This window comes from Sylvia atricapilla, chromosome 3 (assembly GCF_009819655.1).
Source record: "Sylvia atricapilla isolate bSylAtr1 chromosome 3, bSylAtr1.pri, whole genome shotgun sequence".
Taxonomy (NCBI): Eukaryota; Metazoa; Chordata; class Aves; order Passeriformes; family Sylviidae; genus Sylvia; species Sylvia atricapilla.
In genome coordinates, this window is record NC_089142.1 from 98,032,770 (window position 1) to 98,104,036 (window position 71,267).

The 71,267-nt window shown below is 48.0% G+C and overlaps 2 protein-coding genes across 6 annotated transcripts in view; both read right to left on the bottom strand.

Annotated features, from left to right (window-relative positions):
* Nucleotides 1-19,883: 19,883 nt before the first annotated feature.
* Nucleotides 19,884-31,902, bottom strand: LBH (LBH regulator of WNT signaling pathway). The gene is made up of 3 exons (XM_066316317.1): nucleotides 31,655-31,902; nucleotides 30,784-30,886; nucleotides 19,884-22,340 (listed from the first exon to the last, which is right to left on the bottom strand). The coding sequence occupies exons 1-3, from the start codon at nucleotides 31,885-31,887 to the stop codon at nucleotides 22,140-22,142; spliced, it is 537 nt and encodes a 178-aa protein (XP_066172414.1). The 5' UTR covers nucleotides 31,888-31,902; the 3' UTR covers nucleotides 19,884-22,139.
* A 37,378-nt stretch (nucleotides 31,903-69,280) lies between these two features.
* Nucleotides 69,281-71,267, bottom strand: part of YPEL5 (yippee like 5) — a 12,308-nt gene continuing 10,321 nt past the window's right edge. For all 5 annotated transcript variants that reach the window (XM_066316322.1, XM_066316320.1, XM_066316319.1 and 2 more), the window contains one exon: nucleotides 69,281-71,267. This exon is cut by the window's right edge and continues 150 nt beyond it. In XM_066316322.1, the coding sequence (XP_066172419.1) occupies nucleotides 71,193-71,267 (75 nt within the window). In that variant the 3' untranslated portion in view covers nucleotides 69,281-71,192.

A 71,267-nucleotide genomic window follows, 5' to 3' on the forward strand; every position in this document is an offset into this window, starting at 1 on the left:
CACACATGTTCTCACCTGGCACCAAGCAGATGAGAAAATCTGTGTGCCCAACACACAAGTGCACCCCTATATCAGCTGGTCTAATTGCAGCCCGGTGATTTCCAAAAGGGCAACAAGAGTCTTGCCAAAACCAGCTCCTGGTTCCCTAAGCACTTGCTGCAGCAGGAACAGGGCTTCTCAGAGAGGAATCAAGTCCTTTTAATTTGACAGAAACCACTGAACAGCTCTGCCAGAACAACAATATTCCCCCACTGCTGGCCTGGATGAACACTGTGAACCCAGAGGTGAAGGACTTTCATAGCCCATTACCCAGCCTCCTGAGCCATGCAGTTCCCAGCTGCCACACAGAAGCTCAGTCCCTGCTCTTTTTCTCCTTCATTCTCAGCTTGCAAACAGAGTGTGAAAACATTTCCTCATCTTCAAATGTTTGGGTTTTTTTTTTTTTTTCTTTATTTTCTTCTCAGTATATTAGTCCCTAGCTTATCACCTTGAGGTGCAGGGAAGAAGACACTCAGCATTTCAGGAGATGTCATGTTTAACCTCGTGCATGATAGAAGCTGGAAACATGAATTATCAGTAGCACTGGGGCATGAAGCTGAGAATAAGGAGTGTTGTAACTTGGAAACTTCAGACACAGCCAGAGGAAGATACAGCGATGCGTTCTTTTATCTCAGCCTAACCCCCACAGGGTCACAATCATACAAACTGCTTTCTAAAACCCAGATACACAAGTTGCAAGTTCAACCCCTGCTCCCCCAGTTAAAATAACAATGGTTATAACAATCAGAGATGGTTAATGGAAATGCCAGAAAATCTTGTTCCTATCTTGAAACTTTGCCAGCTTGGTGACCTTCCTGACTACCTACACAGGCAAGGGAAGCCTGGCATGAGTGCCAAGGCAGAAAAGGTCCTGAGTGCCAAGGCAGAAAACCATAAAATTATTTATGTTAGAAAAGACCTTTAAAATGATCCAGCCCAAGCATTAATCCAGCTCTGCCAAGTCCACCTCTAAGCCGTGTCCCTGAATGCCACATCTACGTATCTTATAAGTGTCTCCAGGAATGGTGACTGACCACTTTCCTGACAAGCCTGTACAGGGCTTGACAACCCTTTTGGTGAAGACATTTTCCCTAGCATCCATTCTAAACCTTCTCTGATGCAACCTGAGGTCATTTCCTCCTGTCCCATTTCTTGTTACCTGGACACACTCCAGCACCTCAATGTCTTGGGGTGAGGGGTCCAAAAACTGAACAGAGGATTTGAGAGTGGCCTAACATCCTTTCCCTACCAGCAGCACAGCAGCATTTTTGGGTGTTTCCACCAATAGATAGCAGCAGGATTTGCAGATGAAAGCAACACATTATCATCATTAGTGCACTTTTTGGAGAGTAGCAAGGCTGAGGTTAAAGAATAGTGATGGAAATGAGACAGAAGCACAGAAGAGGGTCAGGGAAGTAAAGCCAAGTTTTGTCTGCTGCAACCAACTCAGGTCAGGATGTTCCCACTGTCAGTGAAAGCCCCAAGAAAGGGCTCTTCTAAGGGCTGCCTAAAAGCCTTCAAGATGCCAGGCTTGAGCTTACCAAAGCTAGTTTCTTCCTCCATGTGAAATTTCTCATTTTTTTTTTTAAATCTAGCTGCTCAGGACAAACTCCAGGAAATATCAGCTAAAAATGTGCTCAACCATGTCAATAGCACAAAAGGCGGAAAAGCTTTGCCTGTCCCCAGCTCTCCAAACTTGTCTCCCCACCTGGCAAAACCTAATTCAGACACTGACGGACAGACTCTATTTGGATGGAGGCATGATGTGCCATGTAGTCATGTAAAGACATGACTATAGCCCCAGAGTCCATTCACACACCCAGAGCCTGGATGTGCATCAGTCTTCAGGAAAACTTTGAGGTTTAATGGGTCCCTGAGTTAGGAAGTCAACCTATATCCTCCAGGTAGTCATCATTGCATCCTTCTTCACCCAGGGGGAAACTCACCCACGCACACCAGAACACCTCTCTTACAAGTGTCTTTCTACTGAAACCTTTCCCAGCCCAAACACTTTCTAATAAAGTCAACACCAAGGACTTAGCTCTGGCCACAACATGGGTCCTGCCTTTATACCAGAGGCCAGTGTTGTGGGTACTTCACTTCCAGCATAAAGGTATTTATCACACACAGGCTGGGGGATGGCACTTGTTGCAAAGAGCTCAGTCCTCTGAGACTTAGGTACAGGTACAGCTCCACGATCCTCATTTGTACAGGAAGCCAGTCACAGCCTGGGGGACAGCAGGATTTTCCTGGAAGGCTATGGCTGTCCTCAACACCATGTGACACCCTGCTGCACCACCACACTTCCATGTCTGCTCAGCACCACTGACCCACACAGCGTTGTCTCTGCACCATGGAGCAGCACATGCCCAGCGCAAATCAACCTCCTGACATCCAAAATCCAGTACTGTCACATGACTCCTGGACTGGAGGAGAGGGAGCAGCAGGTCTCAGTGACTGGAGCCTCATTGAAATGCTGCATGCCCACTCTCAGGAGCTGAAAACACACCAAGTATGAAGGACGAGCAGAGGTAGCAAGGGGATTACTCGGGATGCTCAGGCAGTTTAAAGCAAGCAGGCATCAAAGTTTTGTTTTAGTAGAGGTCCTGCAGTCTGGCTGACGCATCCAAACTCTCCACCTGGTGTGCAACCACTTTTGGATCAACACCTTTACAGGGCACTTCCTAATGGTCTATTGATTTCAACAGATGTCCCAGTAAATGTGTTAGAGAGGGAACAACACCCCGGTAGCACCTACAAGTTCATGTGCTAAAGCCCCACTGGTTGTTGCGAAAGGGAGAATTAGTTCAGAGAGGGTAAGTTAGCAAGTCAAGGCGATATTCGCAATTCTGGCAGGGGTAACAAGAGAAGGCCCAGCGTAGCCTCCCCTCTGATCTGACCTCAAAACCAGGGTCACCTCCTTCTCCACCTTCCCGAGGCTCCTGCCACCCTCCCAGGAAGCATCACTTGCCAGGGCAAGGCACGTCCCAAAATCCACCTGCCTGCCAGCTCCTGGTGACCATGGTCTAGTCAAAGCCCCGGCCTGGGGAACCTCGTGTGGGGCACAGCAGCTTGGCCACACGAGGAGCATGGCAGGCAGCGTTCCCTGGGAGCAGCCTCTGCCCAGGAGCAGAGGCAGGACTGAATTTCTATTCTGGGGCTGTCCTGCTTCCTGTTTGGTGTGACAGCCTCAAAGGCGGGATAGTATTTATAAGGCTCCAGTCACATCATCCCATTGTTCCCGTGAAGGCAAGAGGCTGCTGGGGGGAGAGGAAGAGAGAGCAAAGCACCTCAGCAGGCTGCCCCAGCCCTGGCTCCCTGCCAGCAGTGGCACTTTGCAGGGAGGCAAAGCAAACAGCACAGTGAAGTCACTGATTTCCCATGGAGCAGCTCAGAGAGGGCAGTCAGAAACTGGGAGCACAGCTTTTCCCTACCCAGGTGTCTTCTGATAGTGGAAAAGGCAAAAAGGACAGAGGAATATTTTTCCCTCTGGCAATGTATGACTGCATCTATAAACACACTCCAAAGGCTTTGTAGACCCAGTGACAGGAGCTTTAAAGGCTTTTGAGGCATATCAGCTTCTCAGCTGGTCCAAAGCCATCCCTTCTCCAGAGCAATCCTGTTTTCTGAGGCACACAGATCAATGTCATGCCACAAAGAATCCCAGTGCCTTCTGCACAGGCAAGGAAAGGAGCCTCCTGCAAAGGGAGGGGACACCAGCAGGGCCCTGAGGTGCCCCAGGAAGAGGCAGCAGACCCCAGCAGCCCACACAGAGCAGAGCAGATGGACAGCATAGCAGAATCAGGACATGATGCCTTGAGAAGGCTGGCCTGAAACAGACTGGACAGAGCCAGAGAATAAAGCAGGTATTTATTGAAAAGCCTCTAGGATCCAGCTTGGGCAGGACAAGAGCCTGGCCAGGGCTACACCCAAGGTGGACTTGGTATGGTCACAAAATGGCTGAGCAGTCATGAAGTCTTACATTTTTCTAAGTTTTTGTTCATTTGCATATTGGGGTTTAATTGTCCAATTACAGCTTCAGATTGTGAGGTCCCATCCTTCTTGTCCCTCCCTTCAGTCCACCCTTGTTTGTGCTTTTGGGCCTGAAAGCTGTCCTTGGTCCTCAGCAGGAAAAGGATTTGTTTTGTCTGCCTACTCTGTGAAGAGAGCTTACTAGCACTTAATATGAGGCTCAGAACTACACCCAAGCAGCACAGAATCTGAAAACATGAAAGCTAGAACTTAAGGCATCAGAGAGAAAACAAAAATGATAGTCTCACAGAAGGAATTTGAGGAACAAAGAGGAATACAAGACAGGAGGGTGAAACAGACGTGGCAAATGGAAACTAGAAATAGCTCTTGTGCACACAGGAGCCCTCAGTAAGAAGCAGCACAGCATGAACAAAAGCTATTTTGGGTCTTACCTCAGGATGTTGCTCTTCAGTGTTCACAGTACCTCTACTAAATACAGAGGAAACCATTTTGCTCTTCACAGGAGGAAGGGGCAAAGACAAAGAAGAGGTGCACCAGAAAAAGATCCTGCATCAGAAATGAGCCACAGCTGAAGACAAAGCCTTTTATAGATAGACCAGACAGCCAGGTTAATAGACTTCAGTAAATCTCTCCGATTATTTGCTTCACCTGTGCTAGGGGAGACTTGCACCTCCTGGTCCTGCACGAGAGTGAATGCAATAAAGAGGATGAAGCAGCAAGATGATAAAGTGATGGGGATTGTGCAAGTTCCCACCTGGGTAAAACTCTCTGTTTCAATTCAATCAGCAGTCAGTGGAAATTGTTTGGTCACTACTTTTTTCCTAGATTTTGAAGCCTCCCTGAACGTGTACTTGCAGGACCACATTGACTTGATGCAGGCTGCATCGCATTGTCTGTTTGTTCATGGATTGGGACTCAGCATATCCCATGAACACCATGAAAACAGACTGCAAAAGGCAAACTTTGCAATCTGATTTTAGGCAAAACAGATTTTAGGCAAAATGAGGTACACATGCACAGCCTGGTCTGTGAGAAAGAGCCAGCCTCCAATTTTGACAGTCAGCTTCACAGGACCCAGAATTTCACCAGCAGTATTTGCTGACCTATCAAGCAACTAATTGAATGAGAACTTCTCTTGCTCTAGACCTTTGGCATGGTTTTATACATGGTGTTTGAAGAATTTTTTGTTGCTGTTTCCCTTCCCCATTTTATTTCCTCTTTAAATTCCAAGACAACTGCCTGTGTGCAAGGATAGCAGCTGTTTTATTCCTGGAATTAGCACTCAGTTACTGGCTGGCCAAACACTGGGCTTTCTGCAGGAAACTTGGCTTTCCTGATCTGTTGCTGTTTTCCTTCGGCTGAAGTTAATGACTGCTAGAGCCAGAACAGACATTTAGGGTTTTGTCTATGGAAAGAAAGAGTTCACTCCTTGTCAGCAGCAACATGGGACCTTTCAGAAACAGAAATATTTTCACTCTTAGGTTTCAGCAAGACATTTTGGCAGCATTACGAACCCAAGCCTTTGGCAGAATCACACAGGCAGTGAGGCAGGGAGAGGGACTTCATGGGAATATGAAGAGCAAAGGGGATCAGAGCTCAGTGCTGCACTGAATGTGCAGGAGTCCTTCCCAAGCAGCCCTCCCTGTTGGCACAAAGGCACTGCAGGAAAGGGCTCAGACTGCTCCACCTGCTTTTCATACAGAACAGCTCATCACATCACAACGGCTGCACCTCCAGAAACGTCCTGCAGAACTCACACAAATATCCCAAAACCCACTCTGGAAGTTTGGGATTTGGACACTGGACCAACAGCAAAGCTGTGGAGAGAGCACCATACATGCACCTCCTCTGTGAGAGCCGACGGCTCACTGGGAGAGGATGGGAATCACCAGCTGGGGAAGTGTCTTGGGTCGCCAAAGGGCTGTTCCTGAGGGCTGGAGTTGGCAATTGGCACTGTGCTTGCCTTGCCATGGGCCTACTAAAACCAGAACGTGACAGAGCTCATTTTTTTACCTCCAGGAGCCAGGAGGCGAAGTTAAGTCCAAACATAATCAAAGTAAGTGCTGAAACCTCTAAATGTTGATCCACTACAAAGTGAAGCTTCCACAAACATAAAGTTTTCCCATGTCTGACTGTATTTATCTCCAGCCTTGCTTGAGTGACTGCTCTGGGGAAGGAGGGGACAGACTTATGGTACTACTGAAAGGTGCTGTAAAAGCTCATGGCCTGTAATAAAAATCCATTTTCTGAGGGAAAGGGGCATTGCTTAAAAAAAGCGAAGAGTCTTTTTGCTTTCTGTTTGGGAATCTGTCCCGTCTCAGGTCTGTATAACAGTCCTCCCTGGAAAGGGAGGGGATGTCCTCTGGTGAGGAAACTCCTCTCCTCCCCTTGCCCTCTGCTCAGCTGCCTTTCCCCTTCCCTCTCCACCATGTCCACCTGGAGACTTTGGTCTTGGAGCCTGCACTTCTCAGGACTCATCCCATTAAGGGCCCAGCTGCCCTGCAAACATTTCTAGGATCCCAAGTGCTGGAGAACTGCAGGTCTCAGGTGAAAACGAGGAGAGGGAAAAAGAGCAAGGGTAGAGCCTTGACATCTCCTCCTGCCCCACCCTGGAGCCACCAAAGGTTTTTCCAAGCAAGGACAAAAGGCTGGGACAACCAAGCAGAAGTGATTGCAAATCAGATGTTCAGATAAAAATGGTGACAGGTTTTGTTTTGGCGTTGAGTTTTTCCAAAACCAAAAAACCCCAGTGAATAAGCACAGCTTTGATCATGGATCTTTGCATTAATGTTGCGCTTAGTTTTGGTATGACCTCAGTTCTCTTTTCCTCCCATGGCTGAACCTTCAGTTTACTCTACTTTCTAAAGATTTTCTCTGGGGAGAAAAAAAAAAAAAAAAAAAAAGGACTGGAAATGCTCTTTTTCTTTTAAAAGGAAGCTGAGACTCCCTAACAATGAGATGACTCCAGCAGCTGGGCTTTTAAGGACACTCTGGAAATTACCAGACTCCTGATAAAATCGTAGGAGCTGGCGAGGCTGTATTTCCCCTGCACAATTACAATTCCTTTGCCTGTGGGTATTGCTGTGTTGAAATGCCTCTAAAGTTCCTGCTATGTCATTGAATTTGCATGCATTTCTTTTCAGTGCTTTCCTTCTCCAGCCCAGAGAGTAGACATTCCTGAAAATCAACTAACCACACTCCCATAACTTTACAGCCTGAAGACCTTGGAGCAAATGAGCCTTGAAGAGTAATTGTGGAATTACAGGCACCAAATGATGCTGAATTATGCAGCGCTTAGCGGACGCTGCTTGGTGGTTTGATTTGGGAGAAAATGCTGGATAACAGGAGAAAAAGTCACTTTTCCAACGGCTAGAGCAATGCTAGTAAACTCTCCCTGTTTTGATCTCTATTAGGAAAAAAAAAAAAAATGGGATTAAACACTTAAATCTGCACTGGGAAAGGTCAGGTCTAGGCATCCCCCTGACAAATCTGCATTGCTGTAAGAGGTGCTGAGAGCAACCACACGCCAAATCCAAGCACTTCAGCTAACAAGCATCAGCCAGGATGTACCAGCTCTTGGAGGCAGGTGAGAGCCAAATTTCCATTCTGGTGGCTCAGATGATGTGGGATGCATGGGCCTTAACAAAGATGTATCTTCCTAGCAGGATAAATTAACTGTGTGAGATAATTTTCTCTATTTAGAAAACATCTCAATAGCATCATCACCAACCAAGCCAGGAGGAATGCAGCAGCAGCAGAAGTAAGGAAAGAAACATGATGGAGACATGTGCAGTGATGTCTGGTGACGTAGGTTCATTGCAGGGGGGTTGGACAGATGGCCTTTAAAGGTCTTTCCTGACCCAAACCATTCTATGATTATACATTCACTAATCATTGACCATCTCTCTGTCTTCACATGCAGAAGAATTCACAGAATTCTTATTCTATGAATAAGAATTCATAGAATTCTTAGAATTCACATTCTATGAATGGCCTTCATTTTTAGTAGTATTATTATCTAGCAGTATTATTATCTATTATTATCTATTATTTAGTAGTATTATTTAGTATTATTATAGTATTATTATCATTATCAATATTGTTATCATTGTTTCTATTCTTCACAGGTAGAATCAAGCTGAAATGTTAGCATTAATTACAATATTAATATAGAAAATCAGCAGCTTGCTCAACATCACACAGGAAATGGGTGAGGACTGAGGAATGGGAAGCAGGTGTTCCCCTGACCAGACTGTCAGGTTGTAGTGGCTTCATGCCAACAGCTTGGCATTGCATAGGACTCAAAAATCTCTTCCCCAAAACCATTATATCTTCCATGGACAAGAACTTGAAGAAAGGCAGGAAGGGAATGGGTGCTGGTTATCAATGGGATTGATGGACGAGGCAGTGGGAAGAGTAGGAGCTTTGATGGGTTGACCAAGAAATCCCCAAACGCAGCAGTACCTGAAGAGCCTGGCGTTCCCAGCAGGTGAAAATGGGCAGCACGTGGCTCAGGTGTGCCCTGCTGTGGCACCACGAGAGCCATCAGCCCTGTCACTGGCAGAGCAGAGTGCCAGGCTTCCCAGTGCCCACCTACCACACTGCTCCATGTCCAGCGACCCCTTCCTGAGCTTCCCACACAGCCTGGGCCGGGTGGGAAACAGCGAGAGCCTCTGCAGGGGATGAAGCAAGAGCTGGAGGGAGGATGGGGAGGAGGGCAGGATAAGTCGGTGACAACCTAATTAAGGACCGACCTCGTGCTAACGTCAGGCTCCAGGGCTGCAGGCATTTCCCGGCCGCGGGATGCTGCCAGCTTTGTCACCTTAAAGCCACACAGCTTTGTAGTCACCGGCCACAGCCCCACCGGGCTGATGGAGAGCTGTCCAAACCCACTGTCCTGCTCACCTGCCCGTGGGGAGGTAGAAGCAGAGGCCTTAGGTTACCTTTTGGCTCGCCCCTGTTGCTGGGTGTTTAAGCACAGGTGTCTGCTGCTGTTGACACTGAGTGATAAGTGGAGACATTTTTTCCATCGGAAAGAATCTCAAGAATTTCCCTGTTCTCTTTTTATTCTTTTTTTTCCCCCCTTTTGCATCGTGGTAAAGAGCCTGTTCCTGGGGAGGGTGTGGGGGAGGCTGGCAAGAGGCAGAGGTGAGTGGCACTTATTTAAAAATTAGGTCCCCCTCCATTCCGTTCTCGTAAGCATAGCCACTCCAACCCCAAGCTTAACATTGTTGTTTAAGTTAACTCTTCCTCCCTTTCTGCACCCTCAGCTGCCTCTAATAGCTGGTCCTTAATGCTCTAGTCCCTGACTTGCAAACTGGTTCCCCAAAACAGCAGCCAGCAGCTACCTCAGGGGATTAATTATCCGTCCAGAAGAGGGAAGAGCTGTGGCTCCTTCACGTAGTCTGTGATGCTGAATTTGCACCTTTGCATCTGGGCTCACATTTCAGCCCCCTCTTTGACCCCTCCAAAAAGAGGAGTAAAACACTCAGAGCTTCATTTAGCAGCTGGCAGAAAAGTGTTTGGATGTCAAATATAAAAACAATGCCTTTCCAAAAGGGAAAAATTAACCATGAGCTTGGAGAGGGCTCCCCTTTCCCTTGGCAATCTCGTGACACTGACCTGCCACCACAAAACAGCCCAGGCTGCCCTAAACAGAAAGCTCCTATCATATTTTTCGTGCTTTACTCCATCTCAGCTCTGTTTCAGGTCATTTCTTACACCATTCAAGCCAGTTAGAATTTTTCCCCAACAGTAACCAGACCTGCCTTACTCTGGCACTCCCTGGGGAGCAGGAGGAAGGCCCAGTGACCCCACACGTGTGCTCACACACCCTCCCAGTGCTGTCACCACGGGGAAAACCTGGTCTCACAAGAGGTTGAGGTGCTCCAACACGCAGGGGCAAGTCCCAGCACATGCAATTTCTGCCCAGAAGCTGTCCAGCCCCTTTTGCTGTCCCAGGACTTTGTGGGACAGCAGACAAGACACCTCCAGCCCTCCTGCTGGTGCATCGTGCCACAGGGCATCCATCTCTCCCTCCTGAGGTAATTGTGACACTGGTAAGCAGGCACCATCCCCAGCATAGGCTGGAAAATAAATAAATGTGCTAAAAAAACCCTGGTGCAGTGGAAAGCCAGGCCCAGGGGGACTAAACCAAGCAGCCTGGCACACCAGCTTGCCTAACAAGTTCAGAGAGTCTTGGCCACCCCACAATTGCCTGCATCTTCAGCTTCCTGCACCAATTAGCTGGCTCTGGTCATCAGCTGCCCCTACCCACGGTGTTTCCTGGGAATCTGGGCTAGCATAAAGCCCACAGGAATTACTTTAGTGGGTAATTTATTTAAAAAAGTCTTCATTGCAGTGCAATGGTGTCCTCTGTCTGATCTGCTCCTTGGCTGGGGAAATGTTGGTGGCAGTGAAGCTGGATGGGATTGGGGTCCTTGCTGTAGATGATGCCAGCTCTTCTGGAGAGGATACAAACCTGGGGTCCAAAACTCATAAATTGCCTTTTTTGCCCCACTTATCTCCCATCTGCTGTGTGGGGCTGCACATCCTCACCCTCAGGGAGCCCATGAGCTTCCCCACCCATACCTCCCACCCCAGGGGAGGAGAATCATGGAGGATAAGAAGGAAAAGGCAAACAAGGCTTGTTTTGAACAAAAGGATAACGAGGCCAAACCACAGATGAAACATTACCACTTCAAAGGGGTAAAAAAATAGATAACAACATTAGTCACCAGCAGTTAACGACCTGCAGCCTCCACAGCCTGTGGGGGCTGTGAGGAGCCTTCCACCCTCCTCATCCTCCTCCTCCTCCTCATCCTCCTGCCCCTGTTCCTGCCTGTTTATCATATGGTTTATGACAAAACAACTTATTAAAGGAATTACGCAACTGAGCTCCTAACCCTTTCCACACCAGATTTTTCCAAAGCCTTATCAGGCAGTTGTGCTGGAGACACCAGCTACCTGTCACAAACCCTGCATTGTGGTTAGTTCTTTTAATGAGGCCTCAGCTCTTTAATTGCTTGCCTGCTTTGTTGGGAAAGCTTGCTCACATGAGTGCAAAGGTAATCCAGGAAAAGTACTATCAGTGTACTCAATTTTGGGTGCTGGCACTGCCTCTGGAATTGACCTTTGCCCACAGCCTTGGGACCGGCATCCCAAGAAGTCACTCAGTGAAAGGACATCTTTACACCTTGCAGAGCAGGCTGGTGTTGGCTCTGCATCTCATGGTCCATTGGTCCATGTGCCTCACAGGAACCTTGTCTCCTGACAGGGTGCACGTGCTGGCTGCCCTGGGGTTACCGGGGAAGCCCATGTGAGGACCAAGGAGGAGTGTTTGAGCCTGCACATAGATACCTTCTGCCTTCTCAGGTGCCTTTGGGTGCCTGAGGATCCTACCCAGGGCTGGCAGATTTGGTCCAGGAGCTCCCAGAGCAGCATCCTCTAGCAGAGGCAGATCCACCTCTGGCCTTGCTCCACCTAAACCACCAGGACATGGGACAAACTTTTCCAGCCCACTGCCCCTCACTGGGGGCTCCCCTCCAGCAGGAACCAGCCCTGCTCTGTCCTGTGCAATCATCTCCATTTTGACTGTGAAGTTTGGACCTTAGGCTGCCAGCAAGGGGCTGGCACACACACACACACACACACACACACACACACGGAGCAAACCTGCTATCTGTGTTAGAGTCACTCCCAAGAGAGTGCAGACACAGGGTGAAGGGCACACTGCACGTGAATGTGGGCTTGGGTAAAAACCCAGCTCCCACGTTTGCAAGAAGATCATTGCCTGCTATTTCAGCTTGCTGGTTTCAGACTTCGCTCCAATTTTGTGTAAAACAAATAAAATCACCTACAAAAACCCCACCCCTCTAACTGCAGCCCACCGGGTCACCTCACCCAGCCTCAAATCTTCTGGTAAACAACACACATAATGACAGACACCAGGCTGCTCCAAGCCTCTGCACACATTTGTAATATGTAACACAGCGTATGAAAACTATATCTCTGTATAATTAGGAGTGCTCAGAGCGGTGACTCAGACATTCCAGTGCACTTTCTTCTTGTCGTTAGTGTGCGAAATCTAACTTTACTCATTTTTTCCAATGACTTTGGACTTTAAAAACAGTAATTAGCAAAGGCAACTTGTTATCAGCTCCTGTCGGTTACTCGTCCTCCTGCCAGTCCTCCGCTGTGTTTTGGTCACAGGCAAAGCTTTGGTGATCATTTCCCAAGACTTGCTTTTGTCCAGAGAGCCAGAGCAGCCAAGTGAACAAAAGAGGTGCTAAACCTGAAGTCCTTCCACACATCTTCGTGTTAAGCATCTGATCATTGAAGTAGCTCTAGACTGGGCCTTTATGTAACATGGCAAATAGCAGATAAGACATGAAATAAAACTTTAGAGGCATCATTTTCTCACTTCTCCTTCCAGTTACTGCTGGGCAGGCATTGACAGATGGAAAGTGAAAATACCGTACTCTCATCGTTGTGCTTCTCTTACTGTGTTTTTTACGGTGCCTTTCATCTCTGCTGCTCACAGCTGGCTTTACTCCCCGTGCATTGTCACATACTGCTGCATCTGCACGAATGGCAGGCTGCTGCTTTCCACTGCTGATGGGTGCTCTGCCTTCCTATGAAAGGTTTCCAAGGGTGCTACGGAGCCTGTGCTTTGTGAGGGGCAGGGAAGCTGCTGTTCCCTCTGGCGTGCTGCTGGTCCCTGTATTTTCCTTCCTGGTGGGATAGACTGGTTGTGAGACCCCAGCAGAGGAGGTTGAAAGACCAGCATCCCCCCTGAAATCTGTGAGGAGACTCTTGTCCAGCCAACCTGCCTAGGTGACCCACCACTGATAGTCCTTGGACTGACATGTGTGGGAACAGAAAAATGCTCAAGAGAAATGCTTAAGTCCACAACATTTTAATATGAAAAATTACAGCAGAAATAACAACGTTTCCCGAGACACTGAGGTGTTTCCTGGTGAGTAGATTGATCTTGTCTGCCATTTGTTACAGTGAATCTCTGACACACACAGAAAGATGGGGCACTGTTCAAGCTCCACCTACACCCAGAGGTTTTTGCTGCAGAAGCAACGGAGCAAACGGGATCAGGACCTACAGCTGGTTTGCAGACAAAAGACAGGGAGTCTATTTAACCTTCTTGGCGTGTTCTCAGCTCAGGTGGTATGAACCTCATCAAGAGTTTGTGAACTAGCTGCATGTGCTTTGTCCCTGCCACCTCTCCTTCCACCTCCATGGTTTTCATTGCAGTCTTGCTGTGTATTCCTAATGCTTCCCATTCACAACTAGGGGTTTTTTTTCACTCAGTTGTGTCACTTGATGTGACTGTTGTCCTGCTGGTTTGGGGTTATTTATTAAGAAATGTGAATTTCCCAACAAATTCAGTCCACTGGATGCAAACAGAATGGCTGGCCATGGATGCATTAATTTTTTTGCACTATAGAAATGGGGGCACTGACATGTGAAGGGGCAAACCCAACAAGGTGAAAGTACAAAACAAAGGGTGAGGTTCAGCTCATCTGGATTCAGCTGCTTGAAAGCTGAGCATGCAAACACAAAAAACACAGAATGGTTTGGGTTGGAGAGGACCTTAAAGATCATCTAGTTCCAGCCCCCTGCCATGGACAAGGGTGTCTTCCACCAAAGCAGGTTGCTCAGGGTCCCATCCGACCTGGCCTTGAACACTACCAGGTCATCCACGGCTTCTCTGGGCAACCTGTGCCAGTGCCTCACCACTCTCACAGTAAAGAATTTCTCCTAAAATCTAACCTAAATCTACTCTCTCTTTCAGTTTGAAGCCGTTCCCCATGTCCTGTCACTACAGGCCCTTCTAAATAATTCCTCTCCATCTTTTTTGTAGTAGGCTCCCTTCAGGTACCGGAAGGCTGCAATTAGGTTACCCCAAAGCCTCTTCTTCTCCAGGCTGAACAATTCCAATTCTCTCAGCCTTTCCTCCTCGGAGTGCTGCTCCACCCCTCTAATCAACTACGTGGTTATCTCCATCCTCTTGCTGGCCTGAGGACATTCTTTCCAGATAGGCTGTTAAAATGATTCACCTTCTGGAGATGTTTACTTTCTTTCATGGAATACAGCAGGAGACCTAACAACTACTCCAGACCAAACACCCAGATTTTAATTACGATGGAGGCATCCTAGCATGATTAGCCCAGTGCCATGGTGGGATGTGGCATCACAGGGTCCAAAGCTTTTGGGGTCCTTTCTTCCAGGGTCTGGAGCTTTCGCTGCCTCTCTGGGTAAAATTCAGCCAAATAAACCATTTCTTCTTACAGCAATGGCTCTGGAGATTTCTTCTGATCAGGTTTCCTCAAAAGTGACTGCTGCTGCTGCTGCATCACACCAGGAACCTTCCCTGTAGACAAATGACTAAGGTTTGTTGGAAGAGACAAATATGAAAAGTCACTGATGGCAAATTCCTATAAAGAACAAAATATTCACTTAAGTTAAATATTATACTTCATGTATTCTGTGGCCAATCCTATTTTACAGAGGTCAGGAATAGTTACAGAGGTTTAGTTGCTCAGATCAAGCTAGGCAGAGACAGAAAGCCCTGGGGAAATCACTTGGGCTGCTACTGAGAAAAAAGTAGAAAGGATTCTGAATGGAAAGAAGCACATGGATAGCACGCAGCCTGTGAAACATGCTGCAGCAAACAGGCAGCTAAGAAGGGCCCTGGAATGGGTCAGGACAGCTTCCCCTGTCCCATATGAATGCCTACAAGCTCTTCCCTCTTCCACACAGAGGCACTCACAGCAGACTCAGCCAGGAATCCACATCCAAGCGCTGCAGATTTGGGCAAATCCCACTTCGGGTCAGCTGAAAGTCCCATGGATCCCACAGGTCATGAGACTGCCCACTACAAAGTCCCTTTGTCCTCGAGTGCAGGGGATAACAGCCCCAGCACGATCTGCTGAGCCTGGCAGGGACTGAAGAGCCCCTGCAAAGTTCTCCTGGTTCTACTGTCAGAGCAAGGTTATGCACCAGACCCTGCTCTAAAGCTGCCTCTGTGTTCCCCTCTTGTGAAGGTATCCCAAATCCCAGGGGCCGGAACATTACTGGATTAAACCCACCAAGTCGATGGCAGAATGTGCCAATCACTCAGTAGGCTGAGCAGAGGGTAAAACAAGCTGTGAGCACTGGAGCCGGGGAGGGCAGGGCACTGACAGGCAAATCACACACACACACACACACACAGAGCCTTCTTGGCAAACTGGAGAGAGTTTTCCCACCTGAGGGAACATGGAAAATGGCTCTACCTCTGCTGCTTGCCCCACCACCCATTTTCAGCCAGTTCACCTCCACCCTGTGGGACTCAGCATTGTTGTGACCTGGCCACAAAACAGGTTTGAAGCAGGGGAAGTGTGGCTGCAGCTCTGGTGGCAGCAGGGGTCAGTCCTCACCCCCGCAGGCAGCATCCACGGCAGGCTTGGCAGTGCTGGCAACAACTGCAGTGGAAAAGAGTTGTCAAACGCTGCTCAGGAAGACTCGTGCTTGACAAATATTTGTTGAGCTGATTGTAACCTGCCTGGCTCATACCGCTGAATGCGGGGAACCTGTGGGGAAGAGCTCAAACCCCTGTAACACAGTCACCCTTTTCCCCTGCCCAGCACAGCTGGAGAAAGCCACAAACCTGAGCCAACTCCTCACCCCAGCTGAGCTGTTCTCAGCATGGAGAAGAGCAGGAGCAGGCTGTTACATGACAGTGACCGCACTGGGATTATATTCCTGTGTTTTCCCTTGTGCTGATCCTCACCTTTGCAGTCCAGAGCCAAAGGCAGTGGCTGATGCCGCCCTGGAGGAGGTGAGGAGCTGCCTGTCTGTAGCTGGACGAGGCTCTGCCTGCTGCTCCATCCCTGCAGCTGGCAGCAGAGATGCAGGCTGTGTGCATGAGGCTCCCAGCACCTATGGCAGGGCACTGTGCACACAGCATGGGGCCACGAGCACCCTTGGGCCAGGGGATGTTCGGGAGAGAGGCAGGACACCTTCTGGGACAGATAGGGCAGGACATACCTGGGCTCCTGAACTGGCTGAGGGCAGAATAAAGAAGGAAGCACTGAAAACGAAAGCAGAGCTGCTGTGACATTTTCATGCTTGGCTTCTGACATCCTCTCCCTCTCATACACTTGACTTCCTTGCTTATTTTTATCAGATGAAGCTGATGGTCGCTGCTACGCTAACCCTGTGTGGTTACAGTTCTGGCAGCGACTGAGTGCTCAGTGCATGCTTCCTTTGTGGCTTGTGCAGTCTTCCCACCCCTCGGGGCTCTCAGAACAGTGGGTTTGACTTTGTTATGCTTCAGCTGCCTGCTGTGGTGGGCGGAGGTTCACCCCTCCAGGCTCTGTTCCCTTGCCTGCCAGCCACTGTCTTCCATCTCTTGTCCTGGCTTTGCTGTCTTCGGTAGGCAACGTGCAGGCCACTGACCCCAGGTGTGGAGCTGGGGGCTTTTGTTTTAACGTGGAAAAAGCACAGGACAGCTTTCACAGAGTTGATGACTTGGTGTGGGAGAAAACGCTCTTCATTGACAGGAAAAGGTCTGATTTGAAACAACAAAAAAAATTACATCTCTTGCTTTGACCCCAGTCCTTCCCGTTTTAGCCATTATAGGGAAGGTGAGACCAGAGAAAAAAGGAATTTCCTCCCCAGCTGGTGTGTCTCCAGTCCTGGCACCCAAACTGCCCCAGCCTGCTACCCCAGGCCTTCAGCTCATGCTGGGGCCATCAGCACAGCATGACACTGTCCAGCCTCGTTCATCTTTTCCTCCAGGTGAACTTCCACTGAGCAAAAGCTGGGAGCTGCAGAGATCAGTGGGTGCCCCAGGGTACGTCCTGGCCGCATTTCCAGTCCTTTGGGCACAAACCCATGGAGCCACAAGGACCTTTGGCAGAGCAGGTCTCCACTGTCACACCTAACAACCCCACCCCCGGTGCCCTCCCTTGCTTTGCAGCTCTGTTCTCTCCATCCCTGTTCACCACTACATAAACACACACAGTGCTCTCACCAGTCCCAGGCATTTCCTGGGTGAAGCAGGTTTCTCTGCACTCAGTTCCTCCCTAGGTGATGGGCATGAAGCCTCTCCCCTCCCGCTCCTAAAAACAGCACTCATAAATCTTCATTTGTGTAAAGATGGGTTTGAGCTTAGTTCAGCAGAACTGCTCTCCAGCCAGGCTTGCACAGCCCTTTCTGCAGGTGGATGATCACTGGGGCTGTAGAAAGTGACACATTTTTAACCCAAGTGGCTCGAAGCAAATGACACTGTGCTACTGAAACTGCTGGACTCTGGGAAAGCCTGGGATGGGCCATGGCTTAAGGGATGTCCCACATGCTGCCCTCCTGCTGCAGAGACATTGACACAGACACTGCTGACCGTGGGGACATCAGGCAGGTGCATAACTAAACTCTGCTGTGCTCCTCTCAGATCCAGACACAGATTTTTGCTGTCCAAACATAAGCAGAAAGGCATCACTTGGACCATGAAACACCCAGAGCTTTTCTCCTCAAGTAAGGATTCGGGGATAGTAATTCCTCTTGTTTATATAGCGATGTGTGATGCTCAGGATTGCTTTTGGAGGGCTCAGAGCCTGTGCATTACAGGCTGCTGCTCCTCACATCCCTTGGTTTGTTCCAGGTGACTAGACTTGGAGGATTTTGTTTTAGTTTTGATTGTGCTTCAAGGCACCTCAAAGCAGATCAGGATCACAAGGATAAAAACTCTGTGTCCTCATTGGCTTGGAACTTCCTACTGGGATTAAAATTGGAAGGAGACAGCTCACCTGAAAGAAAATTCAGCTTCTCCTGTTGCTTGCAAAGATAAAGAATGTGGCTACACCAATGCATGACTTCAACCTGCACCAGGGGAACCTGTATCTTAGGGGTGGCTGCTCCTCACCTGCAGTGCTGATGAGTTAGCTTTGCACTCCCAGAGAGCAAGAATTTTTCCTGTCTGCACCCAAACATAGGCAAAGTTAGATGCCAGCAGTTCATGTGCAGAGGTTCAAGTGCCTGTGGGCTTTAATGAAGGCAAACAGAAGTGGGTACACACTGAACACTCCAAATGAAATATCTGGGAGAATGAACACAGGCTGCACTGAGCAGGACAGCAGTGCACAGCTTGCTGTCATCAGCTTCAACTACAGGGCAAAGCTTTGAGGGGGACAAATGCCTCATGTTTAAAGGCGAGCCAGGAGAAACATTCTGCGTGCAAAGAAAGGTCTTATGCCACCCACCATTTTTTGGGGATGACTAAGGCTCACCCATTCAGCAGTAAGCCCGTTTTCATTTGATGATCCAAGTTCCAAATTGGGCACAATAGCTAGAGTCAAGGAGCAGGAAAGAGCCTCCTGGCTACCAGCACTGCTCCAGGCTGATACAAGGTAGAGCCCCTGGCTGAGCAAGCCCCACTCAGAGGTCAACCCTTCTGGTCTCACCCCAAAACAGGGTAATACATCAGAATTCATTCTTCATTCTGATGTGAGCCTGAAAAACCTGTTGGTGTGAAGCACATGGAAGCAGCAGACAAGTTCAATACATCTGCAGTTTCCTAACCAGTGCTGTATCTTAAATAAAAACATTCTGCATCAAGAATAAATGTCTTCACTGACTTCAGACCAGCACATCTGGCCACCTTGGAAATGCTGCAGCAGCTTCTACAGGGCAAGCAACTCAATGCCCAAAGAGAGAAGAAATCAAAGCACCTCTGCTAGAGGTTGACTGAAGAAAAGGAGAGGTCAGCTTTAATATAGCTTGTGTTCCCACAGCATAAAATATCCATGAGGGTTGAGCACAATACAAGTCATCTCTGAACTGTGGGGTTCACACTGAGCATGTCCTCAGTTCAAGCATTAAATGGAAGGGTCATTAGTTAGTGTATTTAAACTAGTCTCATGTAAACATAACACTCCAGCCTCAGCTGGGCTTGTTTGCCTAGGTTAGATTAGAATGTTAGCTGCCAATTCACAGGAACTCCTATCCCTGTACCTTAAAGATATGGGTATTCCAGGGTGTTTGCTTCTTATCACCAGGTTTTAGTGGAAAATTTAATCCCATTAAGTACACAGCTTGAATTACTGAATCCTGGCGCGGTCAGACTTCTACACCCAAAACAGTGCCTTGGTACCAGAGAAGCTCAGGCTCACACTCAGAAATGTGGTTACACCAGAGCATGACTTCAACCTGCACCGAGGGAATCTGTGTCTTCGGGGTGGCTGTTCCTCACATGCAGTGCTGGTGAGTTATCCTTGCACTCCCAGAGAGCAAGAATTTTTCCTGTCTGCACCCAAACATAGGCAAAGTCAGATGCAGCACACAGCCATTGGTGAGTGCCAAGACAACTATTCAGGAGGAGCTGAGCTGCAGCCCCAAAATGGCCAACACAGACAACCCTGGGTAGCTCAGCTGAGACCCTTTGAGCACACAGCAAGGCAAAACTTGTCTTCCTGAGTGCTGCTCAGGGCAGGGAAGAGCATGCACAGGGAACACGACTAAGAGCAGCTGTGAACAGCTTCTACTCTCCATTACTTCATGTTCTGTGAGGTCAGGTAAGGGGGTAGGTGTTGAGGACAGATATAAATGCAGATGTTTTTCAGGAACAAGTAAGCTGGAGCAGCAGTTTGCTGCAGCCTTGCACACAGCAATAAGCAGCCACAGGAAGATGGAAGGCAAAGGTGCCACCCCTCAAAGCTGACCTAGGTTTCCAATGCCATAGGGCATGATCTGAGGTCAGCTACGAGTGTAAAAACAGCATCTCCAGGCTAGGCTGATAGCCATGATCTGGAAGGTTGACCATCCCAACCCACTTTCACAGTGAAAAAGTCAGTATGTTTGGAAAGCATTTTCAAACTTTATTTACAACTGTCACAGTGACAAAAATGTAGTTTGAAAAAAATGCTAGCTTCTCCCTGAGGCTCAAAAAAGAATTACAGAAATATAGAATGTTTATCATACAACAGGAGGAGTTTTACTGGAGTGCTTTGTTCTTTAGATACGCTCAACAACAAATAGAAATATACACAATACTTCCAAAAAAAGGATGCAGACAGAAATATGCAAGTCTTTAGGGCAGACAGCAGGTGTGAAGTCCAAGGATTGCCATCTCACTGCCGCCCACATGGTAATATCTTTGATACAGAGCTTTGACTTGGTGGTACAGATGGTAGAGACCAATAGAGAGTAACACTTAGAAATAAGACAACTGGCTGGTATGCAGGTGTACAAGCTCACTCCAGTATGACAGCAAGACTAGAACAAGTGTTACAGACACAACAGCTGAATCCATCGCTAGAGAAAATGGAATCACCACATCATGGCCATTTGGTGATCAACCATCCACCAAGGTGGGCAGGGAGAGTGTCTGACTGGGTCTGTGTGGCTGGACCAGAGGCCAGCTGCAGTGTAGGAACACTGAATTTCTCCTGCTTTGTGCTAACTCGTCTCCAAACTCCCATCCGTCCAAAAATAGTTTCACAGAGCTGATAAATTATTGCCATTATGTTGAAACACAAGCAAGACAAGACTAAAACAATCCTGCCAATATGTTAAAAGCAGTTCCCAAACCCCACCAGCGTTTAACTACTCATGAGGTATTAAAAATACAAATACACACATGTCCAAATAGATTTTAAAAATGGAACCAGTTATAAGCAAAGAGGGGGTGGCATTGGGATTATTATGGAAGTTTGGTTAAGGCCTTGACATTTCTTTTTCTCTTCCATGACCCCAAATTTGGTTTAGGTGGCAACTGCTCTCATCCTATCCCAAGACTGACTGGTTCCCAAGCTGGTCCCCAAAGCTGCAAGATCATCCCTTTCCAGGAAAGCAGCAGGTTACCCTGTCTGGCAGCAGATTGGCCTTTTCCTTGAGGCAGGATATGGTGAAGAGAGGACAAACCCAGACTTCACAAGCCAATCTGCACTTCATTAAAACAACCATGAATGTTTCATCCCCGCTAAGCAGGAATGCACCTTGTCTCAGGACACCCAGGCAAATCCTCTCCCAGTAGACCCCATCCTGCAAACCCCACTGGTGATCCACACTAAACTGGTGTTTCGTCTTTGGATGACCCCCGGGTCTGGCAGCCCTCCCTGCACTGAGGTGGCCCCGCAGTGCAAAGCTGGAGGAGAACCCCCCACCCCAGCCCTCTCAAGCCCACTGGCCAGCAAGTTCAGAGACACAAAACCCTACAATTTCAAGGACACCAAAACAAGGAGGAATAAATCTCCACCCTCGGGCCTGGGGCACAAGATGAGACCACCCACAGCAGCCTCAGAAGATAGGAGAGAAAACTTGGAGGCATTCAAACCTACATGAGCTCTTGCTGCAGACAGAAGCACCTTTTTACATCCGATGCACATCACCTCATGCTCACCACCTGCAAGATAAGCTAGGGCATCGCAGGAGAGATGACAAGCAGCAGCCTAAAGCTATCCTGCAAATACAGCAGCTCAGCATTGAAGAGTCTAAAGGCAAACAGGGGGAGAAAGTAACTTTGGGAAAAGTGGCTGGAAAACAGGCTCAACAGCGAGAGCAAGAAACCAGACTACTCCTATGGACGCTCACCTTACCCTAGGAGGTGCCGAACCAGGGAGAGCTACAGGCCCCTTGTCACTAGATCATTTAGCCGTGCTTCGCTATGGACACCCTTCCACCCCCCAACACACAAAATGGAAGCTGTAAGAAAGGCAAATCTGAGATATTTTGGCTCTCTTCTCATGCTTTTAGCCAGAGGCAGCTCCCAGCCAAATGCTGCCACCTCCAACCTTCCTCCCCTTTCCCAAGCTCCCCCCTCTAGCAGTCCTCGTGTGGTCACCCTCTGCCATGTGCTTGGAATTTCACTGCTGCCTCCGCCTCGGAAAAATACAGATAATGATCTCGAGAACAGCAAACATTTCTCTGCGTTACTTCCTTCCTTCCTCAGGAGGTCTGGTGACACCGAGGGCTTCAGTTCTCGATACAGAGAATACAAAAAAACTAAGATCTCGCAGGTGCAAAATTGAACTTGTCTTTTTAAAAAGACTTTCAAAGAAAGTGTGGCTCTTCCTTCAGAAGGGTGCAGTCCCTTGCCTTTCCTCAGATGCCATTTATTGCTCCTTGTTGTCCTTCTTTGCGTCTTCACAGTTTTCTTCCTCCTCTTCCTCATCCTCCTCCTGCACGAGGAACTCTTCGGGTGGCCATCTCAGCTCCCCGCTCTCCACGTCCCCCTCCGTGGGCTCCACCACGATGGAGGGCAGGCGGTCCTTCAGCTTACAGTACCGATCAAAGTCTGAGGGGTCAGGGAAGATCTGAAAGAGCCAAGGAACAGTCTGTGAGAGGGGCTGCACTCACACAGTCGAGACCAAATCCAAAACTCAGCTCGAGACATCTGGGTCCCCAGGGCAGACTAGTCTGGACACAGAGTCAACCACTGAGTGATGGGAATACTCTTGAACTTGCAAATAACCTTTTCAAGTCTCCAAGTAATGGAAATGAGCACTGCCCAAGAGGCTCCCGAAGCACGCGCTTTGCTTGAACAGTGCTCAGCAAATAGGTATCTGCCCTATTGGATATTTATCCAAATGCCTCGTGCTCCCCCCCCAGCCTCCTTTTGCATTAATGCTCTTGAGTCTGCACACAGAGCTATCTCGATCAGAGAATCTGAGATCTCATTTCCTGCTGCTGGTCAGGCTGCACATGATGAGAACAGGCTCGTTCTCCAGGCTCTGCTGCTGGGAGGCAGGAGGCTCATGGCAACCCAGGGCTACAGCAGCCCAGACCCTTGCAGCAAGGGCCTGTGTCTGGTATCACTCCAGGGCCACAGTGCCAGCCTGAAATATGTCAGCTGCATTTTAGAGATAATTCTGGCAGTATTCTGCACACTATAGAACCACACAGCAGCAGTGAACCTCAGCAGGACACTCATTTTATGGAAGGGCTGGGGACTGGACCATATTTCTTCAGGAACAGGGTACCTATGGCATAGCCAGCAGTTATGCACTGTATTTCTCATGCATTGAATACAAGGACTCCTTGATCTCCAGTCCCTCAAGGTGCACCTTATCCATTCCCTCCCACTCACTGCCTGTCACACGGATGCACAAGTTTGTGCAGTGCAGCAGCACCAGGGCCCACACCCACTGGCAGGGCCAGTGAGGCACACTTTTATCCTATTAGGAACTGAGGCACAGTGTGAGTCAAGGAAAAATACTGCTGGAGCAGTGTTAGCAGCAGCTTTGCGGGACTAGATTGCAATGTGAACAGAAAAAGTTGTGTTACTTGTGGGGGAACAGCTTCAAACATCAGCTTATCCAGGAGGGAACTGCTAGGTGATAAAATCTACTTGCTACATCAGATCTCCTGGTTAGTAGCCAGCAGATTAAACCACCACCACCTGCTATTTTAAACCATTTTATCAGAGTGCCCATTTCACATTAGAGTTGCATTTAAACACCCCAAAGAAGAAAATGGCAAAGTGCACTTTCCCCTTGAGGCTGTAGGCCAGGTGAGAAGTCATGTGGCTGTACTTTTCTTTGAACATCATCTGCATTCAAGTGAGTTGCAAGAGCATCCTTGCAGGGAGCAGCACTGCCAGCCTTGGCCTCAGTCTGAGAGCAAGATCTGATCTGCTTTGATCTTTGTGGTTCCAGTTACAAAAGCAGGCTCCCTATCCAGGAGCCCTGAGCATTAACCATGAAGCCTCATTCTCCTTGTGCCAATCATGTGGGTACCCACCACCTTAGGAAGCCCTGGCCACAAAAAGTTAAATAGCATCATATCAACTGCTCCTTCAGCCTAGCAACTATTAGCTACAGCATCACCTCCTTGGCAATGTTGCAGTCTTCTACTGTTCAGTCTCATTTCTCCTTCACACCCAAAGCTTTGTGGCAATCAGATTGAGAAAGCCATCAGGCTGCTACCTAATGCAAATTCAGGCAAGGTAACAGAAGGTAATGAACAAATCAGGGGCTGTTTGCACATGCTCATCTGGACCAAGGGACAATGGTGCAAGAGTCCAGCTCCCACCATACACATTTTACAGGTGCACAGGAGCAGCTGAGGCCCTTTGAACACAGACACATCAACCTGGGCATTGCAGTGTGTGCTACTTGCTATTAGTCACTCCCAGCACCAGTGAGACAGCAACTGTTTCCTGGAGCTTTGTGGCTTCTGCTTGGCCAAACAAAATCAGTTTCAGGCACACAGTGCATCACTGAAGGAGAGTCAGTGGCTCTTAAGCATCAAGTTATCTAAACCCAGGATAGGGGAAAAAATACCCTTGACATTACATGGTTTAGAAGGTTGCAATGGAAAAAAAAAGTGTGGTTCAAGAGGTTACATAAGCTGATAATCTCATGAAAATAGCCTCCTATGGAAGAAAAATAGCAGTATAATAATTAAACTAACCTTTGGCTGTTATTATTTTAAGCACATTAGGTCAAATTGGAGCTATTTCTTTGAAAATAGCCTGCCAGATTTTCTTTTTCCAGAAACTAAGCAGTAGTCATTTCCTTACCAACAAATATCCACAAAATGTGGTGTGCAGCTTTTTTAATAATAAAAAAAAAACCCTAGCACAATCTTATCTCAAACAGCTGCAGGACAGGCCGAACCCAAGAAGGTCAGGATTTTTTCCACTAAGTCATGCTTTTTAATCGTTGAGGCAGCATGAAGGGAGATGTTGCAACTGCATTTTGAAGGGGTGTGGACAGTCAATGGAAAAAATACAGAAAGGCAGATTTCCTCCAATGTGATGGGCAGGGTGACAGCAGGCCAAGCACAGGGGCCCAAGGAAAAAGGGTTTAAGACTAACTAACATCTGAGGAAGCCAAATGAGAAAGTTAACCCAACCAGCCTCCCCATTCCTCTTCACAGGAAAAGATAAGCAAGAACCAGCTCTCTGTCCAGCTCCAGTAGTGCCACACTACATTTGTTGGTTCCATAGGCCGAATCTGGTCGCACTCCAGATTTAGACAAAGGGGAGGAAAAAAACCTTCCTAACTTGCAGCAAGCTCCACACTGGGAATTGCAGCAGCTCAGCTCTGACCTGGGAGCCCTGCAATCTCAGGCACAGCAGCCAGGATAGGAATACCTGCTTCCAAGCCTTTCTGCTCACATTACCCTGCTCAGGAGTGTGGGAGGAAGGCTCTGCACCTCCCACCCCACAAAGAGGGCAACAGACATGAGCTAGCATCCCCCTCTTGATCATGACAGGGAGCCACCTTGCATGAGGGAGATGCCTTCCCTTGTCGGACCTGGTCACTTGATGGGGGACAAGTGACAACCAGCTGGTTGTGAATGGCTGCCTAAAAGCAAATTTAGCAGTAATTCAAAGGCATCTTCCACCCCTTCACCTGCATGATACAGCACAATGGGCTGCAACTGCTTCCACAGAGCCTGCCCTGTAGCTAAGCCCCAAATCCTAACCATGGAGAGACACATCCAACACCTCTAGATCCACAGAGGATATGTATGTTGCTTCTTACACTACTCAACACAGCTCCTTGCTAACAGCAAGACTGGTTTTTACAGGTCCCTCTGGATTTATGTCTGGGAATTGCTCTCCTCATGAACTTATCCAGATCACATACAAATTGACCAAACTCTTGCCTTGCAGCTGGAAAGGGCAGAGGAAAGCAGAACTTGAAACAAAAGCTTGAAATGATTTTAGGAAGATCATGTTTGCCTCTGTTTCAGATGATCTAGCTCTACTATCCTTGGATGAAGTCTTGGCAATAAGAACGGAAAGTTTTTATTGCCCTGGGGAGGCTCATACCCTCTCTCAGCATTCACAGGGATGGAGAAACACCAAAAGCAGGAGAGATGTCAGACAATTAAGAAGATTAGCTCAGCACTACCATAATCCAAGTGACACTTGTAAATTCAAAACAACTTCCACATGTGTACTCCATACCAACACCCATAGTTAAAATGCCTGTCTCCCCTCCCATGGGGCTGAAAACTATTTAAATTGTATTACAGAGAGACTAAAGCAATGACATCTTTCCAAATTAAGTTACTGGTTTGGGGGAAATCTTTGCTTCATTGTGGTAGCACTGTACAAGACTGCAAGGTCACACTGGGAGACATCCCATTTCAGGTACAGGATACACACCTGATGGACACATCACTCATCCTCCTTGGACTAAAGAGCTGAACTTTGTGCCTCCTCAGCAACATCATGCCAATATTCTGAATCCCAAATCAGCACTGAAGTTCCGAAAATAAAACTTTAGTGCCATTGAGTGGCACGGCAAGCTCATTTCAGGAAGCACTTCAGTCATCTCTCAGTGTCCTCTCTGAAGGACTTCTCCAGCTACAATGCATACATTTACTCACACAGTAGTCATGATTCAAGAACAAGCTCCAAGTATGTACACAGCAGCTGTGACTCAGGTTGATGAGCCACAACAACTCCCCACCACAGAAATACTGCCCTGTCTCAGGGCATGATGTCAGGGAAACTTCCTATATCTAACCATTTTCCCTCAGAGTAACAAGGCATCAAAGTAGGAAAAAACATGCTCTGAGGTGTCCCGATGAGCTGCTGTCCTCAGCTTGGATTTCAGTGGAACACTTGTGGCACAGCATAGCTGCACACGATTGCTTTTGTCTTTGTTTATCCCATATCCTGCTTCTGTCTTCAGTGAGGTCTCAGACCCTCGAACACACACTGACTCAACCTACTAATCTGGTCTAGCAGCCATGCTTGCTGTCACCAGCTTTTTGCAGCCTGGTCTCAAAACCTTCCACAGCAGCAAGCAGCACCTCTGAAGGACTTCCCCTGCACAAATCAAGGCTGCACAGACATGAAGCACCTGACAAGAAAACAATTAGAGAGGAAGTTCAATTTCCATTGAGGCAACAGCCTTTGGGCCAGTAACCTACTGGTAGTCTGGTTTAACTGGAGGGATCCAGCAGACAGCTCAAGCCCCTCAGTTCCCTGGGAAAGCCAGTGCTTTCCCAGTGCTGGTGAAGAGGTGTTGCCCTCACCAGAAATGACTTCCCCAACACAAAGCTTTTGGCACAGCCAGTGGATAGAGCCTTAAGCCTATTTACCCAGATTCAGCCACTCTGACGTGATTCCCAGCGAGCTGTGGCTGTGATTAACCTAGACAGATCCCAGCATGATGCGATCATGACTTTAAAGAGCTCAAGCTCCCCATGACAACCAAACCTCAGCTGATGGCATGAGGCAAGCTCAGCCTCTGCAGGCCAGTCTCCTACACAAGAGCCTAAAGGACCAGCAAGTCACCCACCAGCCAGCCTGCAGCAAAGCAGCACACTCAACTCAGGACACTGCCTTTGCTCACAACACACACTTCAGGCATTAAAGCATTTTCAGTTGTGCTCATACCCTGCTCCACTTCCAAGAAGCAAGATAGGATTCTGGTCAAGGCACTGTTTTGACAACAGCTTCACAAAATGATTAATTCAGCCTCAGTTTCAGTGGCATTGTTCGTGCCACTGGAAGACAGCACAGAGGACAAGCTGGCAGGGTGCTGATGAGGCTCTTTAAAGAACGGGTATTTCTAGGGCTGGGAAACAGCAAACAGTGCATTAGCTCTGGCTGGCAGCAGGAACAGCCTAGCTTGCTGGACACTGCCAGGCAGGAAGCGCATGAAGCCTTCCATTGCCATATCTGTTTGTGGCAGGGGCAACTTGAGCCATCAGCTGCATTTCTATGAGTTTTTTGTTTAGTAAGTCCCATGGGAATTATGGGACATCTATTAAAGATCCAGAAATAGCTTCTCACTGCAGGCATAAGACCCAGCATGACATCATCTCTTCAGTCACATCTTCTGTTTTGTCTATGCTGCCCTGTTCTGAGACTCATGCCCCAAATTCACCATTCACTTGTGCTTAGACCCTTGAAAAATCTGTTGGCTGAACCATCTTCAGGGGGATCAGACAGCAGCTTGCTGTCACAAATACAGTAATAAAAGCCATCTTACAGAGGATGATTTTGAAGCTAGCACACTGGCTTACAAGTATTTTGCATATTAACTGGAAAAAAGGCAATCCTTATGATGAGAAACTATGTTTGCCTTAAGTCTATAGAGGCAACTCGGTTAAAACTGGTATTCCTTCTGCAGTCTGAGTTTTCACACTATTGAGCAGTGATGACCAACCCAGCAAAGGGCACAGTGCTTCACCAGGGAGGAGACTGCAGACCTGCAGCTGATGTCTAGGACAGACAGACACCCCAGTGGGTGGAAGATACAGCAGAAAAAAAGTCAACAACCCAAGTTCCTTTCATAACCACCGAGACAGAGAGGAGCCAAGAAGTTCAGTGAACTCCACAAGACAGGGGAATCAGATTGCTGAAGTTTATACTCAGGGTACGAGCTTGCTTCCTCAGTTTACTTCCAAGTAAAAGCTAAACGACTTTAAACAGTTCTCTTGGTAGGACAAGTCTGTCTGCAGCAGGTACTGATGTGCTCCAGAATTCCAGCAGTGCTGCTGGGCAGCAACACTTCCTCTGGAACAGGCAGTTTTATGCCTGCCTCTGGTGGCAGAAGTAGCCCTCAGTCTCACAGGCAGCATCCTACAGACCAACTCCCAGGCAATCCCTGCTCTACACAGCTTGAAGGGGAAAATTTTGAACCCTAGTTTGAGGCCATTTCTGTAGTAAAATAAATTCAAATTCCACTAAAGGAACAAAACAAAATTTTGAAGCTAAAAGCTTGAATCTGGCTCCACTTATTTTTTGCCTCTCATAGCCAGCCAAGGGCTATTACACTGTGACTGCCTGACTCTGCAGATGAGTGGAGGAAGATGCTGCAGCTTAGAACAACAAGCCCCAGTGTAGGAGCTGTCATGCTCCATTAGCCCCGTCTGGTTTTAAGTTATTGCACTACAGCTCTCAGACAAGCATACAATTTTCCATGTACCAAACTCTCTCCATCAGCAAGATGAGGCACAAAGTGCCAAAGTCTGAGGTAGAAAAAAAGTTCACAGTGCTATTTGCATTAGATTTGCCCTTGTTGGTCTCATTTGAGTTTTCAACCCTCTAAGGATGCTTTCAACTTACCTTGACTTACACTGTGATATTCTCAGCCTAGCAGCCAGAGAAGGCAGGATCCTGCTTCCCAATCCTCTTTACACTAACCTGATTTAGAGGTAGACCTCATACACAGCCCACACACTGCTAGTGCCATAAGAGTTTTCCATTTTAACTCCCCTACTCTTGCTGCCATCACTCTTCATCACATCAAAGTGAAGTTCCTGGCAGTTATTTGACAAAATTATCTACAACTAGGCCACTAAAGAGAATAGATCTAGGATGCAAAAGCCCTGCACAGATATGAGTCCTCAGCTTTTATGACTCACATGTTCAGGTGATCCACTCAAAACCAAACAGTCCTGCTCCCCAGTTGACCCAAGCAGACTTATCAAGGTCATTAGCACCTGGGGAAGAACCTCACTGAAGTGATCATTAGAACAAGCAGGGCACCTAGATTCTGCCTCTCCCTGGGAATTTGGATGGGTAAATAGAAGCATTTGACCTGACTGGGTTAAGCCTTTTCATAAGGTTACCCATAAAGACATCCCATGCAGGTTACTTTGATTGCTTCACATTTAACAACTGTCATTCCCCCTGCACTCTGTCTTTAAGAGAGGAAAGAGAGGCCCCTATACTCCCCACTAACTAAGTACTGAAGCACAGCTATAAATCAAACAACTTGCATTATCCAGAGCCAGAATCCTGACTAAAAAAATGAATTGCATCCCCTTTTCCTCTACATAGCTATGGCTTCTGCTGGAGGCCTCAGCAGTGGCCCAAAGTTCAGTCGATTTCATGCTCCAGTGCACCGCTGGTGCCTTGTAGTTCCCTTTTCAGACACAAATATGTAAGCATACAGCACCTCATCTGAATGCATACTTGGAGCAAGTGCCTCTGTGCAGGTTGTGTAACATCTGCAAAGGATGAAGCCTGCATCTGGATCTGCCGGTGAGAGTCACCCGATGCACAGAGCAGATGCAAATCATCTGCCAGCATTCAGCATCTGAGCTCATCAATGAGTCTCTCCTGGAAGTGAGGAAAACCACGGAGCTGGGAAGCTAAGGCGCCTAACTCGTGCTTTGATTAACTACAGGCTAGGAAATGAAAGGGATATCAAGACTAAAGGATTAAGGCTCAGTCTGAAGACTATTTCTTCACCCCAGCCACTGACCTAGAGATTAATACCTAACTACATTGTTCAGAAGTTTCAGAATGAATGCAACTTGCACCTCCAGGTACCGATATCACCAGTGACATTTCATGGCTCATTTAGGCTGTGTCTGGCCTCACTATTTTACACAGGACTGCTAACCCTCTCAAATAGGCACATCAGTCAGGAAAACTAAGAACTAGGTCCAAAAGATGTGGATGCCATATAAACAGCATCCTCCCGCTCTCAGAGTATCAGCTGTATTCTGTGTCACAAAGATGCTAAGAGCCCTCTCAGCCCAGTGAGTGGCATGAATCCTCCTTTAACCCATCTCCCACTGAGCCCTGGCAATGCTGAATGAGTGGGGGCTCGGTCACTTCAAAACAAGCGAATCCTGCCAATCCACACTGATAGCGAGTGGTATTTTAGACAATCATCTCCTGCCAAGCAAACATTCCAGTCTGTTGACTAGTTCTCACTACTGCAAGACCTGCTATTAGGTCAGGCTATGGAAAGGTACGTTAGACCAAGCTTACAGTCTAGTCCAGGCAATTCCACACGGGATTAGTGTCTCAACTGCCAGCGAAACCCTTACCTGATACGACAGCCCATCCTTGCGGGGGCTTAGTCCGATCTCATCCATGGCTGGGGTGTTCATCATCACTTCAGTCATTTCAGCGGATCTCAGATAATCAGAGCTAGAGACAAAAGACAGCATTCCAGTGATCTGAGGGGCTCCGGCAGGACTGAGCACAATTCAAGCAGCGAAGCGAGCAGCAGAGGCTGCTGGCAGTCTATTTCTGGTCCCTTCCTTCCTGCCCCCCCTTGGAAGGCAGCGGAAAAAGCTCAGTACCTCGTAAGCCAGAGCTACAGCCAGTGCCCCGGGAGCACCTCCCCGGCTGTCCCCCCCAAGAGCCCCGCTCAAGCACACCCGCGGACGCTCCGGCAGCAGCGCTTCGCTTTTAACTCCGCTTCCTCCAGCTCTGCCCCGCGGGGACTGGAGGAAGTAACAAAACCACAGTAAATAAAGTGCGAGCGCGGGGCTTTTGGTTTTTCTTTCCCCCCCCTTTTTTTTTTTTTTTTCATTTCTCAAGCCGGTGTGTTTTAAATCCCACTGACTTATTTTACAACCTCGGGGGCTTCCACGCCAGCGGAGCGCGCGGCGCCAATTCCAGCTCGGCTTTTTCACCCTTAATGGCATTTCCAGCGGCAAAAAGTGAAGCGAAGTCCCTCCCGCAGCTCGCGGTCGGGCGCTGCGGCTCATCCATCCCGCTACCGCCCGGCCCGCACCGCCCGCCGCCAACGGCCTCCGTCCCCGGCCCGCTCGCCGTCCCGCTGCCCCGCCTGCGCCCGGGGCACGGGGCAGTTAAACGGGCTCGGCCTCAAGCGCCCCCCGGCCCCGGCAGCGCCCCGCGAAGGCAGAGCGCCATCTCCCCGCCCGCCCCCCGCGGGAAGCGCCCACTCACCAGGGCAGGGGACACAGCACAGACATGAAGTCGCAGCAGAGGCTGCCCCGGGCGGGGGGGTGGCGGGAGGGGCACCCAGGCACTGCGGGACGGGGTGGGACGATGCGCGGCGCTGCCCAGGACAAACCGAACCCCCTAACACCTCGGCCGCCTCCTCCCGTCTGAGCCCCGCGCCGGCCGCCGCACCGCCTTAAATAGCCCCGGGGGGCGTGGTCCGGACCAGCCCCGCCCATCCGCCTGACGTCAACTTTTTCATGAATGGCTTCGGCGCGCGCCGCCTGCGGGGGGAGGTGTGGGGTGTGTGTCCGTCTGTCCGTCCGTCTGTCTGTCCGTCTGTCTGTCCGTCTGTCTGTCCGTCTGTCTGTCCGTCTGTCTGTCCGTCTGTCCTAGTGAGCGGGTGGCGACAGCGACAGCCACCCCGTCCCGGGCGCTCCCAGCGCAGGGAGGTGTGTTCTCGGCCCCGGGCCGAGGTGGGGTGCGGCCCCCGCTCTGTTGCCGGCCGCAGAGGGACGCATCGGCGGTACCTCGAGCATCACCGGGGCTGGGGCTGGGTGTCACGGAGCGGGTCTCAAAGCCTACCCCTTCATGGCGGTGATGGCGAGGGCTGGCCGGGGACACGGCCAGGGACGGCACGTGCCGGAGAAGCGGCCGGCCAGCCCCCCTCCTGCCAGTACCTTCCGTGCCCCCGCCTCTGGCTGGAGTAAAAGCTGAGTGAGCAGCTTCAAGGGGCCGAGCTATATTTAGCAAAACAATGTGAATCAATGACGGGAAGGCGCAGGAGGAGAGGGAGAGGCAAATGCATTCGCTGCCTGGGCAGCGTGAGCACCGTGGGCAGTGTGGGTGAAGCAAGTTCCCTGCATTCCTCTCCCAACATGAAACTTCTGGAAGGCAAAGTGCATCTTTGGGCAAAAGGCTTGGGCACCCCAAACTCAGCTCGGCTCCTGACTTCGTGCATCTGTTTGCTTGTGTTCGTGCAGCCTGAAGAACGGGCTGTGCCCCGAGGCACATGCCTGCAGGGCAGGGCTCTTGGCCACGGGATGGGCCAGGCTCTCCGGGGCTGCTGAGAGATGCTCAGGGCTTTTGGGGACAGTTCCCCCCTCTGTTTACTTTCCCAGGGAGCAATATCTTGCCGTATGCTGACAGGTGAAGTTTATTGCCAGGGCTGTTTGGATTCCACCTGTTGCTCCATGCTGCTGCTCAGACTTTGCCAACACGGTGGATAACCAAGCACACATTTACAAATATTTCTCGTGTTTCCTTCAAACACAGAACACACAGCTGCTGCCGTGCTTCACACATGTGTCTATGCACGGGCAAATACACTCTATTTGCCCCATTTTTTAAGTGCTAAAAAAGCACAAGTTCAGTGTGTCTGAAGAGAAGCTTTGCCCTCAGCTCCACTCAGCTACCTTCCAGACTGTGTATAAATGCGTACATACAGACGTGCATGCGTTTCCTCAGACCGGATAATTTAATCTTCTTAGATTCATATTATATAATGTGAGCGTATGTGGGTGTTTCACATCAGGCTCCAGCAAGCTGCTGCTTTGTTCCACATTAAAATGAATCACAAGGAGTCAATCGAGCCCCTGCCAGCGTGTGGAAATTCAGGCGGGTGCAAGTGAGCTCCCTGCAAAGGGCCACCAGTCGCCTTCCACAAGGTTATGAGAGGGAGGCAGCAGAGGGGAATCAGTGCACACAGTCCCTTTGCCCTCCTCGAGCCTCCTGACAAGGAGGTTTGGAGGCAGGGAGAGCTGTAAGAGGACAACTAAGTCTCCAAATTGCTGGGGAAACAGCTTCCCTCTCTTTTTTCTGGTCTGTCCACCCAGACCCCCTCTCCCTGCTGCATCCTCTGGGACACACATGTTCACATTGATTGTCTTTGCTGATCTCTGTACTAAGAGAACACAAAGCCTTGACTAATAAAATGCTTTTTTGATGCTGAAGGCCCAGGTCAGTACCTGGTGGCATGTGCAGGGGCTGGGAGACCACTCTGGGAGAAGGAGAGAGACAGGGTGCTGCTTCAGTCAAGTCTCTTGAAATTAACTTTACAGTCTGCCCCAAGTGCTTTCATCTCCCACCATGTCCAGCTGTAATGTGTGACATGAGATGGGGCCAATAGCTCAATTCCCTGGGATGTTTCATCTGAAGCAACCCTGCCTGTGTCCATCAAACATATACACACCTGCTATGAATCTCATGTTGGTGTCTGTACAAAATAAAAGCTAATGAAAAAGCCGCATGCCCCCCAGTCCCTCTTGCACCAGGCACACTGATTTGTCTCTCTAAATGCCTTCCTATGTCCAGCAGGGCTTGAAGTTCAAGGTTTTTCCCTCCTTGGGAAGTTCATTCCTTTAAGTATATAATTTTTGATATGCAAAAGCCCCTGAAGGAGGTTAAGGGACAGAACTGGGGGTCACTCTCCCCTCCATCCAACCTCCATGCCTCCTGCAGCCACCACTGAGAAAAAGCAGCTCAGACCAGCCCTTTGCCCACGTCCTTTGGACACTGCCTTGCTGTCTTGGCTGGCATGGGAGGATATTTGAGTTTCCACCTGGATAAGCGCCTTTCAGGGGGTGTGGGGGAGACAACAGTGGAACAAAATCCCTGGATGTCTCGGTGCTGAGTACGCAGGTTAATTCCCAAGGACTGGGTGAGAACACGGGCCCTGGCCCTGGCCAATTCCCATTGGGAGGCCTAGAGATCGGTGCTTTTACTGCTCGCCTTGGCTCCAAGCCACGGCGAGATTTATTCCTGCGATTAACCCTAAGCGTGTTAATAGTCCTTTTGAAAGCAAAGGCACACCTCCTGTGATTCCCATCAGCCGCGCTTGGCTGCTGCCTGCATCGGGGTGGCTCCGCAGCCCATCATCGCCCCAGGGTGAGGTTCCATGGGTGAGCTGTGTACCAGGAATGACGCACCTTTGGCCCCTACCCTTGGGGGAAGCCTTGCTGAAGGCATCTGGGTATCCCAGGGATGGGAAATGTGTTATAAGTCTGCGGAGGCATTCTCCACACAAGGGAGTTGTCCTATAACAGCTCTTTCTGCTTTGCTTGCCCCAGCCAGTGAAAAGCTGGGCCTGCAGAGGTGACCAGGAGAGGCTGTTGTACCCGCAGCCCCCACCTTGCCAAGAACAATCTTTGCCCTTTGGATAAGCCTTTATATCAATGTCTAGGCTGAAACTGAGGGAGCCCAGTTAACCTCTGAGCTGCTGAGCTGCCACCTTGGAAACCACATGTCCAAGAAATCATTGGACATTGCATCCCAGATCCTAAAATGCCAAGTTCTCACTTCTCTCAAAGTGCAAAGCAAGAGGACTTTCCTGGCATCCATGACCCCACAATCACAGAGCGGTACATGGGAGTAGAGGATAAAATGGAATCAGCTCAAGTCTTTGATCACAAATGAGAATGGACCCTTGTGCTCTTTCTCTGCTCTCTTGATAGGAGCAAGATATAAGCATTTCAAATTGCTATTTTTTGTTTTTTATTTTCAGCCAATTCTAGTAAATGGTGTTCAACCTGTCCTGATTTCCGCTTCTTTCCTCATCTCAATGTTCACAAGTCCCTCTCTCACTGCTGTATATTTTTGCATTAAACACTGGAGACTTCCCAGTTACGGGGGCAGGAGCAGCAGCACTTGGGCTTTCATCTGGGGTAAAGGGCTTTCCAGAGTGCTGACCTGAGGGGAACCAGATGAGCCCCTGTGCCTTTTTTACTACCTTCAGTTAATTTTATAAATCTCTGTAATATTTTGCTTTTCAGGACAGCGTAAACCAACAGAGGACAAACAAGCGATAGCTCATAAGTTCTGGATCAGCAGCAATCCAGCAAGAGCAGAGCGATGGTGAAGGACAGACCATCGCTATCCCCCGGGAAGACACTTGTGCATAAGCAGAAACAAGGAGATTGGTAATTCACCCATATTTTCCCCTAACCTGGTTGGAATGTAAGAGTTTTCATTATGTTTGCCTCCAAGCAAATAGAAGACACTCCATGTCCAGATTTCGATCCCGCTGGGCACGGGCTAACAACACGATAGCTGGCTGCCCTGGCATCCCAGCCCCTCTGCAGCCATACACGTGTCCACCTCTCTTTTCCAAGGGGTAACTGAGGCTGCACAAGGCGACGTGACCAGCACAGGGTCACCCTCAGGGTCACTTCCATTCGGGAGCGGAGCTTGCTGGTTCTTGTCCCCAAGCCAGTGTTGTGAATCCTACGGGGAAAGTTTCCTAGTGAAAAAATAAACTCTTCCCACTTGGAATTTAAAAACAAAACCATGGAAACATTTCTCTCCGTCCTAATGTTTTGCAAAAAGTTATTTTAACAAATTTAAATTTGGGGCTTGATTTGACCGTCCGGTGCCCTTTGAAATAGTTGAATCCAGGCCATCACCGCAACCATGTTGAAGCCAGGCCTTGAGCTCTGGCTTGCCTGACATCCCACCAGCACCTTGGGCATTAAAGTCCCCCCTCCTCAGCTGAGAGGTGGTCAGCCTCTCCCCAGTTCTGAGTTCCTGCACACACGGTGTGCAGTAGCTTGTTTTGCTTAACCACGTTTCATGACCCCCTTGCAAATAGTTTGCACGCCCAGGGGTGCTGCAGACAAGCTGAAACAGCTGCCACCTGCAGGCTGCCACCTTGGTGGCACCACCAGAGACTGTCTCATGTGCCTCTGCCCAGCAAAATCTTCCTAAGTGGTGGCGACTTCAGCTCAAAGAAACTCCAGACTGTCCCTGCATGGCCCTACCTGTGCATGACCTGGCACAAGCCCTCTCCTCTCTGTGCTCATGGTACACAATCTATTTATTTCCTTGAAAAAAAATATGCTCTCACAGTGTCATTCTTTCCAGCCACTTTCCACAGAGCATCGCATTTCACAGTGACTTTCAGAGAATGATTGAGAAGAAAAGGCCAGTCAATGTTTGGCTGTCCTGCTCTGTGTGCCTGGTTGTGAAGGGGGTTGGAGAGCAGAGAGGAAAAATGGGGTTCATAATCTGTATTGAAAAGCAAAAAGGATGGATACAGCTGTCAGAGTAGAGGGGTTTGATCTTATGGACCCTGCTAAGGGCCTGGGAATTTGATCTGCTTTTGCAACGTTGTCTCTGGTTTTATTTTTCACTGACCCCCCAGGAAGGAAGGGGCTGTGCTGGAGCCAAGCCTGGTGCCTCTGGTGAGGCTGGCTCAGGGTGGCTCAGCTGGCTTCCATCCAGCTCTGCAGGCCCAATTCAGCAAAAACCTAAATATTATCCTGATAATTAGGTTTATGCTTAAGGAATTTTCTGAACTGGGGCCTTTCCTTAGATGGTGACAGCTCCTGTAGATAACAGGAGGAGAGTGGAAGGGTTGGTGATAGGAGGAAAGGACCGAGGACATGGCTTCTCTGTCTCAAGAAACCTCAGATATGATGACCTTGGTTTCTCCATGGTTTCTTCTCTTTTCCTCTCTGTTGCTAGAGGTGGTACAGCTCATTAGTCCCATGTGCAGCCTGGCCAGTGTTTCACCCAATGCCTGGTCCTTGTTTCACCTAGCCCTGCCTGGGACATGTCCCCACATAGCCTGCAGTCTTCCTGGGCATGTGGCTGGTCTCCATGACTCTTCCCTGCCCTCTCTGTTGCCCACTGCTCTCACCAGAGGGGCAGAATTTCAGAGCCATTTTGCAATAAGGTAAAATTCCACAAAGCAGGAGAGAATTTGGCCCAAAACCCTGGCGAAGGGGGTTTGATGTGGACCTCACATGGTATAGGTGTCTCACCAGCATCCCCTCCAAGTTCCTGAAAAAGGAGGTGTCTTCTCCATCCTTCTGCTGAACCTGATGGCACCTGCAGGAGATCCACTCAGATAAAGTATGGATGAGCAGGAGAGACCCATGTTCAGGGCAGGAGGACATGTCCTTGCTGGACTCTCTAGAATTGTAGTGAGCACCCTGCACCCTCAAGGAAGCCAGCAGAAGACGTGAGCTCTCAATGTGGCTCCAGATCATGCCAATACAAAAGGACACATTGAGAACAACGAGTGTCTGGATTAATATTTATATTCTGTCAAGGGAACAGAAATGCCTTTTGGCTGGAATTGGTGTATGGAAGATCTTTCATTTAAAAAATTGAATCCTTTACTCAGCCACTGCATTTCCCCTTTTCGTCATCCTAGAGTTTTATTTATTGATGGGTTTATTTTTTTTAACAGGGTATGTTTTTTTAACATCATCGTTTTGGGGTTTTTTTTAACAGAGTTCATTTTTTTTTAACAGTGGTATTTATTTCCCTTTTTTAATCTATTGGTCAGATGAGTAGTTCCCCGAGAAGGGTTGACCCTAGAAGCAATATCACCCCTTCCCAGTTTCTGGCAGGTCACTTGCAAGCATCAGGGAGACAGTGAGAGCATGAGAAACACAAAGATAAGTCCCCTGCCTAAGACGGAGAGAGGAAACATGGAAATCCAAGCATCAAGAAGGCACTAAAACACAAGAGCTGACTGGGGGAATTTATTGCTTCTGTAGTGTCTCATCTGTGCTGTTGTAGTTGTTTGGCTCTGGTGCTGTAATTAAAGCTGTGACTGCTGCTATCACAGCACAGAGCAGCTTTTAGACCAGTAATACTATTTTTGCACCAAAGGAGGACTAACATTCTTGATGTCAGGCACATCTGTCTCAATAGAACTGAGCCACTGCTGTAGCTCTGGCTGCTGTAAGAGCAGGTAAACCATTGTGTCCCCACCACAAAGCATGGGAGAGGATGAACAGGGGCATGGAAGCCCCTGGAGTTTCCATAGCAGAGTCAGCTTTGTTAAAAAGAGTTGAAAGGAGCTAGGGCAGAAAATTAAGGATGAAACTTTAGTACTTGTTCAGTGGGATAGCTGCTCACTCAGCAGAGCCCCAAGCTCTTCTCCTTGTTGGATGAAAGCCAGACTTAGGAAGAGCTATGGCCACACTGCAGATGAGGAGCAGAGGACAACTGGAACCAGGATGTGCTGGGTGGCCTGGCTCCTGGCAGGCATCCAGCTACTCTGGGTTTGTGGTAGGTCCTGGCTTGGGGAACAGATCCAGGCACTAGGGAGAGAGGGACTCTGACCACATGGGTCTCAACAATGCCCATCTCCACACTCTGTCCTGCATGTGCACAGGTGTGCAAGAGCCAGCAGGTGCCTTGTGGTCATCGGCCTGTCCCATTCCTGTCCTGATGAAAGTTTGTTACTGTTGCCTATTAAATCAAACCATGATGCTCAGCACTGACCTTAACTCTGACCGAAGAGGATCTACATCTGTCAAGGAGCAAGAAGTAATCCCATAAAATCCTCAGCTTCCTACTTAAGAGTGGAGGCTAGTTATTCTTTTGCCTTCTGCTCCGAGAGCTCACTAAGACAGGGATCGATGCAGTAATTGCTTCTTTGGGGACTCAAGGAATGAATAGCTAAAGTAGCTCAGCTCTGAAGTCCTGTGCCTACTCAGTGGCAGATCTTCCCTCCCTTTCCAAAGGCTGCAACATGGCCCCAGTGGTGATTTGTGTTCCTGCTCTCGATGAGACTTCACAATGCCTGGTTTGTGATCCCTGGTTTGTGATCCACTGCCCAGAATAACCATGTGGCAGGATGATTCCTTCTTCCCCTTACCCACCACTACTCCTACAATTCGCGAAGCAGCAGGGAAAGGATCCTGGCCCCAGCTCATCACATCCCATACAGTTACACACATGGGAGTGGGACAGTCTTCACTGTGTAAACCCTTCTTTCTGCGAGGCCCCCAGCAAGTCACTGAGGTTTGTCTTACACAGCTCCGGGTACTTCCCATGGTAGGAAGCAGCCTGGTGGCTCCTGTCCTCTGGCAGCTGCATTGTCTGGCCAGCCCACAGGGGAAGGGATGGGCTTTATCTTAAATCTGTCACTACTGTTGAAAAACACCAATCAGACAGCTCACTCATGCCACTAAAGAACAGACAAATCCTCTGCTCACCTACTTCTACTTGTAGGGACTTCAGTGCAATTGCACCAGGAGAAAACCCACTCCCTTTGCCCCGCTGTGGCGGCCGCGGCCAGCCGCTGAGGGCACCCGGGACACGCCGTGTCCCCATGCCACCCTGTGCCCATAGGTGGGAGCAGCCCCCCTCCTGCCGCTGAAACCTGGGCGCTGAAATTCCTGCAGACAGCATCTAAGCGGAAAATTACGTCCAGAGCGTGAACCGGCGGCACGAGCTGATGCTCGTCCAGGTCTCCGAGTCATTCTGGACCGGTGTCAGGCACGCTAGAGCGTGCCTGGGGGAGCAGGGAAAGCGGCCGGCTGCCGAGGTCTCGATCCGCGGCTCTCCGCCCTCTCTTCCTCCCCCTGCGCCTCCTCTTGCTCCCGCGGCGTGCGGGACACGCTCCCTGCCGGGAGCGCCGGGCCCTGCAGCATCCTCTGCGGGGAGCGGCCCCGGCGCCGCGCACCCGGCCGGCCTCGGCCCGGGACAGACGGACGGGCCACGCCGGGCGCGGAGCCGGGCTGCTCGGCGTTTGGCAGCCGCGGAGCAAGCCTGCGTGCCGGGTGTGCGGCGGGGACTGCCGTTCGCTAGGCAGACGGCAGCAGAGGGTTTGTGGGTGGGAAGGTGTCTCCAAATACAGCCTCAGCCACCACCAGCTTAGTCTTGCGCTCGGGGCGTTTCTGCAATATGGAAAACTATCACCATGGCTCCCCCCTCTGCAGAAGAGCACTTGGCAGCCGAGGAAGTAGGTTGGGAGTGCAGCCACAACCGATGCTGCAAGAAGTGGCGCTCGTCCCACAGGAAGCCTCTCAAAATGCTCCATGGACCCCGCGCACGAGCACGGCTGACACCTCCACGGTGCGGCCACCCCTACAGGAGGGTCTGCAGGTGAGGCCATGCCAGCCCGGCTCTGCAGCAGTTTGACAGGCACGGGGAAGGATGAGGATGGCCTTCTCCACTTGAAATGAAAGGCTACATAAGCAGGCAGGAGAACAGCCACCTGCCAGGGCTGAGCGAGGTGGCTGGAGTTGGCATCAGGTGGCAAATGTGCCTGGACCTTCAGAGCATCTCAGTTTGTGTGAAGGAGGAATTGTCCCACTCACCTGACTGAGGACCACACAGTCTCACACTGTAGGACACATGGAGGCCGAGCCTGCTCACAGAGGGAGACAATAGATTCCCTGAGTTTTGCTGGACAAAGTCAAAACCTGCAGCTCAGCTGCAGTGCCTGGGAGCAAGGGATGGCGCAGAGGCCTGACCAGGGATGTCTTTCTCATAGTAGCACCAGCTACTGTACCACACCAAAAACAGCACCTTGTTTGAAATATGGCATTCCCTGACCTGGCAAAAACCATGCTGGGCTTCCAAGGTGGGGCTGGCTGGCTGGACATGGAGCCGCACAGGAATCAGGCCCCACATCTGTGTCTGCAAAGAAGCTCATCTCCCTTATCACTGCCAGTGTTGGCCCAGTCTGGGTCTTGAGAACTATCAGCCCCACCATCCTGAGGGTGTGCCAGGGGCAGGTCCTTGCCGAGATAACCCAGCTCTGTGTCAGCGAGTGTCTCTGGAGCCATGCCCCCAAACACTACGGCACGCCCCACTTCTTGTAGGGAGCCCTTGGGCCAACAGAGAGACCCAGCACTAAGGAGATGGAAAAAGGATGATACAGCAGCAGGGCTGGCCAAGCCTTGCTGTGAGCTGCTTCAATACAAAAGCAATCACTCATGCTCCACCTAAAGGCCTGTGATTTAATCCTGGGGGACCAACAAGGGGAGATCCAAGATAAACAACATCTGTGCATTCACAAATAGGAAATGGAGTTGCTTTCATGTCCTGAGCCTGTTGATTAACCGGGTTATTGTTTGGCTTGGCACTAGAAGCTTGGTGACTTGGAAAGAAGGTAACTAAGACAGATAATTCTGTTACACTCCCTGAATTCGAGAATCTTTAATAGTGTGTGGTTCTGCATTTTGCCTGCAGAAGACTGATGGGAAAAGGTAGCAGAAGAGTGCAGATGGCTATCAGAAAAGAACCTGTGTTTAGTCTGCTTGTGCCAGATGGGAATGGAAAGTTCTCTCCCTTGCCAAGTGTTTAAAAGAGGAAATAGGATGTGATATTCTGCCTCCCACTCCTTTCTCTCCCCTGAAACCAACCCAGTGCTCTACTTCCATTTGTTGTAAAAAGGTAAAAAAAAAAATGTAGCTTGGCTCATGTAAAGCCTTGGAGACAGTTGGAGACACACCTTGTTCCTTTTTACTGTGTTTATTATGTGGGGACGGATGGAACAGTGTATTTTTATACACAGTTGAGCCCAGCACTGTGCAGCACCTGTCTTTCAGTCGCTCATATTCATCCGTGTCACAGAAACAAGACTGCAAAGTCCCTAACCCATCTTCTGCTGTCATCTCCTCCACACAACTCAAGATTCAGACACCTTGGCCGACAAGTCTACCCATCAGATGGGCCAAAGCTTCTTGCCTGAAATTCCTGTGATTTCCCCTGGTTAATAAATCCAAGTCTGCTCTGAACTGCAATGGCCTGGGGAACTTGTGGAGGTGGGGAAGGCTGAGACCATGAGGCTGGTTTAAGGCATTGCTTTAGGGAGTTCCAGAGACTGTGCCAACACTGCCCTGTTGGCATGAGTGCTGTAGCACTTGGTGATGTGCTGCATCAGTAAACTCTTGGGTTAATTGCAGAAATATCTTAGAGATGTGGAGGACAGGGATAACAGAATTACACAGCAGCTCTGGACAGAAAGGGCTGGTCCAGGGCCTCCTGTCCAGGCCTTGCTTGGAGCCAAGCTGACCTGCAAAGTCAAGTAGGTAGCTGAGGGCCAGTCCAGCTGAGCTATAAGTGTTTCCCAGAGCAGAGATCCCATCACCTCCCCAGGTCCAAGGTCTCACTATCCCCATGGTGAACATTTCTCTTTCTCTCTAACCAGAACTTCCCTCTACAGTTTATGCTTGTTGCCTCTTACTGTATTCCTCCAGGAAGGGTCTGGCCTCACCTTCTCACCAGTCCCCCCAACAGGAGGTGGATGACACTAGCCAGACCCCTCCCTTTGCTTCTTTCTCTCCAGATGGGACATACCCACCTCCAAATACTGTAAAACAATGGCCTCACAGCAATAATACCCATCCAGCTGGTCTTAAGCACAGGCACTTTGCCAGTGTCCTACAGCTATAACTTCTGAAGGATGGCTTTGATCACTTATTTCTCAGATAATAAAAGAATATTTGTATAACCTTCTCATAGAGGCAAATGGCCTCTGGTGCTCCAGCCCTGATCTGTGTGTACCCAGAAACGAAACCATGACTGATCAGAGCAGCCCCATGTGTAACAGCAGAGACTCCAGGAGAAAAGCACCCACAACTTCTATCACATCTTCCCATACAGTCTCCAGGTCACCCCACAAACACACCTGCCTTGTTCACAAAGCCAGGGGGTGCTGGGTCTGGGCACGATCCCCACAGCTGCAGAAATCTTCGAGGAGGAGAGGGAACAGAGCCCAGCACCCACCCAGCTGGAGATGCTACAGCTGCTGGGCACTGACCACGCGGCCATCTCCAGCCTGAAAGGACACAGCTCCTCAGAGTGGGGGCAGAACACTCTGCTAGAGGGTGGAGGGCTGAGTGTGGTGGCTGGAGTGCGGGCAGGAGGGCAGGCAGGGAGCTGGGGCAGCCTGGTCCCTTGCCTGCCCCTGCCATGTGTGGGAAGCCACCAGGCAGCTACTTGACTCCAAGGAACTGGGGATTTAATGAGCAGTTTCAGGAATGCTCTCAGCTTTTCTGTCTCTGGTGCTAATTACTAAATCTTTCCAAAGCTGCTGTCTGTGTGAAACAAGGCCCTTCGTTACATCAGTGCTTTTGTGGGCAGCAAGGCAATACTGTGAGGGTGTCTGCTCAGTCTGGAGGGGATGTGCATGTTATTCCTACCTTTTTCTCACAGGGAAGGAAAGGATAAGGCCTCCCTCTCACCATCGTTTGAGGTGCTATCACTTGCCTTGCCAGGCCCTGGGGTTTCCTGCCTCTGCTCTGGGAGGATGTAAGGTGCGGGGAGCAAGAGAATGGAGCAGAAATAGGCCTGCCCAGGACATGTGTGAAGATATGCCTCCAGCTGGCAAGAAATCCAGATGGAGACTGATGAGATCAGTTTAGTAATGATTGGAGGAGAGCAGGGGAGAAGGAAAGACAGGGATGGAGAGAGATGAATGCAAGATGGATGGGTGGCTGGGACCTGACTGGCAAAAAAAGAGAGCTGTGGAGTTGGAACAGTGCTGGGTACACATGGGGATAATTGAGGCAGAGAAGCTTGGATAATGCTGGGTGTTTTTGCAGGAGTTGCCATGAGGAATGGCCACCCAAAGGTCAACCTTTCCCCTGCCAGTGCCCGCCCCCAGCAAAGGCATGGCGCATGGGGAAGCAGTCTGTACCCCCTCTCTGCCAAAGGACCAGCTAAGTTCCCATCTCTTGACCATTTCAGTATCTATAAGAGGCAGGGAGAAGTGCTTAACTGCATCCAGGATGGTGTGAAGCCCTGCTGTGCCAGAGCTGTTTTTTCTAAGACTCCCTGGACCACAGCCCCCACAAAGCTGCTGGATGGTCACAGTCTTCTGACAATGTGCAGGCAGCCTGGCAGGGTCTCGCACCCCAGCTGCACACCTTGCTCTCAGGTAAAATCTTTTCCATTGCTCTGGGGTCCCCTGTTTAAGGAGAGCTCATGAACAAGCAGTTTGACAAGTTGTGCTACCAATGCAGAGAGCTGTGGCCGTATCTGGGCACGAGTGGGGGCCAAGCGCATCCCTGCTGCAGGGCTGCTGCCTGCTGCACTTAGGCAGGGAGGGATTTAGCCCTAAGAGTCTTAGTGACGCATCTTGGGAGACTTAGGCTGAGCCTGGCTTGCAGAGACGTGACCCGTGCTGCATTTCCCGTGGTCACCTGCCAGTCTGCATTATGTGAGCTGTCACCCGCTCCCAGACACAACACGTGAGTGCGGTGGCACAGGGGCTTGGAAGACAAGGAGGGGGGAAACCAGCCTAATTCCTTACTTGGCCCAGCCTTCCCCCTGCCCTGCTGAAACACGCCGTGGGGCTGCTCCCAAAGGACAAAACCCACTTCTCAAAGCTGCCAGGGAACCAGCAACCAGTTTGCTGTTGCTTTAACTGGAAGGAGGAGATGCTGAGGGACCTCATGTCTCTGGGTCATCTACAGGGGAGTCCTTCCCACTGTCTTGGGGGGTCAGCATTTAGGATGTAGAAGAGCCAGGACTGTGGTTGCTGAATTCTGGCTCCTGTTTGACCTGTATTTGCAAGAATTGCAGTATGAGTCACTGCAAACAAAGCAGCAAAGACCAAGGCACAATTTAATGACATTGTTTATGATAATCCTATCCACAGATGTATTTTTATAGCTGGAGAAAATGGGGAAAGGAAAGTAAAGGTCTTACTTTGACTTGCAGAATGGCACTCCCAGGGCCAGGACCAGCACTAGGAGAAAGGAGCAACAGGCTGTTTTTCACCGTGAGGACTGGCTTGCAGAGACCACCCACTCCGAGAACTGACCTGACTTTGGTGATCACGTTCAGCTGAGATGAAAGTTGAAACAAGGCCAGCTGTAATCCCCAAGAAACCAGGCCACTGTCAGGACTCAGGACAATCAGGTCCCATTAAAAAGCATCTGCCAGACTGATGTCCTTCGGGTTTTATTATCGTGCTTAGCCTGAAGTCATTGGTGACGACTGATCTCCTGTGGCCTGGGGAAGGAGCTCAAAAGTTGCAGGTCAGTTTCAGGTGCAGCAATGTCTGTTTTCAGAATTTCTTGTCCCCCAAAGGCAATGGGATAGTGCCTTTGGCAAATAGTGTACTCAGCTTCTTCCCTAAAAGACATGGAAACTTAGAAAGAGAAATGTGACAGTCTTGGAAGAGACAGGTGAAGTGCTCAGTACGTGACAGGGTGCAGCTAATAAGCAGCAAAGATGACACCATGGAAATGCCTGCTGTTGTTTGCTTTTATCCTCACCATCCGTTTGTCTTTTGACTATTGCAAAGTCTCCGAGACACAATTAGGAGTGAACTTGTTGCAAGAGTTCCCAGATTTAATTGAGCTCCCTTGAAATGAAACCATTAATAACAACCTTTTGCAAGGACGAAACACGATGTACTCTGCTCTGGTACAGCCAGGAATATGCTGTCCTGGGGGCTGGGGAGCCCCACTGCAGCACACATGGATAGCTGCCACGCAGGGACAACCTCCCTGCTCCAGCAGAGAGCTGGTCCAGTAGCTTGAACCCAATCCCACTGATATCAATAGGAATTTTAGGATCCCTGAAGCAGGAGTAATGGGATGCAGAACTCAGGTCTGGCTGTAGGAAATATATTCAGTAAAGGGGAACAAGAGCAGGCTGTTAGGAAGATGATTTTTTGTTTTATTTCATGCATCTCACCTTCCAAAGGTAGGGAGATCCTTGTCCCAGTCCTTAACTGGAGTGCATCTAATGGGACCTTGATTTGCCTTTTTCAATCAATGAGGAACACTATCTGCCCTGCCTCTTGGCAGGACAGACAAAAATGCTCACGTTACAGTGGTGGAGGCATAGAAGGGCAGGTCCAGCGCTTGGCTCACGTTCTGAACCTCTTGCTCATCCCTGCTCTTGAACAGCTAGACCTGGGTGGCAGCTGAGGATTTCATGTATTTTTGGAAGTCTCCTAGCTGTCTAGAAATCATACACTTTCCTTTCTGCCTGTCTGGGGAAAGAGCACATGATGTCAAAGTCACGAGCTGACCCTGGGTGACACTTGGGCATCTCTGGCTAATATAGGAATAGAGCTCAGAGTCATGGCAGGATCAGTCATTTACTCACTAAAAAAAGGTTGGTTTGGACTAAAGGAGAACGTTTGCAAATGTCACCCCAAGTCAGCAGACAGTCACACCAGTGCTTCAAACATTAGGGGTAAATCCAAGTACAAAGAAGCCCTGGCTAGCTTCAGCCTTCTTTCAGGAAGTAGTTTCATTTTGCTGAGCAAACCAGACTACCACAAATGTTCGCTTCTGACTGATCTAAAATGAACCCACTTGACCTTCTTTCTGATTTGATTAATGGGAGGAAGAATTTAGTATTTGTACAGTTTTAATAACAAGCCATGAAGGAGAAGCCATGGACTGTGGGTGAGCCATGTTGAGAGCCTCCTGGAGAAGGGAAAATTGTCCCAGCCTGACCTACAGCAGCTGTAGCACCATGAACTCAGTGAAGCTCCTCTAGACTCACTGAGGTGCCATCTCCCGGACCCTGAATGTTGGAAGACACCCCTCATGGCTTAAGAGTGCTGCCAAGAATGGCTGCATTATAAAAACAGTCCTCATTGCAGCAGGTTTTACAAGAAAAAGCAGAGTCAGCACGGGGCACTTGTAGTGGGCATAAAAAGAAGACTTGCAGCATTCTTTTACCAATAAAGTTATTTAAAATGTTGAAATGTATCTAAAATAAAAAGGCTGCTATGTAGAACTGGCCCAAGCCAATGTGACAACAAAACAGGAACCCATCTGCTTTGTTTTATGGGCTCCTGCCCTCCACACCCAGGAAACAAAGCCCAGCACCAGGGGACCAGCCTTGTGTCCAGAGAAGTCGCAACTTGCAAGAGCAAATTTGGCAGAAGCTGCGTTGCAGAGTAACTTTGAAGAGAAGCAGCTCCTTTCTTTTGAAGACCGGGAGGAAGGGATGTTACTAAGTAAAAACTTGCATGACTTTTATCCACGCGCGTCTAAACCCAACCGTGGCCGTACCCGAGGGCCAGAGGCTCCAGGTACTGCTATGGTTTTGTTGCTGTCCTCTGCCGTGCGCTGGCTGTACCCTGAGCCGCACAGCGGAGCGCGGCCGGCTGCGGGTCCCCGCGGGGTATGGCGGGCCGGCGGTGTCGGCGGCGGTGCGGGAGCCCGTGCCGCGGTGTTTGCCGACAGCAGAGGGGGGTGTTGGGCCGCTTTTCCTGCACATCCCGAGCCCAGCCCGCCGGCCGGGCGGGAGCCCCGAGCGCTGCTCTCCGCGGCCCGGCCGCCCCTCAGCCACCGCGGCCCTCAGGCCCACGCCGAGGGCAGCGGCTGGGCGGGCCGATCCCCGCGGGCCCGAGGGGGGCGCGGTGAAACGGGGTTAAGGGTGGTCTGCAAGGGCTTCTCGCCCCCTCCTCGTCTCCAGCCTCGGGGGGAGAGGGGGGTCCTGTCCTGGCAAAGCCCCTCCGTGGGCAGCGCCCAGGAGCACAACTCACCCCTGCAAAGCGGCCCCCGGTGAGCAGCGTGAGGGGTGGAGATTCATTCCCACCGGAGAACTGGAAGTGCTCAGCGCTGTGGGATAGCAGCCTGTGACAGTCACAGGCCTGAGGTAAATTGATGGAATTGTAGAACTGTTTGGGTTAGAGGGAGCCTTAAAGGTGACTTAGTTCCAAACTCCTGTCAGGGGCAGGAACACCTCCTGCTGGACCAGGCTGCTGAAAGCCCCGTCCAGCCTGGCCTTGAACACTTCCAGGGATGGGGCATCCACAGCTTCTCTGGGCAACCCGTGCCAGTGCCTCACCAGCCTCACAGCAAAGAACTTCCAAACATCTAATCTAAATCACTCTTCTTTTAGTTTACAACCATTCCACCTTGTCCTCTCCCAATCTGCCCATTTAAAAGGTCACTCTCCCTTTTTAAAATAAATCCCCTTTAAGTACTTGAAGGTGCTTTAGGGTCTCTTCAGAATCTTCTCTTCTTCAGGCTGAACAGCCCCAGCTCTCTCAACCTGTCTTCATAGGAGAGGTGCTCCAGCCCTCTGAGAATCTTTCTGGCCTTCCATTGGACTGCCTTTAAGGGGTCCATGCCTCTCTTCTGCTGAACCCCAGAGCTGGGCACAGAACTCCAGGTGGGTCTCACAAGGGCAGAGTAGAGGGGCAGGATCCCCTCCCTCAACCTATTGACAGTGCTGCCTGTGATGCATCCATGAGAACCCTTAAGTCCTCATCAGGGCTGCTCTCAAGGAGTTCTTCTCCTTGTCTCTACTCACATCTGGGATTGCCCCAACCCAGGTGTTGCAGATGGCCTCAGTCCAAGCAGGTCCTGGAGCAGTCCTGGACCTGAAGGTCCTCCCTGCTGCAGTGCTGTGCCACCTGCCCAGCGCTGGCCAGTCGTGTACCTGGTCCCCCTGAAACGGTGTATTTCATGGTTAAAGAAGGCCCTGCAGGGGAAGAGTACACCTTTTATAAATTGGTTTAGTTCCTGGGGACAAAAGGTATTCTATGGAGTTAAATATTAAAGCTACCCTGGATTATTCATTAAGCATCAATTATCATCATTACATTTACTGTCAGATGTTTCAATGCTGCTATTCTGCTCTAGAAGGGAACATATTTTTAGGCTGCTTTCCGAAGGAAGGATGTTCTTGGGGTCAATTGTGCAGTGTGCTTGTCTGTCTGTCCTCACTGGTTCGGTGAGGACATTTCAGGCAAAGTTTTTGGCAGGCTGGAAGTCTCCACACACTGTGTTGTTGCAGATTAATTAGCCAAGGGGATGGTGGGGAGCTCCGCAGACCCAGCTAGTGATGTGGGTGCAGGAAGAGCAAGCAGCTGATGGGTGCAAGAGAAGCTCAGGCAGGCCACCAGCACTGAGGAGCTCAGCTGTGGGCCACAACACTGTAGCTTCCTACTTCAGCTCCCCTAACTCTGCTGCCCACTGAATAATTTACACAAATACCTGCCAGCAATGAATCCGTTCCTTGTTCCACTCTCTTTCTGCCACATCCGCCTCCCCCTGTTTGTGCTTTTATAGCATTACAAAGTTGGAACAAGCTTTGGCTTAACAATAAAGGCAGCCTCATTTGCAAACCAGGATGTTCCAAAATAAGATCTAATTTTCCTCTGTGAGAACTTAAGGCAAAAGTAAATTGATAGCCACTCAAAAGGCAAACACAAACAAGGACTTATTATTTATCATTAAAACATCTTTAAAAGGCTCTAGAGCCCTAAAAGCAAAAGTTTGATGCTGTATAAAAGAATTATGTTTCTGAGATGTATCAGTTCAATAATTAAAACAGCATCTATGAAATATAAATGTAAGATATTAATAAATTAAATTAAATTAAAGCCACTGAAAGCCAATTATCTTGTAAAAGATCTCTGATAGCTAAACTAATGAGATGTAGAAAGATTAATTTAGATCCCCATTTTGGGAGGTGATTATAAATTTCTATAATGCCACATCCAGTTACCAGGTTGTTATTGAAACCTGTGAAATACATTTGGAAAGGTTTTTAAATATTCAAGATGAAGTAGAAATTAGAAAGGAGTTAGAAATAATTAAAAATTAGCTGTCTTGTCACATTGCAGCTTTAATCCTATTACCTCTTCTAGTTTACAAAGCTTCAGATGTCTCTCAAATCATTGATCTGTGGGGACGGTGGGGGTTTATGAGCAGGGATTTATGTGTTTTAATAACTGCTGAAGTTCAAATATTTCTCTGGTTTTGCTTATTTGAGGGATTGTTTCTAGGTAGGAATATTGCCCTTGCTGCCAGCACGGCTTGATGGATTTCTTTGGCCATAGGGCAGGACAGGTCATCACCCATGGTCCCACTGAGCCCCCAAAGGCCCCCTGCTTTCCTTGCAGCTCCTGGGGAAAATGTTGAGGAGTGTCAGTGATGGTATCTTTGTTCAGGATGAAACACAAGGGTTTTGCTCCTCTATTTCTCTGGCTGTTGTAGCAAAACACAGAGCTCTTGGGGAATGCAGTAGGAGGATGGTGGTGCAGTGCATGCCCATAAACCATGATCTGTGGCCTTGTCACTGCCAGAGGTTGGCCATGAGACATGGTTTTGGTTGGGACTTGCCATATGGGAAGCTCTTGGAGAGTTTTGTCTAAGAACTCAGGGGCCTTGCCCATCAGTGCTCAGTTTTGCTTCCCCTAATCAAAGGGGTGCCAAAAGGTCTCCAGCAGCATGTCTTGGCTGTATTATTGCAGAGCAGCAGGAGCACAGCAATCTCTCCCTGAGCGGGGAGGAAAATCACAGGTAGGAGAGGGCAGTGGGGCCTTGAAACCTCTGGCACAGGGTGATAGCAGCAGCCCCAGCACTGTGAGCTACTCCCCCATGGACAGCTGCTGCATCCATGGGAACAGCCTTGGGGCTGGCAAACTCCACTCACGGGCAGCAGGGAGGGTGAGGAGCAGTTCTGCAAGGTGTGCACATCTCTGTCTGGAGGATCAGTGCCGACATCACTGCACCGGGGGCAGAGAAGCAGGGCCAGGGAGCCTTAGGGGCAGCACACAAACAGCCCCAGGTGGACTCCAGCAGAGGAGAAGGAGGCAGAATCCACGCCAGCAGCACCCTGGAGAGGCAGACAGAGGGGTTCCATCATCGGCATTGTGCTCCTTGGAGGTGAAGGACTTGTGCCAGGACACCTGCAGCAATCCTTGGGCAGCGGAGGGGTGAGCATAAACTGGGGAAAGGCATAGCAGACAAGGGAGGGGGTGGGTTTGATAATGATCAGGGATTGTTTTTCCCTTTTATCCCCTTTTTCTCTAATAGTCTAGATAATATCATCCAGCACTCTAAGTGGATTGATTAACACTCTTTGATCAGGCTGTTAGAACTCTGAAGTAGTCAAACAGCAGATTCTCCTGTGTGGAGTGTTTCTCCAGACCGCATAAATGCATAGGCTGTAGTGCACAGAACCAGCAGAGAAGGCAGAAGGCCTCTGGGGAGCCCTTTTGGCATTTTTGTGAGTAGCCCTTTTGAGAGAATATTTTTTGGGGTGCCATTCTGTGGCAGTCAGAGACATCCAGCGACAAGGCTACTCTGTGCTCGCATAGCCTCAGGTGTCTTGTTAAACACATAGCACCCGGTTTTGGGGGCGCAACACAGATTAATTGAAAATATTGAAGTGGGGAATCCAGCAAGTTTGAAAGCCTTCTTCCTCCTGCCTTCTTCCTCCTGCCTAGGGAAATGGTCAAGGGATGCATCTAACCACCTTTGGACAGAGGAATGAAAGCTCTCTGCCTTGTCTATGAGAAGAGATAAATTAGAAATCCCTGCTTAGGGGATTTCATGGTTGAGAAAACCTTCTGAAGGGAAGAAGTACACTAGACAAACAACAGAGGAGCAAGCCCAGATTTGGGTGAGGTTCTGCCATCTTCTCTCAACCCGCTTGAGCTGTAGTTTGTAAACAGACCTTTCTGTAAAGTCTCTCTTCTTTAGAGAAGACAAAAAGATGTCAGAGCTGGCAAATTGGGTTATTCAATGGGGAACAAACCCCTGGGGTCCAAACTCTTGCAGAAGTATGGAGCAGGCTGACCTAGAGTTCGCCAAATTAAAAGAGATGACCAAGTGTAAACTCTTCTCCCAAAAATCCTTAAAATGTGCAGGAGCGTGGGCTGTGTGGTTAGTTGCCAAAAGCTTAGCTGAAGAAAAACAGGCAGCTGAGGTAGAAATTCAGAACCTAAAGGAGGAAAACAAGAAACTGAAAGAAGAAATAAAGGCTCAGCAGCTTAAACTGGAGGAGTCTATAACTCGAGAAGGAGCTGTGGCCATGGAACAAGTGCAAAGTGTTCTCCAGTATCAAGAGGTGTGTGAACAAAAAAAGGCCATTTTGAATGAAAATCAGGCATTGAAGGAAAAGGTAGCCGTCAGTACGAAAGCTATAAAGGAGGCACAAGGAGCAATCCAATTACTGGTGCAAAAAATACAGACCCTAAAAGAGAGGGGCACAGACCACCGGGCCTGTGAGGTCAAGATAGAGAAGTTAAAAGCTGCATTAGAGGCAAAGCACGGGACTGTCCCAGCCCCTACAAAAACACCCCATCAAAGGGATGATGTGCACTGGGATGGAAGGGAATGCGTTAATCCAGATGGCAGCCCCTCCACAGAGCTGTGTAAGCTTGTGAACCCCCAGTCAGTAGTTTTTGAGAGGCCAGAAAGATTTAAAACAAATCCTGTTCCGCTTACCCGTGCTCCAGTGGCTGGGAAAGGGGACCGGGAGGTAGTAGAGCAGGGAAGTGAGAGAAATGTGCAGCTGCAGGCAGAACAAGTTACCACGGAGGGAACAACCACCTCTGGCCCAGCTCCCCGCCAGTTCAAACCCAGGAGCGCCCGGGGAAAGAGGGAGCAGTCGGCAGGCAGTGTCTGGGCAAGGGAGGACAGACGGGGATCCGGGAGACGAGGGGGCAGCAGAGGAAGGGACAACTCCAGGGATATGCAGGACCCAGACCTGCTGCAGGCCACCACGTCTGCTGGTGTGACCCCCCAGAGCCCCTTCGTGGGAAAAAGGAGGACAGGAAGGTGGCAGGGCAAGAGACAGTGGCAGTACGGTGCAGCCCCCCGATTTGTGGTACAAAATGCCATGGCCAGGAGGGAGTTAAGCACGATGCGAGTGGACATCTGGAGGGAACTTCGGAGACAGGGGGAGGACATGGCCCGCTGGGATAACGCTCCCACCAGGGCGTTGTTCGATCGACTGCTGGAGATCACCGGGAGAAGAGAGGGAAGTGAGCCCGGGGCTCCCGCCCTCCCTGTCACAGCCTAAGGCAGACAGTCCCCCTCTTCCCCGGGCTCGTGGTCAGACCAAAACCGGACCACTGGGGAAGGCTCCCACACTGGGAGCACTGGGAGATGGGAAGCAGAGCCCTCGAGGTATCCATGTCACATTTAAAGCTGGGACACCAGACCGTGTCTGGTGCAAACTGAGAAGGCTCCTCTGGTGAGAGAAATGCGGGAGGAGTCAAGTGTTAAGGGGTTTTGGGTTTGCTTATTTTTTACAGGAGAAACACAGAGGGAAACGTTGGCTATTCCAGCAGGAACAACTCTGCAGTAAAGCAGAGGCTGCTTGAGCTCTGCCGCAGCCATCACAGCACTCACTTCGCTGCACTGATTCTGGGTAGGGTTATCAAATGCTGCTCAGGCAAAGTTAGCAGAAGCTGTTTTGGGAAAAAAAGAAGGCTTTTAGGACAGATAGAACACTGGAGCTGTGATACCAGCTAGGCTACTGCATTTGTGAGCAGTTATGTGCAGCAGTGGGGCAGGGAATGAGCTCTAGGTATGAAGGGCTGTGCAAGAAAAGTTACAGGACCTCCAAGCATGATGTAAACCCTGAAGGTGAAGCAAGGAGGAAAGGATAATGTCCTCTTTCTGGGTCTTCTGTAGGCAATTCAAAGGGGTCTGGACTTACCAAAAGAACAAAAGCCCACCATTTAAAAAAACATAATACCTGCCTCTTGTCAGAGGCGAAGCAGAGAAATCAAGAGGTACAAGCAGAGCAAATTCAAGAGGTAGCAACCAGATGAAGCAGATCATGTTTAGCATTAGTATTGTTAAATTCAGTAGTGTTAAATTCAGTAGTGTTAAATTCTCACATAAGTGTGTGGAAGTATGTGCAGCAAAGAAATTTAGGAGTGGTATCAAAACAAAGGGAGAAAGGATTGAAACAGAGGAATTTGAACTAATTGCTACCAATGCTTAAAAATTACAAGCTGGAAAAGTGGCAGATTATGTATGTACCTATAGAGTTTTGAGGGGATGGTTATAAATGATAAAACATTCTAATTGACATGGGACAGAATTCACTCTGAAAGCAAAAGGTTAAATCTGTGATGCATGGTTGGTGCATTAACACCAGCGGTTATTTTTCTTAGAATGGAGAAAAAAATAAGTAAAAAAAAATTTAAAAAACCTAATCATGGTAAAGTATACACATTAATGCAACATTTTAAAATTTAAATATAAAGTTCTTCTGTTACAGAGATAAGATGGAACCAGCTGAAGCAATTATGATGGAGGATGGGTGAGCAAATGTTTAAAAGCATAAGCTAGTAAATTGCATAAAAAATGTGAAGATGCAGTTTATTAGATCCTTAATATCATCAGAAGTTCTATGGGTGTAAATGTTTTCTACCTTGTTAAAATGAGATAACTATTCATAACAATCTCTGCTGTTTTGTCTTCTATAGGTAGCACAGAAGAATAAGTAACAATTCTAAATTACAGCTGTTATTAATTGTATTATGCTTAGTGCTTGCTTTCTTGCTTTTATTTTGCTTTATTATCATACATGCATAGATGTGTGGAAAAATATAATCTCCTTTTTTAGAACAGTTGCTATTACTGAAGCTCAAATAAGAGAAAAGAATTAACAAGCTGGGGTGACAAGGAAAAAGTTGACCCTTTTTAAAGGGATCATCATCTCCAAATAAGAGAAATCTGGTTTCCCTTGATGAGTATGGACATACTTCCTGTTACTGATAGTGAGCCTGACTGATAGAGCACCTGTACATGTAAAACAGGAAACACATAGCTGAAAAACATAGTATTTTCAAATACTATGAGAAGCAAAGATGAACAAATTAAGTGTTTTAGAAGAAATTTTTAGTAGGGTGAGTTATATTTCAAAAATATATATACACTTGGTGTAGCTTTGCACATTTTTTAGTTTAATTTAGAGCACCTATGTATAAATTGCTGGTGCTGTGATAGGTAGAAAGCTAAAGGTTCCTAGTGATAGGGATATCATACCACTGGTTACATGGATAATACATATACTGTGCTGAGGAAAACTTTTATTTCATTATGGAGGAGATGAGGAGGTGACTTCAGACACTGACAGCAGGAGGTTTCCTGAGATGAGAGCTGCACAGTGGCCATGTCAAGCAGCCCAGCAAGGCGGAGTGCTCCCAGCTGCCTTTCTGGAGGGACACCAGCAAGCAAGAAGCACTTACACATGCAAATTGCTTACCAAAAGATAATCAGTTTAGAACTGGGTCTAGCCAGAGGTGAATATGAAATATACCCTTTGGTTTCCAGTGGGAATGTAATCACTTATTTGGGATCCAGCTGTGTTTGTGTGTATCTCCAGAATCCAGAAATGACCTCTGCACATCTAAGCTGTCTGGTAATGCATGACTGTTTCATATAACTTTAATTTAAATGTATGATTTTAATGACACAATATTTTTAGAAGTGACACTAAAATTGCTAGAAACTTTTTAACTGTGTACTGAACATAGAAGCTTTCAACCTGTGGACATTTGGGCTAGGTTTTGATCAGTTGTTGCAGATTACAGCATCTACCTGTAATTTTTCTAGTCTCACAGGCACCAAAGCAAGGTTTGCAGTATGTCACAAAAATGAGCAAGTTGCTCTTAATAAAACAGCAATAAAAGATGCTGGCCATCATACTTGGTGCAAATCCTTCCTTGTTGGCACTCTCATCACCTACTGAATTTTTTAACTAGGCTGTCAAGTCTAGAAGTGTGATCTTGGGAATTGCAAGAATTTGGTTAATTGTGCAAGCTATTAAACTGGCCATAAAATAAAATATTACCAAGTAGTAAACCAAGTCGCAGCCATGCACCAAAGTCAAGGGCTACAGGCCACCTTCAGACCCACACGAGGCAAGACCAGGTAGGAAAGAGCAAATGCCTCCAAGAAGATCAGCTGCTCGGTCCTAGTGAGGAGCCTTGAGCCAAAGGAGGGTTTGCAATGTCCTTGCTGGACTCGTGTGTGACGGCTCATGCCCATGGGGTGGCAGAAGGGCTCTGTTTGCCTATAGCCCATGGCCACTGGCAGAAACAGGCCACAGGCCGTTTACTAATGGTGCAAAACCTGGGAGAAGCTTGTGAACCTTGCTTTGGTTGGGACATGCAGGGACCCAGCAGCCCCGGCGCTATGAACCACTCCCTCCCAGCAGCCGCTGCATCAAAGATCCCTCGGGACTGTGAAACATGGCTCACAACAGCCAGGAGCAGCTCTGCAAGGCATGCACAGCTCTGCCTGGGTCAGTGCGATGTACCCAGCTCTGAGGACTGAGGAGCACTGTGAGAGGAGCCTTGAAGATGGGGTGGAAGCAGCCCCAGGTGGACTCCAGCAGACAGGAGGCAGAATCACCATGATCATCCTCCCACCATTGTCACTGTGCTTCTGGAGCAAAGGACTTGTTGTGCCCATGACACCTGCAGCCCTCCCCGTTCTCCTGGGGGACAGACAGCACCTCTGAATCTGCTGCCCTGGAAATGGAGGGCTGACCAAAGCCTGGGGAAAGCTGCAGCACCTGAACTGCTCTTATGTGTTAGTTTTGACTCTTTCTCTCTAATACTCTAGGTAATATTGTTTATCATTTTTAGCATCATTGTAATTGATGAGTACTCTTTGAGCACACTGGTAAAACTTTTAAGTATACTAACAATAAATTAAATGTCTTCTCATACTAGCTGTTTTTCTCTAGCCAACACAAATGGCAAAAGTAGTGGTAAAACAACATTGGCTTCCATGAGAGAAGTATTTTCTAAGCTGAAATAATGATGAAGAGAAAGATGAGCATCCAAAGGTAACCTCAGAGAACTGGGTCTAGTTAAGTGTCACTCTTCGTTGTCTTTCCAGGCTACGCCATCAAGCCCAGGCCTTCTTGGCCTTTCTCTGCAGTGCTGCCACTTGGTCAACAAATTATTAAATTATCTCTCTGCTCACAGTGCAGGTAATGCAGTAAAATGCTCAATTTCCAAAACATCCTCACAGACACTGAAAACCAGTGTGCACAAGCCCCTTCTCTGATACTAGCAGCCCTACTGCTAGTACTGAGCATCCTATCTCAGGTATTTTAGGATGTGTACAATGTTGTTCAAACACAGAACAAGCTGCTGGCTCCTCCATTCCACCAGGGAATAACTGGAGTACAAATCTGGGTCAGGTCAGAAGAGCAGCCATTGATTTACAAAAGCTATGGGAGAGAAACAGGTTCTACTGCTGTGAGTGCTGTTTGGAGAGTGGATAGAAGGTGCTGTGGGAAAGGCAAATAGTGGGGTACAAACTGCACACATCTGTCACACACACAGAGGGCTGCCACACCACTCATGGCCAGTCTGGATTCTTTCTTCTGCACAGGAACAGGTTTATCACAGCACAGAAGTTACACAGTGATTAGTGCTTCAGATGAAGGTTCAGTCAGGGAGCTACTCACATCCTAGAGTTTCTACTTCCACAGTCCTCCAGAAGTGCTTCATGGCAGTCAACAGCACAGGGACACTGCCCGTGGAATGGAAACACAGAGCTGCTGGCAGCTGTCATGGGGGTTTATCCCTCAGGAAGATGGGTGATACAGACTTCACACTGTGGGACACAGCTGCTGCACCACATAACTGACACTTGCCTGCATAAATACTTCTAAACAAAATTCCTGAGTCACCACTGTGAGCCAGCTTTTTCCCTGCTGTTGCCACCAGCCCACAGGAGAGTCACCCTGGAGCATTCATTGCATGGTGCAGCTAGTACAGCACTGAGAGCCACACTATGGAAATTTTAAACTAAGAAAAGTTTACATTCATAGAAAAAAATGTTGTAAGATTCATAGAAGAGCTTCTGTGTTGATTGTTCCCCAGTATCTCCCAAACCTGTTAAAGCACTTGGAGATATTCAAGGGAAAACACTGTAGAAATGTTTTTATTTAATAAAAATCGGTTTAGCCATCCAAACAAGTGTGATGTGTCCAAGGGCAGGCTACCATAACACAGGCAGGCCTAAAACTGCCCTGTTTTGTTTATCACATCACAAAGTTATTCCAAAATATTCCCTGCTACATCTCAGCTCTTTCACATATCTCAAATTGCTCCCACAGAGAAGCAACTTTGTCCTTCTAGGACATATGTTTGCATTTTTACAGGTAAAATATCAACTTGTACTTGTGCTCTCACATTTCCAGACTTCAGATAGATGTGTTCCTAGAACAAGGAGGAATGCAGGGAGGATAGAAGCATAACACAGGACAAAGGCAAAAGAGGAACCGGTACACATCTGGAAAAACTCTCAGGGATGGCTCCTACACCTTCCCAGTCCCTACACAAGTAAGCAGTGGTATAACTCCCCAGTTGCAGGTCATTCCTGGCAGGAACACTGTTGCTATTAGAAATCTCAGCAACAAGAGTCCCAACAGTGGTTCCACCATTCAATATATCCTGTAAACTCATCAGTCTGGCTGAAAAAAAGAGTAACACCAATAAAAGCAGGACAATTGAGGCACTTGTTGCACTCTTTTGTTCTTCCTTCCCCCCCTCCTGTTATCTGGTAATTTTCTTTTCCTCACCCTATTTTAGGCTATTTTTTGTGATTCCTTCAATGTCCTTCAATTCTCATGGAAAAGTCTACTTTTAGCCCGCACCACAGATGTTTCAAAGGCAGTGACTGACTCAAGTTAGTCTTGTGATGGAAACTGTGCTGTAGCTTTACTGTTGCCATGGCTTCTTTAGTTGACAAAATAGTACTTTTGACAGACAACTTCTACCTCTTTCACAGCCCTCTTATTTCACATGGTGGTGGTAACTTGAAAGACAGAAAGAGTGATGATCTTACGGGGAAAAGGAGGTATAAGGGAAAAGCTGGTGGCAGCAGTGGACTTAGCCCCAGGCCTCTTCATTCCCAGGGCTGCCCTACCTGCCCTCTTTCTGACTTGATGCAAGTAGGATTTTTCAGCAACAAAATGAAGCCCAGTACTGGTAACTGCTGATTCACTCAGTCAATCTGTGAGGATGTCCTGGATTCAGTGAAGCTTGACCGATATGTTTTCCTGTGCTCCTCTGCAGGGTTGCTGGTGGGGTGACACACAGAGCATCTCATTCTCCCCACAGTGCAACACTTATGGACTGCAAAGATCAGAGAATATGCTGAGCTGGGAGGGACCCACAAGCATCATCAAGGCCAGCTCCTGACCCTGCACAGGACTCCCCAAGAATCATGTGCCTGAGAGTGTTGTCCAAATGTTTCTTGAACTCTGGCAGGCTTGGTGCTGGATATCAGAATATAGCCACACTTCAATTCAATGCTTCTGCATCTACAGTGAAGGCATCGGCCACCAGCTCTTAACTTCTGCTTGTTCCTCCTCTCCTCCTTTGGGAAATGGGATCTAGGGAGGCACCAGGGTTTGATACTGCAGTGCAGCCCTCTGCAGAGCAGGAGGAAGTGTCTAAATCAGTTCCTGTCAGATGTAGACATTCAGCCACCTTCACCCTCTGTGCAGGCCGTACATCCCAACTTCTCCAGCCAGAAGCTGGCCCCTGATCTTCCTCTATTCTCCCCCATAAAATCTATTATTAAGGAAAGAGGGAGAAAGAGACAGAGAGAGAGATGTCATGGGAAAAAAATCAGTCAAAACATACCAGCTACTGCTTCCCTCTGCATTTGCATCTAAGCCTCATTATGTCACCTGAACAATAGGAATTCTCCCAGGCTATTTTAAGGTGGCAGCTGCCTTGGAAAGCTCCAAATCTTGACATTCTCTGTGTGGAATCCTGGGGAAATAAAGTTGCTTCAGATTTCCTATAAATACTTCTTCAACCAACATGACACAAACAATGTCTGTCCCAAAGCTCGATGTTGCAATAAACAATGCTGAAACACAGCTTTGAGACGAACGACCCAAGTTTTACTTCAGAAGGAACATGCAAACCTGGGATCTGGCCTGAGAACTTGAAGTGATGCAGAGGTGTTTTATCCTAAAGATTACAGTCAGCTATCACATATCCTTCAAGTCAGTCACAAACAGTGCTTCCTTTTCAAATCCCATAGATGTATAGTTCAGCCAGATAAGGATGAACTGGAATCATAAATCACTCTAATCACAAATTGCAATAGCAGCCTCCTTGGGAAGGTTTCCTGAAGTTATTCTATGAGGACAAATCAAAGCATCTTTGATAGCAGCTTTTACCAATCAGAAAAAAAATGAGAATATTCCAGGAAAAGCTTTTAAGGTCCAGGTACACTCCTCAGAGAAAAGCTCTCCCCAGAAAGGAGTGTCCCAACCCTCTCAGCTAAAATTTAGGCAGAGGAGATCTGGCAAAGGGCAAGAAAGCAGACTGGACCATATCTCTAGGCCGCAGGAATTTAGTGGAAGTCCAGCCCACTTCTTTTGCTCCCAGGTAATAAATAATTTGTCGGCTGCCAAGTTCTGCTTCAGGTTTCACTCCCCAACATTCCTAGATGCTGAAACTCCCACAGTCTCTCTTGTGCTGTCAGAAAATAGCTCTTCATTAAAATACAGGGTTGCTAAGGTATGGCATATGTGGTATATCCCCAGCCATTACTATTTCTGAAACACAGACCCTGACTATTGGAGTGGGCACATCTCACTGCAGAGCTGATGATGGGGGAAGGGACACGCAGATGCCCCCAGGAGGTGAGCTGGCCCCAAGCTGGATTCATGCCATGCCATGAGGGTCAGCTCCCAGATGCTTTTGGAAGGGAGAGCAACAGCAGGAATTTTTTAACAGCAGGAATCTTTAAAATAGCACTGATGCATGGAACACCGATGAGTTGCAGCAAAGTTGGATTTATTCACACACACGAAGCAAGACATGTAGTAGACATTTGACAGAGGTTGCATTTCTCTCTGAGATCTGGTCACAAAAAATATCAGAGGAACACAAAATACCCCTCTGTAAAAAAAAAAAAAAAAATATATATATATATATATATATATATATATATAAAGGCGTATGCAAGGCAATCCACTGTCTTTGGACACACGCTGCAGTGCCCAGCTGCAGCATTCTCTTTTGTTTCCTGGGCTGAGGGAGGGAAATAATGGTATCTCTATTCAGAGGTCCCTGTCACTGCTCCCTTCACCTCTGTGGAAATGAATTTTGTCACCTCTATCACACCCCACCAGATGCAGCCAGGGCAGTTTGATATTTCATTAAAGGTGAGCTGGGGATGGTTATCAGATACAATCAAAGCAGCCTAGTCAGAGGTACTGCATTTGTTGAGGGAGCTGTGGAAAGGATCCTACATTAATCTTAAAGACTTCCAGGATCAGTTTCAAAATAGAAAGGTGGAATGTCTGTAGAGGACCCTTGTTTGAGTCTCCAGCACTTTTCAGACCAATCCTACCTAGAAAAAAACAAGTCAATAAGAGCTCTGAACCTTACTTGATGTAGCAAGAAATAACGTGGCTTTGGTAAGGTAGAAAGAGGATACAGAGAATAGGCAGAGCCAAGAAAATAAAGCATGTGATGGATTTGGCAAAGGTCAGAGTGGGTGGGAAAACAGTGAGCAAAAGATCTTCAAGAAAAAAGACGGTAGTTTGAAAGGATGTCACAATAAGAAGTGTTCAGTTTGTGATGAACAGATGGAGACAAAAGACAGAAACAAAGGCAGGGAAGAAATTAAGATGGCAGATCACCAAATTTTTTTAAGAGGACTTAAAAGGAATCCTTCTGAAAAATGACTGAAAAATTACACCATTTCATTGCTTTTTACTTCAGCACCAGTCTAAGCCTTGCCATGAGGCACAACTGAGTTAATATTTGGAATTGTACTGCGTAAAACACTGAAAGAAATTATTTAGTATTTTTATAACAAGTGTATTATTCTGATCCTCTGTCTGATACACTCAGGAAAATTTACAACAGCAAAGTCACACAACACTCTAAAGAACACTTTCAGGTGGTCTTTAAAGAAAGTATTCTTCAGGGAAGAGGCGCTGACAAGTATGCTTCAGGAGACTGGTAATCTCAGCACACGCGCACAAGATCAAGTGAAACCAAAACCCATCAGGTACTATGATTTCCTCTCTACAGGTATATATACAGAAGAATATATACATATATATTTATTTCTACTCATACCAAACCTGTAGCAGTGTGACAATGCCTGGGTCCTAGAGAGCAACAGTGTCCCTAAGCCCCAGGTGCACTGCTAAAATATATCCGACGACCAAGCGAAAGGACACGCTTCTCCTTTGAAGGTCCCAAAGCTGTTTATTCAGGAACACAGGGAGGAATAGCGAAGGGGTCCAGAGAGAGGTCCAGGAAGGCAACAGCCTCAAATAAAATCCAGGGATGAGAGCGAGGCAGGGGCCAAGGGAACAGGATTATAAATGAGACAACTAGGGCAGGTCAAGGTCCAATGGGAATAGGAAAAAGTGGTGCAGAGGGGTAAATATGCACTGGGGGCACTAATGGGGTTACAGGGGTGTAACAGTGCAGCAAAATTAACCCAGTGGGGTTCAAGGGAAGGAATAACATTCTGCGAGATGTGTATATGTGGTGAATGGGGGCTGAACAGGCTGACATAAACTTAACAAATCAGTAGAACAATGAAACCTAAGAAATATTATGTGGCTGCAAAGACCTATGGGAGGAAGGTTTTTTTTCTCACCATGACCTAAAAGGGTGTCTTTCCCCATTTGCTTCAGTCTCTCCAGGACTGGGGCACAGCTGCCTTGGGGATAAGCCCCTGGGCCTCCACACAAACCTGCAGGGAATTAGTAGCTCCAACGAAGTAAACTGATGTCAAGAGAAGAAAAAATGTAAAGGAGAGAAGAATCAGGTCCACAGTCTTTCAAACACTGATTATTTGGCAGCTAATCAGTGCTTGAAAAGGTCACTGAACTAAGGCATTTCTAAGGGAATACTGCAAACAATTTTACAGCATTAAAAGATGGACAAAATATGTGCCTGCCTCTGATAGATCTACAAAACTGCCCATTGAAGACAAGAAAAAGCAGATGCATGTATGCATCCTGAAGGGACATCTCAAAGCATAGTAAATGAAAGAAAAACCGTAATTTTCCATTCCCTTGTCCAAACTGATGCACTTGTTAGCAGCTGGGCTCTCCCTTCTTTTGAGCTGAAGTGTCTGTGCAAAAAATGACTCCTAAATTAAGGCTCCTTGGCACTTGCCAGCGCACAGCTCTTTTCAGCTGGCTGTGATTTTGCTTACAAAGCATTACACAGTTGAAGTTTTCCCTGCTGGAGGTCTGTGTCAGGATAGGTTATTACGTTGATCCTCTAGAAACAGGCATTTCTGAAAACCAGGCTCAGGGGATTTACATGCTTCTGCCCTTTTAAAACAAGCTGTCCAATTACTTTGTTAAAAAGCTGTGACACAACAGTTTGGAACTGGGCCTTGAAATTCGGTAGGATTGTCACTCCAGTAGACGCCTTTTGCCAACACCTGTGTGTCTGCAGAGGGGTGTGCAGGGCCCATCTCAGCTCCTTGGACAGCCTGGGTGCCAGCCCCATGCAGTGGAGATGAGCAGAGCCTTCTCCAGACGCGTCTCTGCTGAGCATCAGTGCCAGCAGGGCAGGAACTGGGAACAGCAGGATCACTTTGTGTGAGTGTGTGTGTGTTCTTCACGCCTCCCTGGCAGCACACAGGGGCAGGGATGCAAACCTGATTTCTGATGCAGTGCCACTCCGCCTCACCCCCAGCAGTGTGCTGGCAGGGCTGCGTGTGCTCTTTGCGTGACAGCCCGGTGAATCAGACCGGCAAGAGCCCCTCGGTGTCCCCGGCGCAGCGCTGTCACCGCCGGGGCGAGGAGGAGCCCGGCACCAGAACCGCAGCCTGCGGGGAGCACACGGTCACCGGCTGAAAGCCCAGCAGGGATGCGAGGAGCGGGGCAAGGAAGGGGAGTGGAGCCGGTGGCAGCGCAGGGAGGTGACAAAAGCGAATGCACAGACTGCGGGAGGAACAAAGCACACTGGGGCTGCAGAGAATAGGGAGAGAAGGGATCAAAAAGGAGGAGATGGGGTAAAGGAACCAGTGATGAGCATCACCTTCCCCCAGGCACCTGGAGCCGATATCTAAGCATCAACAATGCCGGCAAGTAACAGCAATACCTCTGTCGGAGCATCCTTCTCTGCCTTTGTTTTCCCCTCACTTCCCATGGCAAGCATCCCCCACCTTCTCCCTCAACCTTCTGACATAAAAGTACCAATGCTGCTGATCTGAGTTTTATAGGGGAAGTGGCTTTATGTTTATTTTTAGGAATAACACTAGAATTTTACATCCTAAATTTGCACTAGAGTGTTAAAAGCTGTTGTTTTTCTGTGCCTCTGGTTTGTTTTGACAGGCAGCCAAAGCTCCCAGAATCCCTGAGCTTACCTGCAGCTTGATAGAGCAAATGAACCAGGGTGAGATAAAAAGCTGCCTCCCACTGCTCCTCCCTTTCCCAGGAATGTGGCACATGAATCATGGTACTGTTCTTTCCTTAACAGGGAGCATGCATGGGGCAGGAACCTTCCCAAACTGCAGAGCCTGGAAACAAGAGTTAGTTAGGCAGCCTTGATAGGAAATACAGTGTAATTTTCATTTTCCCATTTCTTCCTGCAAAGTCCTACCTGGAGCAGGAAATTCACCAGCTCCACATATCAGAAGGGGAAAAATACAAACCCCAACCAAACCCAAAAAACCACAACTGCCTCAACCAAAAGAGAACTAGAATACAAACTGAAAATAAAATTCCCTGTCCCATACTGAAACTTCACATCAAATCTAAAGCCTTCATCTGTAATCTGCTCAGCTTTCTTCACCCAAAATCTTCCTCCAGCTGCTGGTTAAGCAGCAGTCAGCCCTGGAGCTTAAGTAGGTATAATTACTGCACCAAAGGGGGTTCCCAGTTCAAAGCTCAGTCATGGAGAAGCCAGCAATCACAAATACTTCATCTCATTTTCTTTTTGTTTTGCCATTTAATGTACCTAAGAAAGATAATTTTCAAACTGCCTTTATAAAAAAAACTAATAAGAAGTCCAGCAGTCTGGAGTTAGGAATGGTGGGATGGAGGCTGTAGCTACAAGTTCAATGCATACCACATAAAAGGGTGATGATGGTGCCATCCTTGCCCTTGTGATCACATGCCATTTATATCCCCAAGCTGCACGTATGCAGGGACAGGATAACCCTGTGCTACCCAGTCCATTGGAAATCTGGCATTTTTCAAGTGTTCTACTTCTGTGACCTAAATCATCTCTCTCTGATGTACTTTCAGCCACAAAAAGAAATCCCGCTGAGGAACTTCATCCCAAGAATACACTCTCATTGAGTACATCACTAAGCTAATCCCTCCTCAGCAGGGAGACATGGAATAGACAATCCATGGATCCCTCTGAGCTGCAACAAGTAATCCATTGTACTGGTATAGTACAGCATAGTAGAAGTGACCATCTCATACTGCCAAAAGCAGGCACTTCCTCAAGTCCTTAAACTGCACTAATTCTGCAGGGGAGGTGCAACCATCACTACAGACCAGACCAAGGACAATAAAAATGGGTAGGATGAGGGAAAAGATCTCCTGGCTGAATACTAACAGGAGCATAACCACAGAATCTCTCTGCACTCTGTCCATGGGATGTACCTGAGTTCTCACTGCCAAATTCAGAGTATCCCGACTTTTTGACTGTGCACGTGCACAGTCTACCCCTGAAAATAACAAATGTCCTCTTCATTTATACTCACCCTATACCTGTGCCTGGAATATTAGTTGTCAGACTCTTCCAGGGACAGATGATTGTTGTCTCTAAAGACAGCTGAAAGCACCAGGCAGTTCTTTGGTTAAGCAGCCTTGCATGAGCCATTCTGCTTTGTGTTCCCCTCATAGAAAAGGGATCTCCCTACTCCTAACTACATCTATTGCAACATCTGCCATTAGTGTGCAAACAACCATGGCATGCAATCTGCTGTAATCCAGTAAACTTAGTGTTTAAAACACCTGTAAATGTTTAAAACAGTCAGATCAGATGCTTACAAAAGGATAAAGCAAAATCCCCTATCTAAACATCCCCAAGTCCCAGAGAGAAACAGCACTGGATCTTGACGTCAGGCAAACACACATCTCTCTCCTGGGCAGAGTCAAAATACAAGATCTGAACATCCTTCTCTCTCCTATTTACCCCTCATGCTTAGAAAATCCAAATTATTACCATAGCCTTTTGTTCTTTCTCCTACTTTCTCTTCTATACAACTCCAAGTTCCTGATAGTAATAAATGATTCAGTTAATGAGAACAAAAACAGTCTACTTCAAAGGACAAACACCTTCCAGCTGCCTTCATCCAAACACAACACGGAGCCTGTACCAAAGTTGGTACAGGTACCAAAAGGTGCAAGCTTATCTCTAGGATTTCTCCCACCTCTGCTGCTTCAGTGACCAGTTTAGTTGACATGAATCACACACACACACTTCCACCTGGGTTTCTCCTCCATACCCTAACTCCCATTCAGGGAGATTTTTTGCCATACCTTAGAGAAGCACTGTGCTGGTTTTTTTTTGTTTTTTTTTTTTTTCAGGAACAAGTCAAACAGGAATACAGCTGCCCCTTCCAACTGAGCAGCACACAGAGCACTCTGTACCAAATTGTAAGTATATCAGGTCCTTCAGAGGGAAATGCCATGTTTAAGAGGCACAGACTGCTGTCTCTTAGTCAGCTCCTTTTGAAAAGGAGGACCTGCAATGCAAACTTAAGCAAATCACACTTCAAATAGCATCAGAAGGAAAGAGATGGAGCATAGCAATGGAAGTGTCCTGTGAATGGTGTGAATGAGGTCATCCTTCACATCACCTCTATCCAGAGTACAATGTTCAGTCAAACATCACTCCCAAACAACCTCTGCCTAGACTTGGGGATGAGAGAGATAAAGTCACTAATGTTCTGCTAGAAGGGCCTTTAAGTAAAAATGCAGCAGCAGCCTAGCAGCAGTTTTACTGAGATCACAGAAATCCATTCACGTAAGGGCAAACACTATCTGCAAACAAAAGGCTGGAAGGCAAATGAGAGATTTCTCCCCTTACACTCTCCTACATGTACCAGAAATTCTTACATGAGAGTGAGGTAGGGAAGGAAGTAACTATGAGATGAAGAGCTGACACGTGCAGGAACCAGGCTCCTCAGCAGCTGTTGAAGGCCTTCGCCACACAACATGTAATGAGACAGACAGGAGCTCACTTTCTTTGGCCATATTTCAGATTTCCTGCAAGAAGAAAAAAGCTTGCACAGGAACATTGTCAACCAGGTCATTCTCCTCACCACTCAAAGCAAATTTTTGAAGTTTTCAGGCAATTTTAACTCCAGGTTATGAAGAGAGGGGCCACAAACTCGCTTACTTCTTTTAAGTCCCACAAAACCAGAATTGGAGAGCAATTCTTATCAGTGCCCCAAGCAAAATAAAAAAGACAGAAGCATTTCATCCTTGTCAGGCATCAGGGAATCTGCAAAGCCCTTGAGATCCACAGGAAAGCAAGCTTCACTGGATTTTTAAAATTTATTGTTCTAAGTGAAGGCAGGCCGAAGAAGGAAACACAATACACTATATCTAGCTTTTGCAGAATGGTACTGCAGTATCACAGCTTGTGTTTCTTATCTAAAATAGAGTTCATCACCCAGCTATCCTCTCACCACATCAATGTCAGAGCCTTCCCAGCCACCTCATCCTTGTACCTGGCAATTGTGTCCTCAACTGCAGCTTCACTTGTTCCTTACCTGCTCATCCACTGATGATCTGCCGACTTTTTTAACTAAAGCTCTGACCCAAATCTGCAGAGACAAGCTTGCCCTGTAAGAATAAGGCTGTGGCAGTGACCACATAAGAGCCCCATGTACGGCCACTTTTCTTTAACAGAGCCATGAGACATGTATGTCATCACAAAAGTTCTAGCATCCCTGGAGAGCATAAGTAAAATGCTTTTACACTTCAGAAATGCACCGTCCAATCTTCTCCTCTTCCCAAAGCTGTGCTTTGCTGAAACAGTAGCAAGGAAGTATTTCAGTTTCAAGTACACCCACAGGATGAGATCACAGCATGAGTGACATGAACTCTAATTCAGCTCATGTCATGCAAATGTCACAGCACCACTGCTGGCCCAAGCTGCAGCCTACAAGCAGATTCTGAGGTCTCCAGGAACACACGGTGCAGTCTGTTGTGCACTGCCATTTCCTTGCTCCCTTCTTTACCTCAGGCCCTACCACATGCCAGGCAAAAGATCCCTGTAGTGGCACATTTTCCTGTGCCAGCCCGTTTGAGAATCCCAGGCTACTGCACTACTACAGAATTGCAGCTGAAGCCAAATAGCAATGTCTCCTCTGTCTCTAGATGTGCTGTCACCAATGGCCTTGTTCCCCAGAGATAAGGTATCTGTGTGCACACACCGAGTGTCTCAAGGAGGAGCAGCCAAAACATAGGAGGCTGAACTCTCCCAGAGCCATCAAAAGTGATACAGGAGGGAACAGCATGTAAGCTAAAACAGCAAGCCAAAGTCTACTGTTTTAAAGCTGCAGAGGACTTAACTCTCATGGGATTTTTAAGAATTCACCTCTGATGTGTTTTTCAAATCAAAGGCTTTGTGAAAAGTAATTTTTAGCATCTCACACCAACATTCTACGAAAATGGTCTTAATGTAAGTTAGAGCCCCAGTCTCCATCACACCAACAGAATGATCATCTGATCTCAGTTCTTCAGCTGCAGCTTTAGAAGTTGACCAGCTACTAGCAGGTTTCTGCCTAACATTTGAACACTTCAAAGGAAAAAGTAACCGAAGTCCAGATATAATACACAATTCATTAATTCCCAAGCCATTTCAAAATCCAAAACCTCAAGTTTCTCGCAGAAGGTGGATTTTTGCTTAGCTTGCTGTCTTTTCAAAGTCATGGAAAGACATTTGGCACCCACAATTCCATTAAATGAGACATTTTTTGTTTTCTCTTTAACAGGAGTAAATTGAAGGCTTTCAAATGTCCAAGTGATAGCATGAAGTTCTACTTGGCACCTTCCAAAAGCAACAAAGTTCTTTTGCCACCTATACAGAGAGGGATGCTCATCAACCACTTGTCACAGTGCTGTGGAAATGTAACACAAGGAATGCAAGATGAGTTATGCAGTTTGACAGATTTTATGACAATAACTCCCAAAGGACAGCAAAGATCAGTTCAGGACAAAACATACTTTATTGTACTGTAATGTCAGAAGTACAAGAAAAGTACAGCAGAGAACCATGCTAATGGTGCTTCCAGGGTCTGTGAAGGACAGAAGTACAAGATAATGGGGTACTACTGTACTCAGTGCAAAAACTGATTCATTTGAGGCACAAGTACACTATTGTTTAAGCAGCTTGATTCAAGCACAGCTCTGGTATGTGATCTACTCTGTTTTCTTTCTATGTGACATTTCTAGAACAAAGCTACCTTTACATGAAAGAGGCAGTAGATTCAAGTCAGGGGTGTCCAACTTGCCACTTGGCAACCAAAGAAAAAAATTAAGAAAAATACTCTGCATAGTCACCCTCCACATCTTAGTTTCAGATATGGAGCTGTGGCTAGAGAATCAAAGTTACTCTGAAAGGTCAGAACCCAGATCTGTTTGGCTGGGTGGGGTAACTTATTTCACACTGACCACAATTTATCCAATAAGAAAAAAAACCACAACCAACTCATATCTTGGATAAGAAATCATACATATCTAACATTCAAATAAATTTCAGCCCTTGAGATCCTAATTTATGGCTTAAGACACAATGAAAGTGTTTGGGCACCCTTGAGTTAAGTTAATGAAGAGCATTTTTGCTAAAAAAGGCAAGCAAGATCACTGTTTTAAACAGAGCTGACCTCTACAAGAACAAAGCAGGAATCCAAGTCACTAGTTACTACTAGGCTGACATGTACTGCTGCCCAGAAAGATAAAAATGTAACATCACAATGAAAAAAGTTCAACAAAGTTGAAAGGTTTCAACACCAGAAGCAGCATTTGAAAACAAGCTGTTTAAGTTAATCTTTTCAAGAGATGCAGATTGCATAACTCTACGCATGAACAAACATGCTGGCAATCTTCTCCTTTTACACAGCAGCTGTGTTTAACATAGGAAGTTCTGGGTTTAAAGAAAGCTACTTGAAGAAGAATTAAGATTTGCAATTCCCTGTCTAACTTAATGAGATTAGTAGAGAAATGAAAAAAATGACTACTGAAACAGTAGTTTCTCAGTGGGTCCCTATCATTACAAACACAGCTGGATTTGTAAGCAAGGCAAGACTAAACAGACAGCTATTACTTTATATTATTACTATGCTCATAAGTTACATCTGTTAAAAGTTAAAAAAAGCCAAGCAGTTTTGCCCTATTTCAAGAATAGTTTCCAATCAACACCAGTTTACATGGTGAATGGGACTTCACGAATAAACAAGGAATGGTGACATCTTTGGGTCAAGAATGACAAGAAATAATGGGCTCTGTGCTACCAATCAACCTCAACAAGAATATGGCACATGGGCCAGCCCAAGCCGTACCAACACTGAACCTTTAGCACTCAGCACAAATTCGGATCTCTTCACTTTAACTAGCAAACCAGGTGAAAAGGCTGGGTAAAAAAGCCCCAAAAACCAAAACCCTAACTAAAAACTTTAGCCAAAAGTTGGAATATACTTTAAAAAAAAAAATCTGTAGTTTTAAAATAACTTGATGCTGACGTCGGTTTGTGCAAACTGAAAAAAAAGTCCTCACTGAATTTCTCTCCAACAAAAGACAAATCCTGCAAATATTTTCCTTTTAGCCCACTGTACCTTAAGATACAATCTCAAATCTAACAGATGTAAATGAAAGAGAGAAAAAATTACAGCATCTGCACAACATTCTTTCTACAAACAGCTCCTGGAGGGAAAATAAAATATAAAAGGAATAAAGACAGGAAGGTTCCATCTGAAATATTCTCACAATCTTTCCCACTTTGTAGTCCATGTATCCGACTCTGATGCTAAGGTGACAGTGTATGTAAGCAGATTTTTTTGTTGATTTTATTATATTTGAGTTTCAATTGAAGAGAACCTGAGGAGAGAGCGGAGCCTCTTCAGGAATTGTCGGATGGAACATGCTCCTCGAAGCCCTCGCTCTCCCGGACCAGGGCTCTTTCCAGGATAACGCG

What these genes read in the sequence shown, in the direction of transcription:
- LBH (XM_066316317.1), bottom strand. Translation starts at nt 31,887, where the DNA reads ATGGGCGGGGCTGGTCCGGACCACGCCCCCCGGGGCTATTTAAGGCGG. An exon ending in GTGCTGTGTCCCCTGCCCTG is followed by an intron (nt 30,887 to 31,654) that starts GTGAGTGGGCGC and finishes TTTTGTCTCTAG; the next exon opens with CTCTGATTATCTGAGATCCG. An exon ending in AGGATGGGCTGTCGTATCAG is followed by an intron (nt 22,341 to 30,783) that starts GTAAGGGTTTCG and finishes TGGCTCTTTCAG; the next exon opens with ATCTTCCCTGACCCCTCAGA.